At 40.8% G+C, this 60,948-nt stretch overlaps 1 protein-coding gene across 1 annotated transcript; it reads left to right on the forward strand.

Moving 5' to 3' along the window:
- Positions 1-34,273: 34,273 nt before the first annotated feature.
- On the forward strand, positions 34,274-56,727 carry LOC140481785 (uncharacterized). Its single transcript, XM_072578317.1, has 6 exons — positions 34,274-34,364; positions 34,481-34,611; positions 44,055-44,177; positions 47,482-48,558; positions 50,434-50,607; positions 56,400-56,727. The coding sequence occupies exons 1-5, from the start codon at positions 34,313-34,315 to the stop codon at positions 50,593-50,595; spliced, it is 1,545 nt and encodes a 514-aa protein (XP_072434418.1). The 5' UTR covers positions 34,274-34,312; the 3' UTR covers positions 50,596-50,607; positions 56,400-56,727.
- The last annotated feature ends 4,221 nt before the right edge of the window (positions 56,728-60,948 follow it).

Consider the following 60,948-nt stretch of genomic DNA (forward strand, 5'->3'; position numbering starts at 1 on the left):
TTATGGGCATATTTAGCAATGTAACCTAAACACAGGTTTGAAGTTAGAAACTTTCCGTTCCCCAGTAAAATGGTACTAGTGCCAACTTTTTAATACGTAACAATTTTAGCGTCTACTCATTTATGAAATTAGATGTGTAGGCTTCTATAGAAGTGAAACGGTGCTGAGCATTAATGGCAGACTTGACTGATAATGAATGAATGAAATATATTTGATTGCCATACTTCTAAAGCACTGTTCCTCAAGTTTGCTCATCAAAATCTTTTCAAAATCTGAGTCTCAATTGACCCATGCCAATAATTTCCTCAAAAGGTTTCATGACTTCGCTTAAACATGACCAGTCTGTTCCTGAGAGGTGAATGCTCTTTTACAAGGTGTGGAGATGCTGGTGTTGGACTGGGCTGGACAAAGTTAAAAGTCACACACCACCAGGTTATAGTCCAATAGATTTATTTGGAAGTACGAATTTTCAGAGCATTGCTGCTTCATCAGGTAGCTGTGAAGCAGGATCATAAGACACAGAATTTATAGCAAAAGTGATCTTAAGTGACTTATGTCGAGAGTGTGGTGCTGGAAAAGCACAGCAGGTCAGGCAGCATCTGACGAGCAGGAGAATTGATGTTTTGGGCATAAATCTTTCGGCTTGTGTCTGAAACATCGATTCTCCTGCTCTTTGGATGCTGACTGACCTTCTATGCTTTTCCAGCACCACATTCCCAACTCTGATCTCCATCATCTGCAGTCCTCACTTTCTCCTGATGTCACTTATGATCCTGCTCCACAGCTACCTGATGAAGTGACAGTGCTCCGAAAGCCAATACTTCCAAATAAACCTGTTGGATTATAACTTGGTGTTGTGTGATTTTTAGTTCTTTTACAAGATTATGTTTCTCCATTATTCAGTTGATACATCTGTTCACTTGCTTTTACACTTAAAAGAAATGCCCTGTAACCCTTTCATAGAATCCCTACAGTGTGGAATCAGGCCATTCAGCCATTGAGTCCACACTGACCCTTCAAAAAACATCCACCCAGACTCACTCCCTATCCTATTCCTCTAACCCTGCATTTCCCATGGCTAATCCACCTTTGGACTGTGGGAAGAAGCCAGTGCACCCAGAGGAGCCCCACACAGACCGGAGAGAACATACAAACTCCACACAGACAGTTGCATGAGGGTACAGTTGGACACAGGCCCCTATCACTGTGCCATCTCATTCTTGTAACAATGTTTTTAAGAATGTGTCTTAAAATTCAATCATCATGAAGACCCAAACAGGAGCAGAAGGTAGAATGTACAGCCTGTTCCTCCATTCAATAAGATCACAGGCTGATTTGTTTGCATTTTGAATTTCACAATGTTATCAATCCTCAATTGCCTTTAATCTCTTTGCTTTAAAACTATTTAATGACTCTACCATCTAATGAATTCCCCCATCTTCTGAGGCAGAATTCCAAAGCTCTACAAACTTTCTGGAAGGAGGAAGTTCTCTGAACCACGGTCCAAAAGGAATCTCTTAATAAGGTGCCACCACAGAAGGTTTGGGAGCAAAAGTAAAGTACAAGAGATAAGAGGTAACATGCTGACGTGGACTATTGATGGGCTAACAGTCAGAAAACAAGGAGTAGGAACAAATGGATCATTCTCCCGTTGGTAGGTGGTGTCCAGTTAATCACTGTAAGAATGCTTAGACCCTAACAGGTTACAATACTTATCAATGATTTGGATTTGGGGACTGCATACATTTTTTCCCAATTTGTGGTTGGTTCAAAGCTAAGTGGAAAACGCCTGCTGTGAGGAAGATGCAACACGTTTTCTCGAGGATTTGGACAAGCCTCGTGCATGGGCAAAAATATGACAGATGGAAGAGCATACAATGTGAAAAAATGTGAGGTTATCCATGTTGGCAGGGTGAACAAATGTGCACAGTGTTTCTTAAATAGTAAGTGTAGATGTAATAAATTGTCCTTGTGAAAGCATTGCTGAAGACTAATATTCAGGTGCAGCAAGTTATTAGGAATACTAATGGATTGGTAGTCTTTATTGCAATGGGACTAGAATAATGGAGAAGTGAAATCTTGCCTTAATTGCAGCTCAGTTAGATCAGACCTAAAGTATTGTTTCTCATATTGATCTTCTTATCTCAGGCTTTATTACCATATGGGCTGGGGAAGCTCAGTCTTGAAGTATATTTATAAAATAATTTATACATACATTATATCTCCTTTTTTTAAAAAAAATGGGTCACAGAGACAGTTAGACTCTGCTGCATCCCCATGCAATACCCTGAGCAATCAGAATCTAATGCCTGGTGTGGAATTGCTGCATCTCCATGCTAATTAGAAATAAGATGGATGAGCTTGAGGCTCTTTTGGAAATTGGCAGATACGATATTGTGGGGATAACTGAGATGAGGCTTCAAGTGGACAGGGCCTGGGAAATGAATATTCAAGGCTACACGTGCTATCGTAAGGACAGACTGACGGGCAGAGGGGGTGGGGTGGCCCTGTTGGTAAGGGATGATATTCAGACCCTTGCGCGGGGGGACCTAGAATCAGGGGATGTAGAGTCAGTGTGGATAGAGCTGAGAAATACTAAGGGTAAAAAGACCCTCTTGGGAGTTATCTAAAGGCCCCCAAACAGTAGTCTAGATGTCGGATGTAAGTTAAATCAGGAGCTGAAATTAGCCTGTCGCAAAGATGTTACTACAGTTGTTATGGGGGATTTCAACAGGCAGGTAGACTGGGAGAATCAGGATGGTATTGAATCTCAAGAAAGAGACTTTGTGGAGTGCCTCAGAGATGGATTCTTAGAACAGCTGGTGCTGGAGCCGACCAGGGAGAAGGTGATTCTGGATCTGGTATTGTGCAACGAACCAGAATTGGTCAGGGACCTCGAAGTAAAGGAGCCATTAGGAGGTAGTGACTATAATACAATAAGCTTCAATCTGCAATTTGAGAGGGAGAGGGTACAATCGGAAGTGACAATATTTCTGTTGAATAAAGGGAACTATGGAGCTATGAGGGAGGAGCTGGCCAAAGTTCAATGGTGCAATACCTTAGATGGGATGACAGTGGAGGAACAATGGTGGATATTTCTGTGTATAATGCAGAAGTTGCAGGATCAGTTCATTCCAAAAAGGAAGAAAGATCCTAGGAGAAGGCATGGGTGGCCGTGGCTGACGAGGGAAGTTAAGAAACATATAAAGTTAAAAGAGAAAAAGTATAACATAGCAAAGATAAGTGGGAAAACTGAGGACTGGGAAGCTTTTAAAGAGCACAGAGGATTACTAAGAAGGAAATATGCAGAGAAAAAATGAGGTATGAAGGTAAACTGGACAATAATATAAAAGAGGATAGTAAAAGTTTTTTTAGGTATGTGAAAGGCAAAAAAATGGTTAAGACTAAAATTGGGCCCTTGAAGACAGAAACAGGGGAATATACCATGGGGAACAAAGAAATGGCAGAAGAATTGAATTGGTACTTCAGATCTGTGTTCACTGGGAAAGACACAAGCAATCTCCCTGAGGTAACAGTGGCTGAAGGACCTGAACTTAAGGGAATTTCTATTTGCCGGGAATTGGTGTTGGAGAGACTGTTAGGTCTGAAGGTTGATAAGTCCCCGGGACCTGATGGTCTACATACCAGGGTACTGAAGGAGGTGGCTCGAGAAATCGTGGATGTGTTGGTGATTATTTTCCAGAGTTCGATAGATTCGGGATCAGTTCCTGTGGATTGTTGGCTAACGTTGTACCACTTTTTAAGAAAGGTGGGAGAGAGAAAGCAGGAAACTATAGACCAGTTAGTCTGACCTTAGTGGTGGGAAAGATGCTGGAGTCTATTATAAAGGATGAAATTACGACACATCTGGATAGTAGTAACAGGAGTCAGCATGGATTTATGAAAAGGAAATCATGCTTGACTAATCTTCTGGAGTTTATTGAGGATATAACTCTGAAGATGGACGAGGGAGATCCAGTAAATGTAGTGTGCCTGGACTTTCAGAAAGCTTTTGATAAAGTCCCACATAGGAGGTTAGTGAGCAAAATTAGGGCGCATGTTATTGGGGGCAAATTACTAACTTGGATTGAAACTTGGTTGGCTGATAGGTAACAAAGAGTAGTGATAAACGGCTCCATTTTGGAATGGCAGGCAGTGACCAGTGGGGTACCGCAGGGATCAGTACTGGGACTGTAGCTTTTTACAATATATGTTAATGATATAGAAGATGGTATTAGTAATAAGATTAGCAAATTTGCTGATGATACTAAGTTGGTGGCAGGGTGAAATGTGAAGAGGATGTTGGGAGATTACAGGCTGACCTGGACAAGTTAGGTGAGTGGTCAGATGCATGGCAGATGCAGTTTAATGTGGATAAATGTATGGTTATCCACTTTGGTGGCAAGAACAGAAAGGCAGGTTACTACCTAAATGGAATCAATTTAGGTAAAGGGGCAGTACAGAGAGATCTGGGTGTTCTTGTACACCCGTCAATGAAGGTAAGCATGCAGGTACAGCAGGTAGTGAAGAAGGCTAATAGCATGCTGGCCTTCATAAAAAGAGGGATTGAGTATAGAAGAAAAGAGATTCTTCTGCAGCTGTACAGGGCCCTGGTGAGACCAGACCTGGAGTATTATGTGCAGTTCTGGTCTCCAAATTTGAGGAAAGACATTCTGGCTATTGAGGGAGTGCAGCATAGGTTCATGAGGTCAATTCCTGGAATGGCGAGATTACCTTACACTGAAAGACTGGAGCGACTGGGCTTGTATACCCTTGAGCTTAGAAGACTGAGAGGGGATCTGATTGAGACATATAAGATTATTAAAAGATTGGACACTCTGGAGGCAGGAAATATGTTTCCGCTGATGGGTGAGTGCTGAACCAGAGGACACAGCTTAAAAATACAGGGTAGACCATTTAGGACAGAGATGAAGAGAAACTTCTTCACCTAGAGAGTGATGGCTGTGTGGAATGCTCTGCCCCAGAGGGCAGTGGAGGCCCAGTCTCTGGATTCACTTATGAAAGAGTTGGATAGAGCTCTCAAGGATTGTGGAATCAAGGGTTATGGAGATAAGGCAGGAACAGAATACTGATTAAGGATGATCAGCCAAGATCATATTGAATGGTGGTGCAGGCTTGAAGGGCAGGATGGCCTACTCCTGCATCTATTGTCTATTGTCTAATTATGAACCTAATGCCATTTAAAATTACATCTCTGTTTTCAAGTCTGTTTCTTGTATCCTAGTTTCAATGAGTGCAGGATGGGAAGCTCAAGTTCTTGCTTTTTTTTAGTGATATTTAAATGTTACGCAGAGAGGAGACCACATACCACAGACTCACCAAACTGATGTCTCCTTTCTTTGCTATAGAGCAAGGATGAATTCCAATTAATCCAATGATCTGGAGCAGTCTCTGACTGTCTATCTTTGGGGCTTCACCTGGCTAGCTCCTCGAGGTGATGCTGATTGCTGGCTGGTGGTTCCTCACCTCACCCACTCCTCTTGGTAATATTGAGTCACTGCCTCACTCACTCACGCCTCCTCATTATTTAGTGACATTTTGTATGAAAACTTATTCTCTTAATTGTACCTTGCAATACCAAACAAAGTTTAACAGCGTTTCACTACAATAAGTGAAAGCACAACATAAGTCAATATCAAAAATGATTGTGAAATGCAATATTTTATTAAGGCATTACCAAAAATCAATAAAGAGTAGTTAATGATACATATTGGCAACATTTGATTATATAATCTGTGATACCCCTTGGCAGAAACAAGGTAAGTGTTGTTGGTATGGTTCTGTGGTTAAGTTACATCACTGTTCAGTAATTTACTTATTACTTCCATGATTTGAAGTATATAAACATGGAGTATAACACAAAAGCAAAGAGGGGGAACCGTTCAGCCGGAATAGACAGAATGAAGATTTCTTTTTCCTCATCCTTGCTGCAATCCAGATTCTCCAATGTTTTGGTAAGCACTGGGGTGTTGTGTAATCTAATTATGATCAATTTATTTTTCCAAAGTTGACCAGCTAGTTAATATGGATTGCAAATGTATTGATCACACATTGCTTTGCTTTAAGATTTGGAACAAATGTGTGGCAACTGCGAGATTCCTGTAGTTTCCAAGGCACTCTGTGCCTCAGTTAAAACATAGAGTGGAGATGTTACAAATAACGACCTCTTTATTTGTTAATGCTATGAGTGTCACAATACCAGCTCCTCTGATTTGTCTCTGATTTGGAAACAATTATTAAGAGTATAAGTTGTACTTATTTGTTGAATTTGCAAGAATTTTATGGTAGGCAATAATAGAGCAGTAAAATTAGTTATATATAGAAAATACAGAACAGAAGAAGCAAAAATTAAAGTCATGTGCTCAAAGAGTAGAGGTAGAGAGAGGGAGAGAGATAGCAACACAAAGACAGATAAGACAAAGGCAATACTCTCAGATTTTTCCAGGGAAACATGCAGGTTATTGATCACTGCGATAATCCTTCCTTTTCCGAAATGTAATGCTTGTGAAATTCTCTTTGATATTCACACGTGGATGCCACAAATCTTACACTTTCTTTGCTAGATTGTTCCTATAGGAGAACTCCTGCTCCAGGTAAAATGAACATTTGATGTCCAGAAAACTGTATGCCATGAAAATGCCAGAAATGACTCAGCAGGATGTCAGCTGAAAAGTCCCCTAGACACTGTAAGTAATAACATTTCTCACATCCTTCTTTGCTGTAATAAAACAGTGGACAAAAGCCTTCAGTACAGTGTTTCTGATAAAAATCATTGACTAGCCACAGGCTTGACTATGATTACATCATTAAGCTAACTGTACTAATTTCAGTGAATACTTTTATTTTTCATGTGACAAGGTCAATGTGCACATTACAAACATCTATATGCATCAATATCCAAGGAAGTAAAATCCTCTCTGCCACTGAATGAAGGGACCATGGCAAAATCATCTGGAAATTCAGGTGAGTGGTCCACTGAGGATTTCCTTGACGCCAAGACCAAAGCTTGCCATTTTCCAACCAAGCATTTATCGGTGACACGGGGTTCTTTCTACTGGATCATCACTCATTGTCACCATTAATATTTCCAAATTTTGCCTCATTAATATTCAGTTTCCCAGTTTCCTGCCATCCAGGTTGGTCAGGGGAGTGGGCCCTGGTCAGTCCTAGGGGTGTCAGTGGGCTGAAAGTCAAGGCAGGGGCAGTGTTACCAGGGATATTGCTGTGCTGGTCAAATAGGGAAATTCCATGTTGAGGTTTGAGGGCATCAACCTGGAATTGTAGAGAGTTGAGGTCGGCGAAGGTGGAAAATCCGACTCATAAAGTGGGGAGAGACAGTAGAGCACGGGAGGTCATGGGATGCAGAGAGAGTACGGTTACCATTATCATGACCTTGATGGTAGAAGTAATGTCTCACAATGGTGGTCAGGATTAAGTTGTAGGGGTGGGGTTCAGGAGGTAAGGATGGGAGTGCCGGTCTCCCCACTACCTCTGCCCAGTATGCCACATCTTCCTTATTTGTCCTGCTCTGAGCAACTGGAGCAGGTGAGAGGATGTGATGGAGGCTGATGAGCTGGGAGAGCTTGAGCAATTTTCTGAAGAGGAGGATGAGGACACTAAGCAGGAGAGACATCATCTTCAGCATGAGAGGGTGCAGCAGTGTCGGGTGCTACAAACTGGACGGACTTGATTGACATCCGGTTCTGGTAGGTGAGAGTTAGGTTCAATGATCATTACTTGACAGCAGCATTGTTGGGGCTCTATAGGCCAACAGTCCATTTCTATTTGAGAGGCTTGTTTTCTATTGGTTTCTCTTGCTGAAACATTTGTAAGTTTTCTCTGTACCACATTGACCTAAGACACTGGGCTTCAGTAGGCTTTGGAAAAGAGTCCTGGAGAGAGGGACATGGTAAGGGGAGGGGGTATGGCAATATTGAGGGGAATGGGTGGAGGATGGGGAAACAAACACAAAGGCTGCTCTTGGCGTGCAGTGAGAGAATGCCTGTTTGGGCATCCATAAAGTGACGTGATGGCCTACTGGTATTGTTGCTGTATTGTTAACCCAGTGACCCAGATAATGTCCTGAGGACAGCATTTGAATCTTGCCATGGTAGATGTTGGAATTTGAATTCAATGGTAAAAAAGAATCTGGAATTAAGAGTCTAATGATGACCATGAATCTAGTGGCAGAAAATTCAATCTGGTTTACAATTGCCCTTTAGGGAAGGAAACTGCAATTCTTACATGCTCTGGCCGACATGTGAGTCCAGACCCACAGCAATGCGGATGACTCTTACCTGCATTGTAGGCAATTAGGGATGGGCAATAAATGCTGCTTAGCCTGTGACACCCTCATCCTGAGAATGAATAATTAACTATGGTGCTAGGCATGAGGTGGTGGTGGGGGTGGGGTTAGTTGACAACTTTCTGCCAGAAATCTAGCTACATGCATATTTAACTTGTTGACAATGACAATTGCCTGGGAAAAGCTGATTACTTTTGAATGGCAGTAATTTAAGGCCTGTCCTGTTTTGGAGCACTATAACTGAATTCCAGTCTCCCCCCTCAATACTTGTAGAAAGCTGCTACTTGCAGCAGCCTGGTCATATTTGAAGCTGATGAGGTCCATAGTGTTACAGTAGAATGCAGTGAAACCAACAACAGCTAGTCCCACACAAGCACCACCGACAACATCAACTCCAATATCATTATTCATTGCAACATCATTGAAAACTCCAACTTCAACACCAACATCAACACCATCATCATTGAAAAGCAGTCACTCATCAGATGAAACCTGGAGGGTAATAACTTTGTGTTTTTGATTTTCATACTCATTGCCCCTAACACAATGGGCTGTCTTCTTATTTGTGCAGCACTTTGTCAAAAGCCTTTTGGAAATCCAAATAGATCACGTCCACTGGTTTTCCTTTTGTCTAACTTGCTCGTTACCTCCTCGAAGAATTCCAACAGATTTCTTAGGCATGACTTCCCCTTGAAGAAGCTCATGCTGATGCCACCCTATTTTACCATGCACTTCCCCATACTTCGCAATCTCACCTTAATAATTGACTGTCATCAATGACCAACATCAGGCTAACAGGCCTATAGTTTCCTGTCTTCTGCATCCATAAAGGATATTTTTTAATAAGCTGGGTTTTTTCCAACATTTGACAATAGTTTCATGGTCATCATTAGACTCTTAATTCAACATTGTTATTGAATTCAAATTCCACCATCTATTGTGGCAGAATTTGAAGCTTGGTCCCTCGTGTATTACTTCGGTTTCTGGATTAACAGTCAAGGGTGTGGTGCTGGAAAAGCATAGCAGGGAAGGCAGCATCCCAGGAACAGGAAAGTCAATGTTTTGGGCAGGAGCCCTTCATCAAGAATGAGGCCTTCATCAGGAATGAAGGGCTCTTGCTTTTCCAGCACAACACTCTCAACTTTATTCTCCAGCATCTGCAGTCCTCAATTTCTCCTTTCTGGATTAACAGTCTAGAGATATTACCCTATGCCATCGCCTCCCCTGTTATTCTTGTAAGGTCCTGTGAATATCACCCTAACTGATCCAATCTCTTGCCATTCCATATGGTCACTACAGCACTCCTAGAAATGGATCTACACACATTCTTCACGCTTTGATTATATTTTCTTCAACCTCTAATAGGCACAAACGATCTTAAATTGTCAAATTTTTTCAATCTCCATGTTCAAATTGGAATTACGATTGCAGTGAAAGTTCAGATGGTGCCCAAGTACTGATCTTTGTGGAACCCCACTAGTCACTGCCAACCAGGCATAAAGATGGCCCATTTATTCCTACATTGTTTTCTGTCTATTGGCTACTTTTAAGCCTGCAATAGCCTTCCCAAAATTTTGAATGTGTCCATTATCTTTATTGCCGCTTTCGTCTGGAGTGTAGCTCGTTTAGTCCAAGAATTTATCATCTTGCAATCCAGAATGCATTTCAGTTACTACCTCTTTAATAATACTATTTTTGTTTTCATTCCTCAGTTTCACAAGTCCCTTTGATTGCATAATATTTTCTATGTCTTCTTTGGTGAAGACAGACAGAAAGTAATTAATTATTTAAGAATATAGAAACTGGAGTCAACCGCTCATCTTGTTCAGCCTGCCCTACCATTCAATATGATAATAGGTGACCAAAAACTGCCTTTGACTCACTGCATCCCTTTTAAAGCATTGGAAATTAGCAATCTGTCAAACTCTACCTTAAATATACTCAAAAGAATGAGCCTCCACAGCTCTTTGTGGTAGAGAATCCCAAAGGTCACACCCTTCTGAGTAAAGCAGTTTCTCTTCTTCCCACACATAAGTGACATTCCCCTTATTTTAAATTTATTTTTAATTGGTTTTAAACTCTCCAATCAGAAGCAACATCTTACCTGCATCTATTCCTTTATTTGTTTCAATTAGATCACTTTTCACTCTTCAAACCTTTAGAGAATACAGGCCTAGTTCTGTAATCTCTCATCGTAAGACCATCCCACCATCCCAGGAACAATTCTGATGAATTATCCTTGCGCTCCCTCCACAATAAAGATCTGTTTCTAAGATAAAGTGAACAATACTGCACACAGTACTCCAGGGGTGGTCTAACCAAGCTATGTTATCTACCTAGACTTCCAAAAGGCCTTTGATAAGGTGCCTCACGGGAGGTTGCTGAGTAAGCTGAGGGCCCATAGTGTTTGAGGTGAGCCACTGGTGTGATTTGAGGATTGGCTGTTTGACAGAAGGCAGAGAGTTGGGATAAAAAGTTTTTTTTTGAATGGCAGCTGGTAACAAGTGGTGTCCCACAGGGTTCAATTTTGGGGCCCCAGCTGTTCACTTTATATTTAAATGATCTGGATGAAGAAACTGGGGGCATTCTGGCAAAGTTCACCATTGATACCAATTTAGGTGGATATGCAGGTAGTTTTGAGAAGGTGGAGAGGCTGCAGAAAGATTTAGACAGTTTAGGAGAATGGTCCAAGAAATGGCTGATGATATTCAATGTGAGCAAATTCGAGGTCTTGCATTTTGGAAAAAAAACACAGACAAGAACTATTTTCTAAACAGTGAGAAAAATTATAAAGCCAAAGTAAAAGGGATCTGGAAATGCTAGTACAGGATTCTCTAAAGGTTGACTTGCAGGTTGAGTTGGTGGTTAAGAAAGCAAATGTAATGTTGTCACTTATTTCAAGACGATTGGAATATAAAAGCAGCGAGGTGCTACTAAGACTTTATAAAGCTCTGGTTAGACCCTATTTAGGAAACTGTGTCCAGTTTTGGGCCCCATACCTCAGGAAGGACATACTGGCATTGGAGCGCGTCCAGCAGAGATTCACACAGATGAACCCTGGAATGGTAGGCCTAACATACAATGAACGGCTGAGGATCCTGGGATTGTATTTGTTAGAGTTCGGAATATTGAAGGGAGACCTAATAGAAACTTACAAGATAATGCATTGCTTAGAAAGGCTGGATGCTGGGAAATCATTTCCATCAGATGGGGATACTAGGACTCGTGGGCACAGCCTTAGAATTAGAGGGGGGTCAATTTAGAACAGAAATGAGGAGACATTTCTTCAGCCAGAGAGTGGTGGGCCTGTGGAATTCACTGCCATGGAGCTTAGTGGAGGCTGGGACGTTAAATGTTTTCAAGGCAGAGTTTGATAAATTCTTAATCTCGTAAGGAATTAAAGGATACGGGGAGAGTGTGGGTAAGTGGTGTTGACTTGCCCATCAGCCATGATTGAATGGCAAAGTGGACTTGATGGACTAAATGGCCTTACTTCCACTCCTATTCCTAATGGACTTATGGTCTTAATAATTGAAGCAAGACTTCATTACTCCTGTACTCAAATTCTTTTGCAATAATTTCCATTAATTTTCCTAATAACTTGCTGTATGTGTATATTAACCTTCAGGGATTCATCACCATGTTCCCTTTGACCATATACGCATTCGAACTGTTTACCATTGAAAGAATATTCTGCACACTTTTTCTCCGACCAAAGTAGATACCCTCATACTTTTCCATGTTATGTTCCTTCTGCCATGGTCTTGTCCACTCACTAAACCTGTCCAAAATCTTCTGAAGCCATTCACATCATCCTCACAACACACATTTCCAGTCAGCTTTGTATCATCTGCAAATTTGGAAATAATGCCTTTGGTCTCCACCTCCAAATTTTTTCATTTTATGTTGTGAACAGATGGCGCTCAAGTACTGATCCTTGTGGTATCCTACTAGTCATTGCCTGCCAGGCATAAGAATGGCCCATTTATTCCAACATTGTTTTCTGTCTGTTGGCTAATCATTAATCTATACCCGTGAATTACCTCCTATCCTCGTCAGCCTTATGTGGGGGTCTGCATGGAAAACCTTCTGAAAATCAAAATATATCATAACTATTGACTCTCCTTTGCCAATTTTGTTAGTCATGTCCTCATAAAATTCAAGTTTAATAAACATGACGTTTTGTCACAGATCCGTGCTGACTACGCCTACTCTGATCGTTATCAACCAGCTGTCTATGTATCACATCCTTTATGATAATTTCTAGCATTTTCACGACTACTGATATAAGGCTAATAGTTCAGTAGTTGTCTGTTACTCTCTCACTCTCTTCCTAAATAGTGGACTGACACTTGCCTACCTTCCAATCCACAGGAAACATTACAGGATTATAAAATTTTGGAAGATAATCACCAATGCATTGACAATTGTCTTCCACTTCGAGGATGAAAATCATCTGATCCTGGGGATTTATCAACTTTCAACCTCTTTAATTTCTCTAGTGCAATATTCTTACCAATGCAAATTTTCTTCAGCCCTTCATCTTCCTCACTACTTGGATCTCTATTTCTGAGAGATTCCTTGCATCTTTCGCAGGGAAAACAGACACAAGGCCATAATTTAGCTTCTCTCCCATTTTTCTTTTCCCCCATTTTAAATTCTCCTGACTGTGTCTTTACCGGACCCACATTTGTTTAAGCCAAATATTTCCTTCTTATATACCTATTGTAGCTTTTACAGTCATTTTCATATTGTTTTACCAGATTTTATTCATATTCTATTCCCATTATATTTATCATTTTCTTTCTCCTCCTCGGTTATACTTTCCATCTATTGTGCTCCCAATCCTCAAGAATTGCTGTTACTTCTGGTCACTTTATAAGCCTTTTCTTTTAATATTACGCAATCCCAAACTTCCTTTGTTAGCTATGGTTGACTGACCTTCTAGAGCTTTTGCATTTTGAAGGAGTGTATGAATGCTGTGAATCATTTAATAGGTCTCGTGCAATCATACCTTTTAATGCATTTTTCACAATTCACCTCAAGCAATTTGTGCCTCATGCCTTCAAAGTTTCTCATACAAATTTAACGCCCTTGTTTCAGAATGAACTGCTTCCCTTTCAAACATAATGTAAAATTCAGATGTATTGTGGTCTTTCAATTCTAGATGTTCTTTTACAACAAGATCCTTTCCCTTTTCCTATACATGATACAATTACATATTATGTACTCTATTTGGTTTCTGAACAAATCTGTTTAGAAGACTTTCCTAAGACAGTCCAGAACTTCTGCTTCCACAGTTTTAGTGCTCAGTTGGTTCATTCAGTGTATATGCAGACTGAAGTCACCCATGATTACTGTGTTGCCCATGCTACAAGTTTTTCATAAACTCCTGATTAATGCCATGTCCCACACTACTATTTGGTGCCTTATAAATAACTCTAATCAATGTTTGATATCCCTTTCTATTTGGTAACTCCACCCAAACAGATTCAACATTTTATTCTTCAGATCCGAGATCCTCCCTTACTAATGTACTGTTCCCAAGCCCTATTATCAGTGCACCTCCTCTTTTCTCTTGTCAGTCCTTCCTAAATATTGAATATCCAGTTCCCAGTCCTGGTCACCATGCAGCTATGTTCTTGTAACCATGATTAGATCATGACTTTGAATCTCTATTTTTGCCTCTTGAGCATTTACGTTCTTGCAAATGCTGTGTGCATTCAGGTAGAGCGTTTTTACTTTGACATTACTCTGCTTTCGAAGCAGACTCGATGCTTGACTTCGTTTTACTTGCCTTCCAGTTTCCCTGGCATCTTTTTGACTTCCTGTCACCAACTTTACTCCTTTCAATTTAGGTTACCTTTCAGGTTCCCACCCCCCTAAACAAGTTAGTTTAAGCCACCCCAACAGCACTAACCAATTTCCTGAAAAAGATATCAGTCACAGTTCTATTAAGGTGTAACTCGTCCAACTTGTATAGGTCCTACCTGCCCCGGGACTGGTCCCAACTCCTCAGAAATCTGATGCTACCCCTCCTACGCCAGTTCTTCAGCCAAGTATTTAAACTATCAATTCTCTTTTTCTTATGCTCACTAGCACCTGGCTTTGGGAGTAATCCAGAGATTACTGCCCTGAGTTTCTACTTTTTAATTTCCTTCCTAACCCCCTGAAGTCTGCTTTTGGGACCTGATCTCTCTTCCTACCTATGCCATTGGTACGAATATGGACCAAGACTCCTGGCTGATATCCCTTCTTGAGATTACTTTCCTGCTACAGTTCCTTGAAGCCCTTGACCCTGGAACCTGGGAAACAGCACATCACCCTGGAATCACATTTACTGCTTATACAGAAACACCTATCTGATCCCGTAGCCATGCGATCCTCTATAATTAGTACTCCTCCATTCTTCTTCTTGTACAGCTGACTCAACCATGATGCCGTGGGATTGGCTGTGGTTGGACTGCCCTGACGAACTATCGCCTTCACCAGTTTGCAAAAAGGAATATTGATTTTCAACTGCAATAGATTCAAGGACTCCTGCACTAGTAACTTGGTTTTCCCAAACTGTTCAGTAGTTATCCATTTCCTCTCCCAGTTGCCATTATAAATTCCCCTATCCCCACTTGTAAAAGCCACGTTTGTCCTATTAATGTTTTCCTCATCACATTCCTAAATAAGATTTTACACTTCACCTTTGTTTCTTACTAGCTTGTATTCTTTTTTACTTTCCTTTCTCAGTTTCCTTGTCATTCTTTGCAGGGTTCTAAAGTGTTCTCAATGCTCATGCTTAGCATGTTGTTCTCATATCTGAATGAGTCACTTCCCTTGATATATGCAATCTGTAAATTCTTTTGTTAGCTATTATCAATTCACCTTCTCATGTTAATGTTTGTATTTTAAAGGAGTGTTTATCTGTTGTAGACCGTGTGGTATTTCTTTAAATGCTATCCTTTTCCTGTCAGTCACCAAATCATTTGATGTATTTTCCCAATCCACAATAGCAAACTTGCCCCCTCATGCACTCATAGCTTCACTTGTTTGGATTTAGTCATAGAAATGTACAGCATGGATACAGACATTTTGGTCCAACTCATCCATGCTGACCATTTGTCCTAAATTAATCTAGTCCCATTTGCCAGCACTTGACCCACACCTCTCTAAGCCCCTCCTATTCATATACCCATCCAGATGCTTCTTAAATGTTGTAATTGTACCAACTTCCACCACTTCCTCTGGCAGCTCATTCCATACATGCCCCATCCTCTATATGAAAATGTTGCCCCGTAGATGTTTGTAAATCTTTCCTCTCTCACCTTAAACCAAGCATTCTAGTTTTGGATTCCCGTACCTTTAGAAAAAAAACAAGTTATTCACCTTTTCATGCCCCTCATGATTTTATAAACCACTATAAGGGCACCTCTCAGCCTTCAATACTCCAGGGAAAATAGCCCCAGCCTATTCAGCCTTTCCCTATAGCTCAAACCCTCCAACCCCAGCAAAATCCTCGTAAATCTTTTCTGCACCCTTTCAAGTATGGCAGCATCTTTCTTATAGCAAGGTGACCAGAATTGAATGCAGTATTCCAAAAGTGGCTTAACCAATGTCCTGTACAGCTGCAACATGACATCCCAACTCCTATACTCAATGCACTGACCAATAAAGGAGGAGAAAGTGAGGACTGCAGATGCTGGAGATCAGAGCTGAAGAAGGCCTTATGCCCAAAACGTCAATTCTCCTGTTCCTTGTATGTTGCCTGACCTGCTGCGCTTTTCCAGCAACACATTTTTCAGCACTGACCAATAAAAGCAAGCATACCAAACGCCTTCTTCACTACCATGTATATCATGTCTACCTGTGACCTCACCTTCAAGGAACAGTGAAACTGCACCCCAATGCACCACAGGGCCCTATCTTTAAGTGTGTAAGTCCTGCCCTGATTTACCTTACCAAAATGCAGCATCTCACATCTCCCTAAATTACTCCTTGGCCCATTGACCCATCTTATCAAGGTTCCATTGTGCTCTGAGATAACCTTCTTCACTGTCCAATACATCAACAATTATGGTGTAATCTGCAAATTTACTGCTCTGACTCCAATCTTTCTGATGAAGGGCTTTTGCCCGAAACGTCGATTCCGCTGCTCCTTGGATGCTGCCTGAACTGCTGTGCTCTTCCAGCACCACTAATCCAGAATCTGGTTTCCAGCATCTGCAGTCATTGTTTTTACCTCTCCAATCTTTAGATTATGCCCTTGATCCCAGCCAGTAGAAATATTTTGTCTCTATCTGTTTATTTTCATGTCTTGGAATTTTTGATCCAATCACACCTTACCCTTTGAAACTCTGGAAAATGCAACCCTAGTTTACATAATCTTTCCTTGTAATTTTCCCCTTGGAGCTCAGATATCTTTCTGCAAAAATCACACTGCTCTCCTTCTGAAACCAATATATCCTTCTTACAGAGTTATGTCCAGAATCGAAAGCAGTATTAAAGGCAGTGGCTAATCGGGCATTTTTACAGTGTAGATATGACTTCCACACCCTTGTATTTTAGTCCTCAGGATATAAAGGCCAGAATTCCATCTACCTTTTTTTGATTATTTTCTGCATCTATTCATGACATTTTAATTATCTATGTTGCTGGACCAAATATTTTTATTCGGGTCTCACTGTTTCCAGTTTTCCAATATTTAGGAAATACCCTGTTCTTTCCTTTGTAGTCCCAAAATGGATGCCTGTATTGAAATCTGGTTGCTGCGGTTTACGCATAACTTAACGTGTAAACAGACATGAGTCTCAGGCACAGTTTGAAATGTTCGGTTAAATAATATGTTCAGCTCTTCAAGTGGGATTTGGACCCACCGTTCTGCAGCTCAGAAAAAGGCAGCTGTACAACTGAGCTAAGTTGTCACACTGCTATCCAGGAGTGACTTAAACCTATCCAGGACAGGCTGCAGAAAACTGAAGCTGGGCAATTCACAGATTTCACCGTAACTAAGTCCAGACTGGGGTTGAAGTTTTGGGGTGGGGGCGCGTAGAAATTAAAACAACTTTACTTCCTCTGGCCTTAAAGAAAATGCATTTTTATGTCAGGAAAATGCAAGCACAGCAGGAAACATTATGGATCAAAAGGAAAAAAAACAGTTGAAACAGAAGAAAGCATAACTCAAAATGGGGAAAGCACAAATCAGGAGGGAATAAGTCCAACTGGAGAGGAGGAAAGGACAATTCCAGGAGAGGAATATATGGCTCTCGCTCTCAAAGAATCTATAACAACAACTCACTAGACTGAAGGCATGGTAAAACGCAGACACAGTATATGTTACCAAAGATTATTTGTTATTCCTTTGAAGAGTAAATTGTCCTTTTTTCTGCTTAATTTTTGTGTTACAGAATTGCACCTTGCAAATAGGTTTGTTCGTGTTTACCATCTGCATGCGTAATAACCTAATCCATTTTCCCACTCAAAACCCCTATCTTTTTATTGAGCGTTATCTTTTGGTTTATTCACTCATGTTATGTTGCTATCATTGGTTGAGACAGCATTTATTGCCTGGCCCAAATGCCTCTGAGAAGATGCTTCTTGAACCGGGGCAGTCTATGTGCTATACATAGACCCATAATGCCATTAAGGAGGGAATTCCAGGATTTTGATCCAGCGACACAGAAGAAATGGCGTTATATTTCCAAGTCAGAATGGTGGGTGGCTTGGAAAGGAACTTACAGCTGGTGGTATTTCAATGCATCTGCTGCCCTTGCCTCTCTATAGTAGCAGTGGTGTGGGTTTGGATGATGTAGTTAGCTTGATTCAGAATGCAAATAGTAGTCGGGGAGTTAATTACAATATTCTGACCAATATTTATTTGTCAATAACATAGAACATAGAACATAGAACATAGAACAATACAGCACAGAACAGGCCCTTCGGCCCACGATGTTGTGCCGAACTTCTATCCTAGATTAAGCACCCATCCATGTACCTATCCAAATGCCGCTTAAAGGTCGCCAATGAATCTGACTCTACCACTCCCATGGGCAGCGCATTCCATGCCCCCACCACTCTCTGGGTGAAGAACCCACCCCTGACATCTCCCCTATACCTTCCACCCTTCACCTTAAATTTATGTCCCCTTGTAACACTCTGTTGTACCCGGGGAAAAAGTTTCTGACTGTCTACTCTATCTATTCCTCTGATCATCTTATAAACCTCTATCAAGTCACCCCTCATCCTTCGCCGTTCCAACGAGAAAAGGCCGAGAACTCTCAACCTATCCTCGTACGACCTACTCTCCATTCCAGGCAACATCCTGGTAAATCTTCTCTGCACCCTCTCCAAAGCTTCCACATCTTTCCTAAAGTGAGGCGACCAGAACTGCACACAGTACTCCAAATGTGGCCTAACCAAAGTCCTGTACAGCTGCAACATCACCTCACGACTCTTGAATTCAATCCCTCTGCTAATGAACGATAATACTCCATAGGCCTTCTTACAAACTCTATCCACCTGAGTGGCAACCTTCAAAGATCTATGTACATAGACCCCAAGATCCCTCTGTTCCTCCTCCTGACCAAGAACCCTACCATTAACCCTGTATTCCGCATTCTTATTTGTTCTTCCAAAATGGACAACTTCACACTTGGCAGGGTTGAACTCCATCTGCCACTCCTCAGCCCAGCTCTGCATCATATCTAAGTCCCTCTGCAGCCGACAACAGCCCTCCTCACTGTCCACAACTCCACCTATCTTTGTATCATCTGCAAATTTACTGACCCACCCTTCGACTCCCTCATCTAAGTCATTAATAAAAATTACAAACAGCAGAGGACCCAGAACTGATCCCTGCGGAACTCCACTTGTAACTGGACTCCATGCTGAATATTTACCATCTACTACCACTCTCTGACTTCGACCGGTTAGCCAGTTTTCTATCCAATTGGCCAAATTTCCCTCTATCCCATGCCTCCTGACTTTCCGCATAAGCCTACCATGGGGAACCTTATCAAATGCCTTACTAAAATCCATGTACACTACATCCACTGCTCTACCCTCATCCACATGCTTGGTCACCTCCTCGAAGAATTCAATAAGACTTGTAAGGCAAGACCTACCCTTCACAAATCCGTGCTGGCTGTCCCTAATCAAGCAGTGCCGTTCCAGATACTCGTAAATCCTATCCCTCAGTACCCTTTCCATTACTTTGCCTACCACAGAAGTAAGACTAACAAATTATTAGAAACATATTAGAAATATTGTAGTCAATTTCTTGTCAGTATGAGCTTGCTATGACCACATTGGCTGCAGCATTTCACATGTTACACAGTTCAAAGCGCTGTAAAGCACTTTGTAACATCCCAAGGGCCAGTGGATATCTGGAACTCTTTTCATATATCCATATCCAGTCTGTTATTGAAACCGTATTTAAATATTGGTTTGGTCAAATGTAATAGGTTTATATTCAGAAAAAAAATGCACTTGTTATTTTCTGTACTACTTATGATTTCCTGTATCTCTGTAAGGTCACTTTTCAGGTTGAAAAATCCAAGACTCTCTAACCTATCATTAAAATGCAATTCTCTGCCACAGAAAATGGGCTGCAACAATCTGACAGGTGACTGATCCTCATGTAGATGCAAACTCCATGGGTGTCTCCATTTTAAATGGCAGCAGGTTTGTGCCTCTGGTGAGCAGATATATCACTGTCACATTTTAATGAGATTCCATCCCTGAGAATTGAATAGCCCTTTAAATGTAACACCAGCCAATCAAGCTCCTTGCTCCTCTTGAAACAGTTGGGCCCAGCAGCTAACAGTATTGATACAGTGGAGCAGTGGGGCAGGAACGCTCCACCCAGTGGATCTATCATCTTCTCACAATTGGACCATACCCACACCTATGCACCTCCCCCCACCCTCCCACCCCCCACTACACCAGTGTCCAAACCTGTGGATCCCTCTTGGTCACCCTTTTCCCCTGAGACATCAGCTCTCCCTCTTCTTCTAACTCTTGACTATTGGGGTGTTTCCCTACTTCCTTAGTCAACTGGTCAAACTCGGAGCCTGACTGGCTGCCACGCAGGGCATTGATTTTTTTAAAAATCACAACAGTTTCCTGCAATTTAATTTGGCAGGATCACTGCTCCCATCGCAGGTATTATATACTCACAGACATTGACAACACAGGAGGCCATTCGGCCTATCATGTCCGCAATAGTTTTCACTCGGTGAGCACACTCCCCCCCATCCCTGAAAATATTGGGGCCACCGAGTGTGATGAAGTATCACCAGTTCATATTGGGGAACTTCAAAAAATCCTTAAGAATGAAATAATCTCTTTTTAGCTTCTTTCTCTCACTCAGTTATGTGGGAACAAAATTAAGGTGTTCCATATACTGTGCTTATTTACTGTAGAAAGAGCAAACGTTTCGAGAAGTAAACTCCTAATTCCATAGTATGACTATAACCACCTCGAGGGAAACATGGAACTTTTCCTTTGTCAGTTCCATATCTAATAAAGATGGTCACTTTTCCTTTATTGAGACGAGATTTTTTTTCAGCACATACACTGAAACTATTTCACCAAAAGCCTTTTCAGTAAATGGGAATCTAATATCCCCATGAAGCGTTTGGAAACTGTCATTCAATTAACATTGCTTATTAATTTTCAGACTTTTTAAGAAGAGTGGATGGAGATGTAAAGGCAATAGAAACTACTGAACAGGAAGAAAATTCCAATCAGCTTTAATGGCTTAGTTTTAAAGCATTTAATGTGAGCTAGATTACTACTTAATTATTAGTGTTTCATAATATAGCTTATTACATTGATACTCAAGATATTGTCACTGCTTGGCAATGCCTGGTATGTGAACTAAATTTAACAATGTGACTTGTATGACATATCAATGTAAACGTGAAGAATAAACAGAACATTGTCTAATTTTGTGTAACTGAAGTGCTTTCAGTTCAGTAACACAATAATAGAAGCAACATTCACTTGTCTGTTGGCTATCTGTGAGATTTCATATGAATCCAGGTGCTATCACAATGCTCAGCAAATTGAATGGAATGTCTTTCTTCATGCACAATCATCAAAATTTGCATTGAGTTGCCACAGTTTCCGGCTCCTAATCTGTTCCCTGGTTATTACAAGCTCGTGAGGCCATTTATGATCACACAAACAGTGGATGAGCTCATGAGCTCCCTGTAATTGTACCCTGCACTGGCACACGTCCCTGCCTTTGTCCTCCTCTTCTCTCTGTCTCACTCTTGGGCATAGTAGAGAAAAGACATGTATCAGAAGGGTGGGTAAGGAAGCTTCATAAATATTTTACGATGGTTGCAGACCCTGAGTTAGAAGTCTTATGTTTGCAGTAAGAAAGGTAGAGCTTGTCGGGGGTGGAAGGGGGGGTGGTGGTGTTGGATTGTCCCAGGAAACGACCCACATTGACATCTATCGTTCCTACAGAGTACAATATATAAGGTAGAATGAGAGACATGTGAATCATGGTGAGCAAACTGATTAAATGATTCTGACAGCAGTAAGGATATTGAGACCAGTCAAGAGAGAAGCCATGGAGAGTTCTGAAAAGTTGTATTTGATAACTTACTTTATACAGGTATGCAGAGTTAGGGGGGATGAGGAGTACCATGTAGGTGAAGGGTAGATCAAAATTGGTAGGTGTGACGTGGTGGGCATCATGGAGACATGGCTGCAATGGGATCAGGATTGTGAGCTGAATATTCAAGGATATATATCCTATTGAAAAGATATGCAGTTGGGCTGAGGGTGTGGCATTGCCTTATTAGTAAGAAATGAAATTAGATCAATAGTAAGAAATGAAGTAGGGTCAGATGGTATAGAATCTGTGCAGTTAGAATTGAAGAATGGCAAAGGTTAAAAAAAAACCATAACTGGAATTATGTACAGGCCTCCAAATAGTAGACAGGAGCTGGGGTGCAAGATACAGCAGGAGATAGAAAGATATGTAGGAAAGGCAAAGTTACAGTGATCATGAGGGAGTTCTCTGGGAAAATCAGGTTGGTGATGGATTACAAGAAAAGGAATTCGTGGAATGTCTTCAAAATGGCTTTTTGGAGCAGCTCGTGGTGGAGCCCACGAGGGAACAGGCAATACTGGATTTAGTGCTGTACAATGAGGCTGACTTGATAAGGGAGCTTAAGGTGAAGGAACCCTTAGGAATTTACTTTGAAATTTGAGAGGAAGAAGATAGAATTAGAGGTAACAGTATTACAGCTGAATTAAGGCAACTACAGAGGTGTGAGGGAGGAGCTGAGTAGAATCGACTGGGAGAGGAGCCTAGCAGGAGAGACAGAGGGACAGCAATGGCAGGGGTTTTAGGGAATAATTCAGGACAGCAGTAGAGATTCAGCCTGAGGAAGAAGAAGCAAGGTACAGAGAGGATGAGGCACCCCTGGCTGACTAGGGAAGTCAGGGTTAGCATAAAATCAAAAGAGAAAGCATATGGTGTGGTGAAGGCCAGTGGGAAACCAGAGGAGTGGGAAGCCTACAAAGACCAACAGAGGGCAACAAAAAAAAAACAAGGAGGGAGAAGATTAAATATGAAGGTAAGCTTGCCAGTAATATTAAGGAAGGCTTTAAGAGTTTCTTAAGATATATAAACAACAAAAGAAAAGCAAAAGTGGACACTGGAAATTTGGGCCATGGGAAAATGATGCTGGAAAGATAGTAGTGGAGAACAAGGAAATGGCTGAGGAACTGATTAATTACTTTACGTCAGTCTTCACAGTGGGAGACACGAGTAATGTCCCAAAAATGTAAGAGAGTGAGGGGGTAGAGCTGTGTATGGTGGCCATCACCAAGGATAAGGTGCTAGAAAAACTGAATGACCTGAAAATGGATAAATTACCTGGACCAGATGGACTACATCCCAGAGTTTGAAAGGAGATAGCTGAAGAGATAGTGGAGGTGCTAACGGTTTCAGGAATCACTAGAATCAGGGAGGGTCCCGGAGGACTGGAAAATCACTAATGTGACACCTCTGTTTAAAAAGGGAATAAGGCAAAAGACAGAAAATTACAGATCAATTAGTCTAACCTCGGTTGTGTGTCAGACCCTGGAATCCATTGTGAAGGATGAGATTTCTGGAAGTGTATGGTAAAATAGGACAAAGTAAGCCTGGTTTCATCAAGGGGAGGTCATGCCTGACAAATCTGCTAGGATTCTTTGAGAAAGTAACGGACAGGTTAAAAGAAGGAGAACCAATGGATGTTATCTACCTGGACTTCAAGAAGGCCTTTGACAAGGTGGGTCACAGGAGGCTATTGAGTAAGAAACGGGCCCATGATGTCAGAGGCAAGGTGGTAGCATGGATAGAAGCTTGGTTGTCTGGCAGAAAGCAGGAAGTGGGGATAAAAGAGTCCTTTCTCAGGATAGCAGCTGGTGACAAGTGATGTTCCACAAGGCTCAGTGTTGGGATCACAGCTTCTCATTTTATACATTAATGTTAAAGTTGAAGGAACTGAGAGCATTCTGGTTACATTTGCAGAAAATATAAAGATAGGTAGAAGGACAGGTAGCATTGAGGTGGTGGGGAGGCTGCAGAATGATTTGGGCAGGTTAGGAGAGTGGGCAAAGAATTGGCAGATGGAATACAATGTGGGAAAGTGTGGGGTCATGCACTTTGGTAGGAAGAATCGAAGTATGAATTGTTTTCTAAATGTGGAGAAAATTCAGAAGTCTGAAGTGCAAAGAGATTTGGGAGATCTAATGCAGGATTCTCTCAAGGTAAATTGCAAGTTGAGTCAATAGTTAAGAAGGCAAATGTAATGGTGACATTTATTTTGAGAGGACTTGAATATAAAAGCAGGGATGTACTTCTGAGGCTCTTTAAGGCTGTAGTCAGGCCACATTTGAAGTATTATGCACAGGTTTGTCCCCGTATTGTAGGAAGGATGACCTAGCCCTCAAGCGTGTTCAGAGGAGGTTCATGAGAATGGTCCCAGGAATGAAGAGCTTAACAAATGAGGAACGTTTGAAGACTCTGGGTTTATACTCAATTGAGTTTAGATGGATGAGGTGGGAGGGATCTAATTGAAATATACAGAATACGGAATGGCCTGGACAGAGTAAACTTTTCATTGGTAGGAGAGACAAGGACCCAAGGGCACAGCCTTAGAGCTTTTAGAAGAACTTTTAGAACAGAGTTAAGGAGAAATTTCTTCAGCCAGAGAGTGGTGAATCTATGGAATTCATTGCCACAAAGGGCTGTGGAAGTCACGTCATTGGGTATATTTAAGATTGAGATAGATAGGTTCTTGCGTACCAATGTTACGGGGACAAGGCAGGAGAATGGGATTGAGAAACTTATCAGTCATGATTGAATGGTGGAATAGATATGATGGGCTGAATGGCCTAATTTCTGTTTCTATGCCTTATGATCTTATGGGTCATATGTCAGGTAAGTTGATGAGTGCTCAGGATAGAGCTAGGTGTTGGGGTGGCTGTGGTCTTGTCAAATCCAGTCGGATGGGGGACTTTGGATCAGAGGGGAGTGCTGTTGTGTCCGATGGGGTCAGGATGGGATGTTGTGTTGGGGTGTATCTGGGCTAAGGCATTGTGGTAGATTGGACAGAGTGGGATCGAGAGCAGTGGCAAGTCATAGTAAGGGAGTTAGTTTTGGGAAAGCGGCCTCTCAGATTGGGGCCACTGAGTCACTGGCGATGCCATGATTCAGTTTAATAATTACACAGGATGGGGAGCAGGCTTTAATCCTCTCACATTTCCTAATATTAAACTCGAGAGAGTTGGAACCATCTGAAATCTCTGACTCTAATTTAGATTTGGTGACTTTTCATCAACTTCGTAGGTGGTCCTATTGTGGATCTCTGACCACTTCCCTGTTGATACTTGTGACCAATAAAATTTTACAAATTACATTGAAACCACAGAGTTTTATATTAAATAACAAATTATGTGTTGGTCTACAATAGATGGACTTTTAAGCGAAAGATTCCTATGCTGCCTTTTCACTATGTTGTTTTTGTTGGCTTCTGGGCTTACATGAATGCTAACATGAATCACATAAGAGTAGTGTGGGAAGAACTGAACTAAATGCCTCTCACAGAGACTTGACGGGATGTATGACTTTTTTTTGCTTTTTTGGAACCACATGATTCTGTAAGGGCTGTGTTCTCCTACAGAAGACCCAGCAGAGATGGTGGCACAGTGGTATACACCTGGGAGGAAGTTGCCCTCAGAGTCACCAACGTTGGCTCTGAATCCAACCCCACCCCCCCCTCGCCCCGCCCTCCAGTGATATTCATGGCATCAGGTCAACTTTGAGTATAGAAATGTTCTGCTGATTACCCCACACTGACATGCCTCCCTCGGCTGCGGAATCCATCATCCTCCATGTTGAATACCACTTGCAGGAAATATTAAGGTTGGGAAGGATGCACAATGTACACTCAGTCAGAGACTACATCATTCAGCAGCAGGGTTGCCTTGACAGCACCAGTATAGACCGAGCTGCTTGAGTCTGAAAGAACTTTGCTGCCAGAATGGGTCAATAGGAGTTGGCAAAGGAGCCAACCAGAAGGAACATGCTTGACATGATCCTTACCAATCTGCTTACCATGAATACATTTGTCCATGAGCAGTGTCAGTAAGAGTAGCCACCACATAGTTCTTAGGGATACAAAGTCCTATCTTCACATTGCGAATGCCCACCCTAAATTTGTGTGGCGCAATCACTGTGTTAAACGTGGTAGACTTCGAACAGATCTAGCAGCTCAAGACCTGGCATTTGTGAGGCACTGTGGGACATCAACAGCAGTAAAATTGTACTCCAACACTATCTGCAACTCTTGGCTTGACATGACCTCCACTCTACTACTACTACTATCACACTAATGGATCAAGCTTGGTTCAATGAAGAGTGGAGGAGCCAAAGCCAGGAGCAGCACTGGGAGCATCTGAAATGAGGGTCAGCCTGGTGAAATTACAACACAGGGGTGCATGTGTGCTCAGCAGCATAAGCAGCAAGTGATAGACAGAGCGAAGGAACTCCACAATCAATGGATCTGAGATTTGAGCTCTGCAGGTCTATCACACCCAGATGTGCGTTGCAGTGGATAACAAAACACTCACTGGAAGATGAGGCTCTATAAATGTCACCATTTTAAATATGGGGGAGCCAAGCTCATCAATGCAAAAGATAAAGCTGACGTCGCTGCAAAGATCTTTGGTCAAAAGTACCAACTGGATGATCCACCTCAGTCTCCTCCAGAGCTACCCAGCATCACATATTGGCCAATTCTATGCACTTCATGTAGTATCAAAAGAGAGGCACTGAATACTTCAAAGGCAATGACCCCTGACAACATTCCAGCAATAATACTGATGATGTGTAGTTTAGAATTTGCTGCAGCCCGAGCCAAACTGTTTCAGTTATCTAAACCACTGGCATCAACCCGACAATGTGGAAAATTGCTCCACTATGTCCTTGTACACAAAATACAGGGCAAATCTAACCCTGTCAATTATCACCCCATCTGTCTACTCGTGATCTTGAATAAAATGTTGGAACATATCATCAACAATGTAACCAAGCAACTCATGCTTAGCAATAATATACTCATTGATGCACAGTTTTTGATTCCACCAGGACCACTCAGCTCCTGACTTCAATACAGCATTATTTTAAACATTGACAAAAGAGCTGAATTCCACTGCTGAGGTGCGAGTGACTGACCTTAACATCAAGGTTGCATATGAATGAGTGTCATGATTTAGAGATGCCGGTGTTGGGCTGGGGTGTAAAAAGTTAAAAATCACACAACACCAGGTTATAGTCCAACTGTTATAGTCCAATCGTTGGACTATAACCTGGTGTTGTGTGATTTTTAACTATGAATGAGTGTGGTATTAAAGAACCATAGGAAAACCAGAGTCAATGGGAATCAGGGTGAGAACTGTCCCCTGTTTGGTGTTGGATTCAGCAAAAAGGAAGATGACTGTAGTTGTTGGTCAATCATTTTAGTTCCAGAATATCTCTAAAGGAGATGTTGTGTCCTCAATCCAACCATTTTCATCAATGACCTTCCAGTCATGATAAGGTCAGCAAAGGGATGTTTGTTCATTGTTCAGCACCATTCACAACTCTTCAGGCACTGCAATATTCTACATCCAAATACAGCAAAACCTGTTTAATATTCAGGATTGAGATGTCAAGTAGCAAGTAGCATTCATACCATAATCGACAATCTCCAACAAGAAAGAATCTAACCATCGCTTTCCCCACCCTCACCCCATGGCATTCTTATCACTGAACCCTCTCCTATAAACTTTCTGGGGCTTGTCATAAAATCATAGAGATGTACAACACGGAAACAGACCTTTCAGTCCAACTTATCCATGCTCACCAGATATCGCAACACAATTTAGTCCCACCTGCTACCACCTGGTCCATATCCCTCCAAACCCATCTCATTCAGATGCCTTTTAAATGTTGCAATTGTACTAGCCTCCACCACTTCCTCTGGCAGTTCATTCCATACATGTACCACCCTCTGCGTGAAAGAATTGCCCTTTAGATCTCTTTTGTATCTTTCCCCTCTCGCCCTAAACCCCTATGCACTCTAGTTCTCGATTCCCCCACCCCAGGGAAAAGACTTTGTCTATTTATCCTATCCATGCCTCTCCTGATTTTATAAACCTCTATAAGGTCACCCCTCAGCCTCTGATGCTCCAGAGAAAACAGCCCTAGCCTATTCAACCTCTCCATATAGCTCAAATCCTCCAACCCTGGCAACATCCTTGTAAATCTTTTCTGAACCCTTCCAAGTTTCACAACATCTTTCTGATAGAAAGGAGACCAGAATTGCACACAATAAACCAACAGTGGCCTAATTAATGTCCAGTATAGCCGTAACATGACATCCCAACTCCTGTACTCAATACTCTGACCAATAAAGGAAAGCATACCAAACGCATTCTTCACTATCCTATCTACCTGTGACTCCACTTTCAAGGAGCTATGAATCTACACTCCAAGGTCTCTTTGTTCAGCAATACCCCCTAGGACCTTACCATTAAATGTATAAGTCCTGCTAAGATTGGCTTTCCCAAATGCAGCACCTCACATTTATCTAAATTAAACTCCATCTGCCACTTCTCAGCCCATTGCCCCATCTGATCAAGATCCTGTTGTAATCTGAGGTAACCTTCTTCGCTGTCCACTACACCTCCAATTTTGGTGTCATCTACAAACTTCAAAGTCTGTGAGAAGATTTGTAGCTCGGGTGCTCGTTGTTGTGGTTCTGTTCGCCGAGCTGAGAATTTGTGTTGCAGACGTTTCGTCCCCTGTCTAGGTGACATCCTCAGTGCTTGGGAACCTCCTGTGAAGCGCTTCTGTGATCTTTCCTCCGGCATTTGTAATGGTTTGAATCTGCTGCTTCCGGTTGTCAGTTCCAGCTGTCTGCTTCAGTTGTCGGTATATTGGGTCCAGGTCACTGTGCTTATTGATAGAATCTGTGGATGAGTGCCATGCCTCTAGGAATTCCCTGGTTGTTCTCTGTTTGGCTTGTCCTATAATAGTAGTGTTGTCCCAGTCGAATTCATGTTAGATTAGATTACTTACAGTGTGGAAACAGGCCCTTCGGCCCAACAAGTCCACACCGCCCCGCCAAAGCGCAACCCACCCATACCCCTACATCTACCCCTTACCTAACACTACGGGAAATTTAGCATGGCCAATTCACCTGACCTGCACATCTTTGGAGTGTGGGAGGAAACCGGAGCACCCGGAGGAAACCCACGCAGACACGGGGAGAATGTGCAAACTCCACACAGTCAGTTGCCTGAGGCGGGAATTGAACCCAGGTCTCTGGCGCTGTGAGGCAGCAGTGCTAACCACTGTGCCACCGTGCCGCCCACCGGTCGTGTCGTTTCTTGGCTGGTTTCGTGACCAGCTATCCTTAGTAGCCACATACGCAGATGACAAGCAACATCAAAGTGCTCCCCCACTGTCACCTCAGTCACCTGCCCTGCCTTATTTCCCAGGAGTAGGTCAAGTTTTGCACCTTCTCTCGTAGGTGCATCCACATACTGGCTCAGAAAATGTTCTTGTACACACTTAACAAATTCCTCTCCATCTAAACCTTTAACACTATGGCAGTCCCAGTCTATGTTTGGAAAGTTAAAATCCCCGACCATAACCATCCTATTATTCTTACAGATAACTGAGATCTCCTTTCATCAGAAAATGAACTGGGCTAGCTTTATGAATAGCACGGCTACAAGAACAGGGCAGAAGCAAGGAAGCATGCAACAAGTATCTCACCTCCTGACTCCATTAAAAAAAGCTGTCCATCATTTACAAGGCCTAAATGTGACAAAATTCTCCGTTCCTTTCTGGATGAGTGCAGCTCTAACAATACCCAAGATGATGAAATCATTCAAGACAAAGCCATCTGCTTAATTTACACCACATCCACAACATTCACGCTCTCCCCCACCAATACTCAGTAGCAGTGGTGTGTACCATCTACCCGATGTATAGCAAAAATTCACCAAAGCCTCTGAGATTGCACCTCCAAAGGCCATGACCATGACCACTCAAAGGACAAGGGCAGCAGATACATGAGTGCATTTCCCCTTGCAAGTTTCCCACTCAGTTTTCAGAATAATCGCTGTTCCTTCAGTGTGGCTCGGTCAAAATTCTGGAGTTCCCTTTCAAACGGCTTGCTGGGATGATGGGTCGGCCTATATCACATGGACTGCAGCTGTTCAACCAGGCAGCTTGTCACCATCTTCGCAAGGCCATCTTGAGATGGGCAAAGGATAGAGGGCCCCTCAGCCAGTCACATCCAAATCTCATGTATGATTTAAAAAAATATAAATGACACACTTGACATCACTTCGGTAATACAGAGGATGCTCATGAGCTACAAGTTGAATTATCCAGGGATTTTCTGTTTGGTGAACATACAGTTGGAATAGCATGGAGGAGAACTCTACTCCCACTTTCAAGATATTTTAATCTTGTTGTTACTTCAGGACGTTGAGTGCCTTCAAGGCAGAGATTAATAATTACTTGATCTCGCAAGGAATTAAGGGCTACGGGGAGAGTGTGGGTAAGTGGAATTGAAACACCCATCAGCCATGATTAAATGGTGGAGTGGACTCGATGGGACGAATGGCCTTGCTTCCACATATATGTCTATGTCTTCTATCTGCTGTTACTTTTAAATGCAGTTCACCAACATGGCTCTCTAAATTATGTGACTTATTCCAAAACAAGTACTCGGTTGGGCTGAGTTGTGGGTTTTCATTGTTTGCTTGTTTTCCCCCTTAACAAAAGGTAATTGTTGTTTATAATCTGTTGAGGTTACTTGGATTAGTTTTAGAACTTGTCTGGAACTGATATTGCTAAAGTCACATGATATGTAGTCTTAAAATGTTTCACTCTTTTAAAAGCACAACTTTAAAATTTGTGTTGCCTTCATACCTGTACTGGGTGTGACTCTGGTTCAATTGTTCATCTAATATATGTATTTAGCAACTCCAGCATATGTACTTCCTGCAGTCCTTATTTTAATGATATAGTGCACATGCATGAATATGTTAGGAGAAAGTGAGGACTGCAGATGTTGGAGATCAGAGTCAAGACTGTATTGCTGGAAAAGCACAGCAGGTCAGGCATCATCGAAGGAGCAGGAGCATTGACGTTTTGGGCATAAGCACTTCAGCTGGAATGAGGCTTGTGAGTTAGGGGACTGAAAGATAAATGGGAGGCGGGACGGGGCTGAAGGGAAGGTGATAGGTAGATGAAAGTTGGGGGGTGGAAAGTGATAGGTTGGTGCGAAGGGTGGAGCAGATAGGAGGGAAGGAAAATGGACAGATGAAGAGGGTGGTGCTGAGTTGGAAGGCTGGATCTGAATAAGGTGAGGGGCAGGGAGATGATGAAACTGGTGAAATCCACATTGATCCTGTGTGGTTACAGGGTCCAAAGGTGGAAGATGAGGTGTTCTTCCTCCAGATGTTAGGTGATTAGGGTTTGGCGATGAAGGAGGCCCAGGAACTGCAGGTCCTTGGTTGAGTGGGAGAGGGATTTAAAGTGTTTGATCATGGGAGGTGTGTGTCCCAGAGATATCCTCTGAAACAATCCGCAAATTAGCGTCCTGTTTCCCCAATGTAGAGAAGACCATATCGGGTGCAACAGATACAGTAGATGATGTGTGTGAAAGTACAGGAAAACTTCTGTCAGATTGGAAGGATCATTTGGGGCCTTGGGCAGAGGTGAGGCTGGAGGTGTGGGCACAGGTTTCGCACATCTTGCGATGGAAGGGGAAAGTGCCGCGTATGGGGTGTGGGTTGGTGGGAGGCATGGATCTGACAAGAGTGTCACAGAGGGAATGGTCTCTCTGAAAGGCAGATGGGGGTGGGGAGGGAAATATATCCCTGATGGTGGGGTCAGTTTGTAGATGGCGAAGGTGGCGGAGGATGATGGAGGTTTGTGAGGTGGAAGGTGAGGACCAGGGGGATTCTGTCCCTGTTGCGATTGGAGGGGTGGGGTTCATGAGTGGAGGTCGGGAAGTGGAGGAGATGTGCTGGAGAGCATCATCGACCGCATGGGAGGGGAAATTGCCTCCTTGAAGAAGCAGGCAATCTGGGATATTCTATGGTGGAATTGGACCTCCTGGGAACAGATGCGGCTGAGGCGGAGGAATTGGGAATAAGCGATGGCATTATACCACCTATACATGTAATACTTATTGCCCAATGATGATCTTTCCATTTCCGCACTATATAGAGAAGCAGCTATTGAAAGTCCATGGTCAGGTTTAGAACTAATTCAAGAATTGATTGAGTGAGATTAAAACTGGCTTGGGACACTTGGGAGTATCAGTGCAGGGCTTGATGTATAAGAAAGATTTCAGATACTTGGTCATTGACACCAATTGTGGGGCATGCGACCCCAAAACAGAAGGATGGAATCCAGCTCAACTGTTTTGGGAAGGTTCTCTAAATTGTCATGTGCTGGCACGTGCACATAGAAGTAAAGAGAGAGAATTAAGAATTAAGGTGAGTAGCGAGTGTTGGACAATATGGGAGAAGGTATGAGTTCCTATAATACATATAGTGGAAGATCAACCATTGTGGATTTAAAGATATTATTGTAGTGTATGTTTGTAAAAACACAGAGTGTGATGAACAAGTTTGGTGAAACTACAAGCATAATAGTCATGTGCAAATATGATATAGTAAGACATAGATTCAAAATAGTTCAGAATTGGAAATTAATATTTTGACAAAAAATCAGGGCAAATCGAGAAGGAGTAAAGGGCATTGGGACTATAGTGTTGGAAAGAGGGGCTGGCTTTAATAGAGCAAAGGCAAAATCCATTCAGTTAGAGGTGTGAAGAAAGAAGTGTATGTTCAGGCTACAGGAGTACAACATAGTTAAACACTCAAATCTACAGAGAAAGCACAGTGACAGAGCTATAGAATACTGCTACTGAGGACTAATTACCCAACCAGCCATTGAAATTATGTCACAGTAAAAGGGTAAGGAGAAGAATCCAACTATAAAAATAGATTCTTGCTAAGCAATGCAATCAAATGTTATCAAGGATTAATTAAAATCTGGAAATTCAAACACAAGCAGGTTAGATCTGATTGTATTGAATGGCCGAACAGTTTTGAGGGGCAAATGACATACCTATTCCCTGTGTCCTATTAATCTGAAAAGTTAATTCTGATTTCTCTCCATAGATGCTGATAGACCAGCTGAGCTTTTCAAGCAATTTCTGTTTTTGATACCTCTGCCCTATTTCTTATGTTCATATGAACATAAGGCATTGCTGCATTTGGTGATTGGGAATGAGGTTTGGAGAGTTGACCAAATATTTGTGGCAGAGCACTCAGATAAGCATTGATTGTTGTATCATAAGGCTGGACAAGCAAAAAGGAAGAGCAAGGAGCAACGTAAAATAGAATTTCTAAACTTGGAAAGCGCCAACTGTAATGTGATAAGAGAGGATCTATCCAGTGTCCAACAGTGAAAGCAGTAATAGATCAATGGGTGATTTTCAAGGAGGAGATGCCTTATGTACAGGCTGGGTACAAAGTAAGAAGAGGAAAGGCTAGGGGAACTAACGACAAGTTGTTTTGGTGACAGGCAAGGTGGGGAATATGATCAGATGGAAACAAAGTGTACGTGATGTATATTCGGTGAATTCTTCAAGCAAGAACCAGACAAAATCAGCAAACTGAGACAGGAAATGAAGAGGAAAATAGGACCAGCAAACAGAGAATATGAAAACAGGATTGCAGTTAATAAAAGGAAATATTCTGCTCATATGTACCTAGTCACTTGGTATTTGGAGGAGAGGTGGGGCCTATTTGAGACAAAGAAATGATACATGCTGAGATAGCAGGATCAGTCCAAAATACTTACTGGGTATTTCATGCTGGCAATAATTAAGGAAGAGAAGGCTGCCAACATATCAGTTATAGTGGAAATAATTAAGATAATAGAAGGGATGCTAATTGAAAGTTTGGATGCACTAGAATGGCTGGCTACCTATCGAAATATCCAGTAACCAGGCAGTGACCAGTAAGTTTCATGTTTATGAGTTACTTATTTAATCTGATTATTTACCACTTCTTTATTCCATTGAAGTTCATGACAAATAATTAATAAAGTTACCAATTTATGTAGAGCTTGGATTGTTTTGATTAAGTAACTGGAAATTGACACACATCACTGCTTATTAAAAATTGCGACACCCAGTGACGCTTTTGGACACATAGTTAACAAGTGGGAAGAATTTGAAGGAAACGAAATGAGTGAAGTTGTGCATTACTTGTGGTCAGATTACATCACTGATGCAGAATGTGAGTTGTTCTGCCTCATGTATATAAATGTTGAATAGAAACAGGCAGCAGGCAAAGACAGAAGAACAGAACTGAAGTGTCTATCAACATATCCAAACAGACAAAATGAAAATCATTTTTATCATATTTGCTGTAGCCCAGATCCTCTACTATTCTGGCAAGTATTGAAATACATTAAGGAATGATTTTACTGTGTAAATTGTTGTTGTGAACATTGGATGTTAAACCAAAAGACTAGCACTCAAAAATATATTCATCTCCCTTTGCTTTTAGATTCTGGGACTCCATGTGATCAGTCGACCAATTCACAGACACCTGAGGCAGTAAATGCTACAATTACACAAGTGAATCAGATGTTTGCAATGAATAATCTCTTCCGTATTGTCAGCTGCCAAGTACTAAATGTAAGTGTCACCAAATCCAATTGATTTCTTTTAGTTTTTTCCTCGTAATGAACATTAGCTTTACACATTTTATGAAACGTGCTATGAATTTAGATTGAGAAATTTGGTCACAGTCAAAAGATAGACAATAAATTACAACATTTTAGGTTGGAATTATTTGGATTAGATCTACATCTTATTAGAAGCACATGCATGATTGTACTTTTTTTGTCCAACTCGATTATTATTTCCTCTTGACACCACCTCTTTTTCAATTGCTTCATTGTGAACGAGTAATCTTGAAATTCCTTTGTGAACACCATAACAGGATTTCCCTGTGCAAACATTTACTTACCTGCGATGAGATTGCAGTTTTATTCTAGAGGTGACAATAGGAGGCTCTAGCCATTAGATTCTGTTGAAAAGCTAATATTCAGTTGGTTCAAGTCCATCTCTCTCCATCAGAATAGCAAAAGCAAAAGACAGCATATGCTTGAAATCTGAATAAAATATTGTAAAAGAAGGGAGGCCCTTAATACTGCAACTGGATAGGAAACAGAGCCATGCTGAGATCTGTGTCCTGGAAAATCAAGTAACTATGACTGCAGATAGGGTTTTAAACTAATTAGAGGGGCTGGGGGGTTTCGGAGAGGGGGAATATAAGCATATGAAGCAAGATGACGTGACAGCATTACAGGGCACGGTACCCAACGATACCCAAGTGAACAGGAAGAGAAAGATGATACAAAAATAGAAAAACAGCAATACATAGGGTCAAAAGGAGAAAGAGTGGCAAAAAGACAAATTAGTGGCTGTTTTCTTGAATGTTTATGGTATTCAAAGCAAAATAAATGAATTAATGGCATAAGTGCAGGTAAATGAATATGATCCTTTAGATACTATAGAGACATGACTACAAAGAAGCTGGGAGCCAAATATTCAACAAAAGTAATACATTAATCATGGGTGACTTTAATCTTCATGAAAGCCGACTGACCAAAGTCGCCATGAGGCAGTATTCATGGACTGCATTTGGGATGTTTTCCAAGAACATTATGGTTCTGGATCCAACCAGTGATCAGGCTACTATGGTAAATATTTTGCCTCAGTCTTTGGAGTGGAAGACAATAACAGTATTCCAAACTTACTGAATATTCAACGTGCAAAAGAAAAAGAAGAAAGAAAATACAATAACTATCACTAGAGAAGGGATTAGAGGGAAAGTAATGAGATTAAAGATCAGTGAGTCTCTTTGACTGAAGAAGTTTAGCTTTATCTTTGTTAGAAAATGTCTTCCCTTTACTCTAAGGCTATGCTCTTGCATCCCAGTGTCTCCTACCAGTGGAAACATCTTCATTCTGTCCACTCTGTCCAAGTCATTCAGTATTCTTTATGTTTCAATTAGATCTCCTCTCATCCTTCTAAACTCCATCAAATCATCAAATGTTCCTCATATATTAAGCTTTTCATTCCTGGGACCATTCTCGTGAACCTTCTTTAGACATGCTCTAGGGCCAGAACATCCTTCCAGAGATGGAAGAACAAATAAGAATGCGGAATACAGGGTTAATGGTAGGGTTCTTGGTCAGGTGGAGGAACAGAGGGATCTTGGGGTCTATGTACATAGATCTTTGAAGGTTGCCACTCAGGTGGATAGAGTTTGTAAGAAGGCCTATGGAGTATTATCGTTCATTAGCAGAGGGATTGAATTCAAGAGTCGTGAGGTGATGTTGCAGCTGTACAGGACTTTGGTTAGGCCACATTTGGAGTACTGTGTGCAGTTCTGGTCGCCTCACTTTAGGAAAGATGTGGAAGCTTTGGAGAGGGTGCAGAGAAGATTTACCAGGATGTTGCCTGGAATGGAGAGTAGGTCATACGAGGATAGGTTGAGAGTTCTCGGCCTTTTCTCGTTGGAACGGCGAAGGATGAGGGGTGACTTGATAGAGGTTTATAAGATGATCAGAGGAATAGATAGAGTAGACAGTCAGAAACTTTTTCCCCGGGTACAACAGAGTGTTACAAGGGGACATAAATTTAAGGTGAAGGGTGGAAGGTATAGGGGAGATGTCAGGGGTGGGTTCTTTACCCAGAGAGTGGTGGGGGCATGGAATGCGCTGCCCGAGGGAGTGGTAGAGTCAGATTCATTGGCGACCTTTAAGCGGCATTTGGATAGGTACATGGATGGGTGCTTAATCTAGGATAGAAGTTCGGCACAACATCGTGGGCCGAAGGGCCTGTTCTGTGCTGTATTGTTCTATGTTCTATATGGGGCTCAAAACTGCACACAGTACTCCAAATGTGGTCTGACCTGAGCCTTGTACAGTCTTAGAGGTACATCACTGCTTTTATATTCAAGTCCTCTCAAAATAAAAGCCACCATTGCATTTGCCTTCCTAACTACTGACTCAACTTGCAAGTTTACCTTGAGAGAATCCTGGACGAGAACTCCAAGTTCCTCTGCACTTCAGACTTCAGAATATTCTCCCCATTTAGAAAATAGTCCATGCCTCGATTCTTCCTACCAAAGTGCATGGCCTCACATTTTCCAATGTTGTACTCCATCTGCCACTTCTTTGCCCACTCTCCTAATCTGTCCAAATCCTTCTGCAGCCTCCCCACCTCCTCAATGCTACATGTACCTCTGCATATCTTTGTATCCTCTGCAAACTTAGCCAGAATGCCCTCAGTTCTGTCATCTAGATCATTAATATATGAAGTGTAAATTTGTGGTGCCAACACTAAGGCTTGAGGAGCACCACTTGTTACCAGTTGCCATCCTGAGAAGGACCCTTTCACCCCCATTCTTTGCTTTCTACCAGACAGCCAAGCTTCTATCTATGTTAGCACCTTGCCTCTAACACCATGGGTCCTTATCTTACCCAGTAGCCTTCTGTGCGGCACCCTTTCATAAGCCTTCTTGAAGTCCAGGTAGATAACATCCATTGGCTCTCCTTGGTCTAACCTGCTCATTACGTCCTCAAAGAATTCTAGCAGATTTTTTAGGCATGACTTCCCCTTGATGAAACCATGCTGACTTTGCCCTAGTTTACCATACACTTTCAAGTATTTAGAAATCTCATCCTTCACAATGGATTCCACAATCTTACCTATGAACAAAGTTAGGTTAGGATGTAATTTTCTAACTTTTACCTTACTCCCTTTTTCAACAGGGGTGTCACATTAGCAACTTTCCATTTTTCTGGGACTTTCTCTAATTCTAGTGATACCTGAAAAATCACTAATGCCCCCACTATTTCTTCAGTGACCTCCCTTAGAACTCTGGGGTGTAGTCCATGTGGTCCAGGTCATTTATCGACCTTCAGGCCTTTAAGCTTCTGTCCTGGGAGACAGTAGTTAGGTTAAAACATGTACTAAAAGCTAGCTGCTACTCCTGATAGGAGTAAGAATGTTCATCTGGTCTGCTGGCATAATTATGAGATGTTTGCCCTTTTGTCTTTTAAGTTATTAAATGTTAGTAAAAAAAACTAGGCCAATATGCTCTAAATAAGTTAGAAATTGTACCTATACTTAATAAAAGAATAAAGGATATTAAACTGATTATGATAACTGGGTTATGAGATTTGTCTACTGTTTGCTGGTGTGAATTTTACTTAAGCACTGTTTTGGCTGTTAGTTTCTGAAAGGGGTAACAGTCCAGGTAAAAGGCATTTAACAAGTACATACTAATAAGGGGTAGTGTTTGGTGTTCTGTAATGCATTCGGGTCTGGGAGATAGTTGGCAAGGGCTGATTATAATTAGAATGTTTTCTGGAGACATGATGGTGGGGATGGTCTTGTTCTATGCACGACACTTATTCAGAGGTAGCAGGGACTGATAAGGTGTGAAAATGTAGTAATGGGTTTGAAAGGGTTGTTTTAAATTTGGTTTATCTTATGACAGTAAAAAATACTACAGAACCGCAGTTTTATAAATGAATGAATGAGTGAATGAATGAAACAGTGTTATAGTAAGGAGTTATGAGTGGGTTAGAAAAGGAGTTATGAATGAACTAACATAAAGCACTTGTGAGTGGGAAATATAAAGTGTTTGTGAATGAGTTAGTGAAGGGACTTAGAATGCAATAACTCACAAGTTGAATATTCATATTATGTTTCAGCTTACTATTTACACTTCTGAAAACAAGCTATTGAAACATGCAATGACTCTCATTTATTAAGAATAGAGGATAAAGTACATTGAAAATTGTGTTACAATTATTTAGTTTTAATATTTGGAACTTAATTTGTTAAATGTCAGACAAATGTTCATTGTCTAATAACTCTTATGTAAATTATGAGGAAAGATGTGTCATTTATAGCTATTAATATCTTTTCTTTGGATATTTGGATTTCAATAAGTAACATTTGGGTTCTAATTTTCTTTATGGAAGGGTTTAGCCATGAACTAGGTCAGTCTTTTTAAACTATGGTTTTAAGCTAATATGGTTCAGAAAGCACATGACCGAAGGCCTCTTGGTGAATTATGAATTTTATTTTGATATTGTGAGGTTTTATGACTGGAAAAGAAATAAAACATTGAGCCATTTGCTTATCATAAACTGGGATGAGCAAGTTTTTCTTTAAAAAGACAAAATAATTAAAAGCTTCTAAATTCAGTCTGAAGGAGACCTGACTGAAGTCAAATATTCAAGTAGCTGATCCCAGGAAAAGGAATTTGTTGAGAACAGTTAAGACAATAAGCTACCTCTGTGTAAGTGTTTTATTTTGTGGGAACTTCCTGACCAGAAAGGTTTGCTTGGTACTCTACAGGTTATGAAAAGTCTGAAGAAGTCTAAGATATCAGTAATGTGAGTATTCATGGGAAAGGTTTTCACAACGTATAATTTCTTTTTGGTGAGGAACTTGAATACTGCAGAAAAACACATCCTGGCAAAATTTTTCATCTTGCACACTTTGTGACAATTTACAAGAAATTCACAACAACTTTTTCATACTGCATGAGAAGAGATTGTTAATTCTGCGACAAGAGGACTTAGATTGGTAGAGATGTTGTTGTGGATAATGCATCAATTCAATGACAAGTGACAATTAACTGCCAATTTGATTAAGTTTAAACCAGGCAGTTTGACTCTGATTAATCAAGGCTTTGCACTGAAAAATGAGCCAAAGAACCAGGAGAGGGAGTCGAGAAGGAAACAAAAGGAATCCATATTAAAGGACTCATTGCCATATCCTCATTATCCTATGCCTTCCAAGGACCTTCAAGTAATGAACACTGAAGTCATCCCTACTTCTCTCTTTATGCTGAGGGAAAGGCCACTGATAAAGCAGTTAATTATATTTTTGGCTCGGGCATGACCTTGAAGAATTCCTGCAATGAAGTCCTGTGGTATGACCCCAACTGATATTATCATTGTATGATTGAGATCACAGACTAAAATCTGGCTTAATAAATAATATTTTGCTTTTCTTTTGAGGTAGTCAATTACTGACACGCAAGTACATAATGCTCCAGATCTGTTTTTAACAATAAAACAGATATTTATTATGCAAAAAAGTACAAGCTATTCATATGGAGCACAATTCAATGGCTTCAAAACACAGTAAGCATACAATTCCTTGAATACAATACAATATCCAACAATATCTCTTTACAGTATTTAATCACCAGAGAGAATTCCCTTTTCTATCACATCTGTAGATTTGACCTGCCTGTTACGTTAATTCCTTGTCAAATTTGATAGCCTCATGCTTATGTATTCTTACGAATGGAATTATAATTTCTCAGCTTTGAATATCTCCTTCAGATTCCTAACCAAATATTTCTGGTTAAGAACTTTGAAACTAAAGCCCTTCCACTAAGTTAATCGATTTTCTAACTTTTCTGTTTCCAACATGATTAATGAGGGTAGAATGGTAGACATTGTCTACGGGTTAGTAAAGCCTTAGACAAGGTTCCACATGGTATACTGATTCATAAAGTTAGTTCACATGGGATTCAGGGAGAGCTTGTAAATTGGATACAAAATTGGCTTGATGGCAGGAGACAGAGGGTGATGGGTAGAGGGTTGTTTTTAGGACCAGAGGCTTATGACCAGTAGCGTTCTGCAGGGATCTGCGATGGGTCAACTATTGTTTGTCTTTCATATAAATGATTGGGATGAGAACTTAGGGGGCATGGTTAGTTAAGTTTTTGGATGACACCAAAATTGATGGGATAGTTGGCAGTGAAGAAGATTATCTAAGATTACAATTGGAACTTGATCTATTGGGCCAATGGGTTGAGGAGTGACAGATGGAGTTTAATTTGGATAAATGTAAGATGTTGCTTTGGTGAAACAAACAAGGACAGGACTTATACAGTTTAGGTAGTGCCCTGGGTGATGTTGTCGATCAGAGAGACCCAGGGATTCAGGTACATAGCTCTTTAGAATATTGTGTCACAGGTAGACAGGGTGATTAAGAAGGTGTTTAGCATGCTTGCCTTGACTGCTCAGACCATTGAGTATAGGAGCTGGGATGGCATGTTAGGTTGTACAGGATATTGGTGAAGTCACCTTTGGAGTACTGTGTACATTTCTGGTCACCCTGCTATAAGAAGACTATTATTAAGTTAGAGAGGGTTCAGACAGGATTCACTGGGATGTTACTGGGACTGGAGCATTTGAGATATAAGGAGACACTGGATAGGTTGTAACATTTTTCACAGCAGCGTAGGAGATTGAGGGGTGACCTTATAGAGGTTTATAAAGTTATGTGAGATATAGATAAAGTGAATAGCAAAGGTCTTTTCCTGAGGGTAGAGGAGTTTTCAAATATAGGGGGCATATATTTAAGGTGAAAGGAGAAAGATCTAAAAGGAACTCAAGGGGCAAAGTTTTCATGCAGAGAGTGGTTCGTATGTTGAATGAACTGTCAGAGGGAATGGTAGACGTAGGTACAGTTGCAACATTTAAAAGACATTTGGACAGATAATGGACAGCAACAGTTCAAAGGGATATGGGCCAAATACAGGCAAGTGGGACGAGTTCAGTTTGGGAAACTTGATTGCCATGGATGTGCTGGTCCATAGGGTCCGTTTGCGTGCTGTTACACTCTATGACTCGATCCAACTTCAACTGCATCTTTCACAAATTGAAAACAAGTTCCAAACTTTGAATTTTTCCCGAAACAAACAAACAAAAAAACCCTGAGCCTTCTAATTAAAAGCAAGCTCATGCCCAAGAATAATTACTCTGTCCACTTGCAAAACTCTCCCACTGCAAACAGTTTTTTACCACTGCAGGAAGTCACTCTCTCTCATACTCATTTGAAAATAACGTGCTTTCAAAATAATGACAATTAATCATTAAATCCTTTCATATACAGAGACCAAAAGCCACATGCCATTGGTTCAAAACTCAAACACTAAAATAAGTTCTATTAAAATATAATATATAAATCACACACCTTGTATCATACCTGGGACTTAGTTGGTTGGCCTCCAAAAATCACAAACACATTCTTTTGTGCTAATTTGTGTCAATGCCTTTTCCTAGATTGGTCTATACTAAGTTCTTTTGCACCTTTTCATGTTATGAATAACTCACATTGAAATAACGCCTTCAATATAGAAGGCAGAAATTACACATGGGTCCTCTGAATCTGACTCATTAGAATTTGAGTTAACAGACAATGATCAGAATAACAAATCACATCCTAATCATTCCAGGTTGGTCAGCAAGTTGAGCCAAAGGCTCTATTTTTGTGCTGTACAACTCAATGATTTGAAGTACCTAACAGGATTTTGGGATATTGCTAAGCTTGAAATCAGGATGGGACTCATCTGTAACTATGCTATTGCTACATCCTGAAAGATCCAACAACTGAGGCCAGAACATTTCATACCTCTGAGATTATTTACTTAAATTGATAATGCACCACTTCTTTACTTCATTGATGTTATAATAAATAGTTGGCAAAGTTACCAAAAATATTTAAGGCTTGGATTGTATTGATTATGAAATTGGAAATTGACGCACATCATTCCTTACAAAATAAATTGCATCCTGTGATATATTTGGACACATAGTTAATAAGTGGTAAGAGTATGAATGAAATTAACTGAGTGGAGTGCAATGATTGTGGTCTGATTATATCATTGTTCTATAATGTGCTCTATTGTTTTGCATGGCCTGATGCATATAAATATTGAAAAGAAACAAACAACAGGCAGAGAGAAACTGTGAGTATACAAATAGGAGCATGGGTAGGATATTAAGGATCTCAACAAGCTTCATCATTTGTAAGATCATGGCTAATCTGATTATGACCTCAACTCGATTTTTCTGTTTACCAGCTTTAACCATTGATTCCCTCCTTAAACAAGACTCTACTTAATTTAGGCTTAAAAAATACTCAATGATCCTATCCTCATTACTCATTGGGAAAGAGCCCTTGATTTACTAACATCCCTCTGAATAAAATAAACAATTTCCTCATCCCCCATCTTAACAGATGATCCTTCATTTGTAAATTGAGTCCTCAAGTTCTAGTGTCTCCTGGAAGGGGAAACATCCTCATCGTACCCACACCATTGAACACCCTCAGGATTTTGTATGCTTCAATAAGATTGCCATTTGAAGAATGGAATAGAACTATATGACACAGGAAAGCAGACAAAATTAAATATTTCTCTTCAATTTCACTGTAGACCAGATCTTCCGCTGTTCTGACAAATATTGAGTGAGCTCTGGAATGATTAGGGTGTGATTTGTTATTCTGATCATTGGCTGTTAACTCAAATTTTCATGAGTCAGGTTTAGGGGACCCATTTGTAAGTTCTGCCTTCTTACAATTAAAGAAAATAGTAAGTGCTTTAAGATTTTGCAATTCACAATAGCTGTAAGTGCCTCGAAATTCCATGGATTTATTGAATTTATTGACTTACAATTAAAAGAAAATTCTTCTGTTGATTGTGCGAATGTTTTTACTGTGAGAAAAGTACCGTTGAGACGTATCATAGTTCAAGTCAGTGTCATCTGTAATCGAACAATTAGTTGTTTATATCATATTAAGAACTCATGTATGATGGCATATTCTGCCCAATAACCTATTATTAACATTTCTTTCTTATTCTTCAACAAGAACTATTAGCTTTACATTTATTTTGTAAATATTACAATAATATTTCCCTTTGCAAACACCTGCTGATCTGCAATGGGGCTGAAATTTGAATTCAGAAGATGGTAGAAACAGGCTATTTACCATAGTCACTAGATGTTGCTGAAGAGCTTATCTCAATTTGCTTATGTCCAACTCTATTCACCATCACAATTAAAGTAAAATCCTGAAGAATTGGAGGAGGTGATATTTCTAGCTATGCAACGTCATCGTCATTTTCTTTTTAATCAGCACATTTGCATTTGGAATCAATTGAGCCAGGAAAACCAAGCCCTGTGTTATTGTTTGTAAGTGTTATCTGAAATGTATTTCATTAAGTGTAACTCTGTCCCTTTGTTTAGGCCACTGATTTAGGAGAAGGTGCAACAGATTTTGAATTTGTCATCGATGTTCAGGAAACTGTATGTGCTGTAAATTCTGGATTGGATCCGTCAAATTGTACACTGCTAACTACCCCGAATGCTGTGAGTATTACAATGCTAACCATTTACTGCCTTGTTCTAATTAAACCTTAAAATGACATATTGACCTGCCATGCTATGAAATTTAGTCCTGCAATGGTTGATAATTCACATTGACCCCCACACAGCAATAGGTAATAAAGCATCCATTTGTGAGTTAGCATTACAGAGATAGCTTTGGAAGGTTCTGTTGTTAACATGGAACAAAGTAGGGTCAGTGATAGGGCAATAGTATAATGAACTACAGCTCTAATTTTGATGCAATACGAACTTCCTCCATTATCCAGCTGAATGGGACTGCCCTCAATTGATTCTTTCCTGCTTATCCTTTAATAGTTGTGCTAAGGCTATTCCTTCCCATTTCTGAATAGTTACCTTTAGAACACATCCTCAGTTCCCAACTCTTCCTCATTTATATTGCACCTTCATAACAATGCCACAAGAAACAGTCTTGAACAAAGTGGCAGTACCTTGTACACTATAAGAAAAGGGTGCTGATTTGTTGGGCCATCACTGGCATGGAGATTCAGCAAGAACCTGTTAATCTTAATTCTCAGGAAAGGCAGTTAGATTCTGATAGGTCAGTGCATTGCCATAGAAATGCAGCAGACTTTAGCTGTCTCCATGACAAATTTTGTGAAGAGTATGCAATATCCTTACAAATTCATTTTGTCTCCATAAAATAGAATCATGCGCATTGATGCAAATTGCTTTCAGTACATGTGAATGCATCACACTATGGACTCAGGTGATAATCTTAGATTAGCTTCTAGTGTAGCTCCTAGCATGTCCAGATTGTTTCATAACTGATTTTCTATGTCAGAATCACATCAATGGAGGTTTGCAAAAATGGACTGCTTGAGTTCAAATAGACTGTTGTCCACTGTAGGTTTGATCGCTGAGCTGGAAGGCTCATTTTGAGATGTTTCATCACCATATTAGGTAATATCTTCAGTGAGCCTCCAGACAAAGCACTGGTGGTGTAGCCCGCTTTCTATTTATATGTTTGGGTTTTCTTGGGTTGGTGATGTCATTTTCTGTGGTGACATCATTTCCTATGGTAGTGCCATTTCCTGTTCTTTTTCATAGGGGGTGATATATGGGATCCAAGTCAATGAGTTTGTTGATGGAATTCCTGTTGGAAGTGATGCTTCTAGGAATTCTCGTGCATGTCTCTATTTGGCTTGTCGTAGGATGGATGAAAAGGATGCAAGACCATATACAGACAAGCAAAACTAATGTTATTTATAAAATACCTTGCAAGAACTGTCACAAATACTACATTGGACAAACAGGCAGAAAACTAGCCACCAGGATACATGAACACCAATTAGCCACAAAACGACATGACCCTCTCTCATTAGATTCCTTACATATGGATGAGGAAGGACACCACTTCAACTGGGACAACACATCCATCCTAGGACAAGCCAAACAGAGACACACATGAGAATTCCTAATAGCATAGCATTCCAACAGGAACTCAATCAACAAACACATTGACTTGGATCCCATTTACCACCCACTGCGAAAAAGAACACAAAACGATACCATCATAGGAAATGACATCACCACAGGAAATAAAATCACCAACCCAAGAAATCCAAACATGTAAATAGAAAGTGGGCTACACCATCAGTGCTCCATCCAGAGGCTCACTGGCAATGTTACCTAGTATGATGACGGAACATCTGAAAACGAACTTACAGCTCAGTGAGCAAACCTACATCCAGAACCTCAACCTGAGCTACAAATCTTCTCATAACTTGCTAAGACTACTTTCTACTGCAAACAGACATCAAGCTGAGTTGTTGCCTTGGAGCAAAATGGTACATAGAGAAGATATCACCTTGACAATACAAAAAAAATCTGGATTAATATTAAAAGTGCAAAGAAGAAGTGAAAAAGGAAATATTAGAGGCAAAACAAGATTAGACTGGTGGTCTGCGTAAAGGGAATTCAAAGATCTTCTATAAGGAGATAGATAATGACAGGATTCAAACCAGGTCCCCAGAACGTTACCTGGCTCTCTGAATTTTTAGTCTAGTAATAACACCACCAGGGCCATCACCTGCCTCATCTGTGACATGGCTTATTTGATTCACTGTTGGTCTGTCTGGTTAACTCAGGACACATTGCTCCGGAGTTGGCCTGTGGGACCTCCTGTGAAAATGGTGACTGGTATAATTCTTTTTGAATGTCTTTGGAAAGCAGTACAATTGAACTGTGCATGGATTGGGAATCATGAGACTTGGGAGAAAGAAGCAGGTCAATAATATGTCTGAATACAGTGGTTTTAAGTAAAGGTGGAGGCATGCCTGGGGCGTTTGGAAAAAAGGCGAATTGAGTTGGTGTTTAGTTGCAATAGGTCTTGGCTTGTACACCAAAGATTATGACTGATGGTTACCATTATCAAAGGCTTTTAAACAGAATGGGTGTGGTTCCACAGACTCAAATATCAAAGCATTCCCCCTGATAATATATTCAAAACATAGGAAACAGTTAAAGGAAAGGATTCAAACACTGTGGTATCTCAGCAAAGAGATACATAGACTATTATCATGTCAGTCAGGGAGGAGCTAGAATGTAGCAAAAGTATCTTTATATAAATATTAAAAATACTTTTCTGAATAGTTTCAGGATTTGCCCACAACCCCGTTGTCTCAGTAGCCTCGCTGATCTGATACAGTCAGATTATCTCAATGATTAACTGCAATAAGATAGGTATCCATTTCAATCTTTACAAAGTCCTTTGTCCTGTTCTGGCAATGCTGGATATCAGAATTCTGAATATCAAATATCCAGCTGTCACTCTACTCTGAACCCACCTAGCACTCTAGTTACCTAGGTACAAAGCCCGCTCACCATCTGGCATCCTATCCGCCCAGCACTCTGACATCACACTTATCTAATGTTCCTCCTGTTTGACAGCAGCTGTCAAAGTGTTTGTGTGGACTCTTGCATTTTTAGAATACAGCAACTGACTGCTGTGAAGTGGGGATATGGTCTGCCTTCCTCTGACAGTTCAACATTGCAAAAGAACTGCTCGAGTGGCGCAACATAACTAATGGAGACCTGAGCAGATCATTTCCCAGAAATGTGGAACTCCGTTCTTCCATTAAAAAGAACAATGAGATTGGAAATCTGCATGGGACTGTCCCTCCCCAGGAATCTGGCCCAACATTCACTGTATTAATAAAAGCCCTTGATATTTACAGTACATTTCATGCAGATGTGTGAGCTTTAGTTCAATATGCCACTCGTTATTACTGTTACTGAATTATAGCCTCAGCCTTTATATTTGTAGAAAACTGCTACTTGCACCAGCCATGTTGAAGTGAGACGTAACGAAAGTCCATTTGTTATGGTACAATGCATGAACACAAGCATGACAACACAAACCCCTACGTCAACATCAACACCAACACCGACCCCAACATCAACACCAACACCAACATCAAACTCAACCCAAACATCAACCCCAACCCCAACACCGACATCAAACTCAACTCAAACACCAACACCAACCCCAACACCAACATCAACACCAGCCCCAACATCAAACTCAACCCAAACATCAACACCAACTCCTACCACAACCACAACACCAACATCAACCCCAACCCCAACCACAACATCAACCCCAACCCCAAACACAACATCAACCTCAACTCCAACCCCAACCACAACATCAACCCCAACCCCAAACACAACGTCAACCTCAACCCCAACCCCAAACACAACATCAACCTCAACTCCAACCCCAACCACAACACCAACATCAACCCCAACCCCAAACACAACATCAACCTCAACCCCAACCCCAACCACAACACTAACGTCAACCCCAACCCCAACCACAACATCAACCCCAACCCCAAACACAACATCAACCTCAACCCCAACCCCAACCACAACACCAACGTCAACCCCAACCCCAACCACAACATCAACCCCAACCCCAAACACAACATCAACCTCAACCACAACACCAACATCAACCCCAACTCCAAACACAACAGCAACCTCAACCCCAACACCAACTCCAACCACAACACTAACATCAACCCCAACCCTAACACTAACATCAACCCCAACACCAACATCAACCTCAACCCCAACACCAACATCAACATCAACCCCAACACCAACATCAACCTCAACCCCAACACCAACATCAACCTCAACCCCAACCCCAACATCAACATCAACCCCAACACCAACATCAACCTCAACCCCAACACCAACATCAACGTCGACACCAACATCAACAATGACCACAACAACAACGACAACAACAAAATCACCACCATCGTCATCATCAGAAAGCAGTGAATCATCTTCATCGGAAAGCAGTGAATCATCAGAAAAATGCAATAGAAAGGTAAATTGCAGGACTTTGAAAACTTTGTTTCATTAAATAATGGTTTGCAACATCCTGGAAATCTGGTTTGAAGTAGAGTCATAGAGATGGAAACAGACCCTTCGGTCCAACCTGTCCATGCTGACCAGATATCCCAACCCAATCTAGTCCCACCTGCCAGCACCCCGCCCATATCCCTCCAAACCCTTCCTATTCATATACCCATCCAAATGTCTTTTAAATGTTGCAATTGTACCAGTCACCACCACTTCCTCTAACAGCTCATTCCATACATGTATCTCCCTCTGCGTGAAAAAGTTGCCCATTAGGTCTCTTTTATATCTTTCCCCTGTCACCCTAAACCTATGCCCTCTCGTGCTGGACTCACTGACCACAGGGAAAAGACTTTGCCTATTTATCCTACCCATGCCCCTCATGATTTTGTAAACGTCTACAAGGCCACCCCTCAACCTCCAACGCTCCAGGGAAAACAACCCCAGCCTGTTCAGCCTCTCTCTGTAGCTCAGATCCTCCAACCCTGGCAACATCCTTGTAAATCTTTTCTGAACCCTTTCAAGTTTCACAACATCTTTCTGATACAAAGGAGACCTGAATTGCACAAATTGTCAAAATAAAACCTCAACTTGAAACCATCCAGCATAAGTAGAGAAGAAATTGAAGTGAGGTGAGTCATTTGGCTTCTTATTCATGTTCTGCCATTCACAAGATCATGGCTGACCACCTACTCAACCACTTTACTGTGCTTTTTTAAAAAATTCATTTATGGAACGTTGGTGCAACTGGCTGCCTTGTTGCCCTTGAGAAGGTGGTGGTGAACTGCTTCTTGAACTGCTGTAGTCCACCTGCTGTGGTTTGACCCACAAAGCTATTAGGGTGGGATATTGACCAGCGACAGTGAAACAATGGCAATATATTTCCAAGTGAGGACGTTGAGTGGCTTAGAGGGGAACTTGAAGGTAATGGTGTTTCCATATAACTGCTGCCCTTACTGAAAGAATATGACATTTCTTTCAGTAAGGAGATTAATTCGATATGCATTTTTCAGGATGCACTTTCACCAAAGCCCTTGATAATTTCAAAGGGCTCCCTTGCTTTTATGTTTCAACCTTCTTGTACTAGAGGCAACTTACACTACTTGCCTTCTCAATTGTTAGCCTTCTGTGATTTATATTCAAATATACTCTTTGCCCTTTGAATCGCAACACTTACTCATCTCTTACATGAAAAGAAAAACTGTTTTTCATTTTTCCAACCAAACATACCCTGTTTGCGCCTCTCCATAATGTAGCTCTGCCCCCATGTAAAAATGAAACTCATGCATATGTCCTGAATTTGCACCTATTCTGCTGTGTTTATAATTGACTCTAAACCCTATGTGATTTCATCACATCATGGAACATTTAAGATATTTTTTATACTGATGTCAATGTGTCGAATGAGACAGACTCAGAGATTTAGTATGGTTTTATTGTAAATCTATACTTTAGCACAAACCTCAGATTCCACTTTTCCACTTCTCAACTATTTTCCTTTCCAGAAGCCAACCTGACCTCAGAGGAACTTGGCTCCTTTTTTCCATTGTTAAAGCTTACCATCAAATTGCCCAACTAAAGAACTCAGATTCCTTTGTAAAACTCCACTACCAGGAGCTGTGTTATAAAGTTGTTAGCACATTGCTATCTGCGGGAGATTTAAACTTGCCTATGCAGAGATAGGTCACTGAAGTCAAAATCTGGGCAATCAATACGTTTGATCATAAAGAAGACCTGATTAATTGATTAAGAGAGATTTTTAAGATTTTCTGTTCAAGAAACATCTACACAAAGACCTCCTTATTCTTCGAATTGGAGATATAACTAATAATTTTTATGTCAGAGATATGGCAGAGGTCGAAGATACAGACATTGCAGGAAGAGACATGGTTCAAGATGGTGGTATTGGTGGAGGCGTCGCTGGGGCAGACGAAGGCGTAACAGATGGAATCGCCACAGGTACCACAGAAGATACCGAAAAGGCTGGAAGAACTGGAGAGAGTAAAATCCAAATTTAGTAAGTATAACCAGAGACTTACTTTTGTTTTTATTTCATTTTTGCTTTGTCTTGATTGCATAAAATTATAACCAGTTTGTGTTGGTCTTATTTGTTCCCATCTAATCAATATGCCTATCCAGTTTCCAAATCAATTTTCCTCTCCCTCATTTAGCTTCCTCTATAATCTATTGAACTATCAAAACATAGGAACAGGAATAGGCCATTCAGCCCATTGAGCCTACTCTGCCATTTTAGACCTTGGCTGATTATTCTCCTCAGTGCAATATTCACGTGCTATCCCTACATTTCTTGTTGTCATTAATAACTAGAAATCTGTCAATATCTGTCTTGAACTTTCTTAATGACTAGACTTCCATCACCTTCTGAGGTAAAGGATTCAACAGATCCACCATTCTCAAAGCGAAGATATTCCTCCTCTTTTCAGTTTAAATTAGCTTACCTTTCAGTTTGAGACTGTGCTCCCGCATACCAGGCCCTATTAACCAGTGTCTACACTTTAATAATTTTATGGGTCTCTGTAAAATCAACTCTCATTCTTCTGAACTTCAGAGAATAGAGTCACTTCAATCTGTCATCACAGGACAATCCCAGCAATCCAGGAATCAGTCCAGTTCTAACCCTCCACATTCTCTCTGTGGTCAGAATATCCTTTCTCAGAGCTGCACACATGCTCCAGGTATAGCCCCATCAGTGTCCTGTACAATTGAAGCAGGATCTCTTTGCTCCTGCACTCAAATCCTCTTGCAATAGAAGCTAACACAGCGTTGACCTTCCAAATTCCTTGCTGCACCTGCGTGCTAGCTTTTGGTGATTTATGAACAAGGACACCTAAATTCGTTTGGATATCAGCACTTTCCAATCTCTCACTATTTTAGAAATATCCTACACCTGAGTTCCTCCTATGGATGTGGATATTTCACACTTACCTAAATTATTATTGATCTGATATTTGTTGCCCACTCTAAAGCCTCATTCTATCCTCCTCACAATTCATATTCCCACAAAGTTTTGCATGATTTGAAAACTTTGAAATCTTGCATTTATTCCCCACATCCAAATCAGACAGTGAATCATGGGTCCCAAGCACTGCAGGACCCCACTGTTTATATCTTGCCAACCTGAGCCCAAGGGGTGATGGAAGTCCAATCGTTAAGTAAGTTCAAGAAGCTTTTGACTTCTTCCTTAACCTCATTCCCATGCAGATCATTTTCATCTTTAAATGTTTTACATTGTCTGTTGTAGTGGTTTTGTTTAAAATGATATGATGGGATTAATTTTTCACTATTATTTTGATCTTGTGAACTGTATTTGTTCATTGTCACCTCCCATATGGTGCTTTTCAAAGTTGAGAAGTCCAAAGACCTGCTTTATAACTTATTTGTCTAATATTAGGGATCAGACTCTACTTCTGAATTGCCTCCAGTATTCAAAATTTTCTCCTTTATCTCACGGGCGACCAGAACCAGACACACAGCACTTAAAGGGCAGTCTGTGCAAAGCACAATTTGATTTCGCCAACTCATAGTCTGATTAATCCCGGTACCTTTTTCTTTTATTCATGAGTTATGAACAATGCTGGTAAACCAAGATGATAAACATCCTACAACCACAACCATTTTCCTTTGTCCTGGCATTACTTTAACCAATGGAAAGTCTATTAGCAGATTCCTATTAACTCCAATTTTGCTAGTGCTCCTTGAAGCCACACTTGTTAAAATGGGGCCTTACTGTCAAGGGCAGTCATCCTTTCCTCACATCTTGAGTTTATCTCTTTTGTCCTTGTTTGATTAAGGTTGTAATAATGTCAAGAGCTCAGTGGCCCTGGTAGGACACAAACTGAGAGTTAGTGAGCTGTTTATTGCTGAGCAAGTACCACTTAATAGCACTGTAGATGGCCTTGTGTCACTCTGCAGATGATTGGGAGTAGACTAATGAGGTGGCAATTTCCAAAAGTGGACTTGTCCTGTTTTTTATGCTTAGGACATACCTGGGAAACTTTTCACATTTCCAGGGAATTGCCAGTCTTGCAGTTGTATTGGAACATGTTGGCCAACAGCATTGTCAATGTTGGAGCACAAGTCTTTTGTTTTATTGCTGTCTGGCTTCCTCACCATTGAAGGTGGGAATATTTTTGGAACCTCCTTGTCCTGATTATCATCATTCACAACTGGCTATGACAGGACTGCAGTGAATGAGATCTGATTTAATGGTTAATTGATCACTTAGCACTGTCAACATCGTGTTGCTTCCACTATCTGGCATGTAAGTAGCCCTGGGTTGGAGTTTTATTGACACTCTATTTTTAGTACAGCCAGCACTGTCCCTGCATACCTTCCCTTACTCCTTATTGAATCATGGTTTCTCCCTGGCTTGCTGGCAATGATAGATTTGGGGATATGCAACCTCATGAGGTTACAGATTGTTGTTGACTATAATTCTGCTGCATGATGGCCAACAGCTTGTCACAGATGTCCAGTTTGAGTTGCTACTTTAGTTCAAAATCTATCCAGCTTAGCACAGTGATAGTGCAACACAACACGACCAATATTTTCATTGAGAAGATAGACTTCATCTGGACTACATATATCTTGCCTTGAAGGGCTCCATATGCAGTGAGTATACAATGTTGAAACTCTGTCTAGCTGTTATTCTCCTGGGGGTTTATAAGCTGCACACACAGATATCAGTTGGTTGCTGCAATGTCATAACTTATAATGTATTCTCCTGTTCTAAGTAAAATAACCCATGAAGGTGATCAATCCTAGTTATTGATTACTATACAATTTTTGGTTACATGGCATGGAAAAAAAGTGGAAAACATTGAGACATACTGAACTCAAGCACTGAGTAAGAAAATTATTCTATAGGTGAGGCACATGATTGAAAGTCTTAAATTGTGCTAAAGTGCATGGTAAAAATCTTTGATGTTTTTGTTGGTTAAAGCATTGAAGAATGAAAACACAGCTTGCTAGTAAATAGATAAAATTCCCACCAAGAGACCAGCTCAACTCACTTGACCAGGGAATTGGTCAAATTGACAGCTAATAATGCAAGGTCAAAGGCAGATTGTAAAAAATGCCCACTATATTCCCTAGTTAAAATTGGGACACAGCCCACCTCCTAAAATAATTCAAAGTATTTGAACACCATTCAGAGTGATGGTTTGAGCTTCTGGACTGATGCAGAAGAGCAAGTTTTAAGGTTTGCTTAACAATTAGGAATGAAGGTCTACACAGACTTAAATGATCAGAAATTCAAATGATATAAAGTACATTATAACAATAATTCAGAGTTAGTTTAAACATGCATCTTCATCAACTCATGTTATTTTGATCAATTCATGTTACTTAGATAGACTTCTCCATAATCCACAGATTCCTTCATGAGCAGATGCTGAGAAAATGGTTCACAGTGTGAGTATTGAATTAGTGATTGCATCCATCCACATGGAAGCTTTCCAGATAGATTTACTACACAAATTGACATATGCAGGTATTGTCAAAATGTTTCTGAGGATGGATGTAAGTGCAGAACAATCTTCACAGGTCATTGAAATGTGAAGGCCCAAAGTACAAACATTCTGGTTTGTATGATCATGAAAACCACCAAACACAGCAAACCTTATTAGAAAGCATGGCCTTCTGCAAGCACTAAGAAAAAATCTTGGTTTCACTAACTTCTGCAAGGTATGTGAGAGAGGCAGTGTACTAGAGAAAAAGACTATTGCTACTACCAAGAGTTCTATGCTAACATAAACAAACAGACACAGAATTAATACTTTCAAGCTACAATTAAAGGTAGCTGGAATCCTGCTAGAGGTGGAGAAATGAAGTGATCAACAAACCAAAATCCAATTTTTGTTCCAGCATATAACAGGAAGGGGTGAATGTACCACAGGGGCTGAGGAGCATCATTTCCCTTTCAAAATCCATTTTGATTTAGTGCCTCTTTCTTTCCTTATTCTTCGTTTTTGGCATTGTTGGGCTGTTTCAGTGCACTGCTGGGCACTCAGATCTTTGATATCAACTGTTAAAAATCAATAGCATATCCAGCCAAAATCATCATGACAGGATCTTGGCATAACAGCAACTTACTTATATGTTACAGGGATTTAGAGGGTGACCTCTTACTGTAAATCATTCAACGATCTTTTAGGAAGAAGGGATATGTATACTTTAATTTGAAGAGAGCTCCCCTTTAATGACACTATGCACATACAATGCTGTGACTCTGCCTGGTAATTACTGTGCTGTGGATCTGCAAGTTTCCAATACATCAATCAGTTGGTTATATCATGTCAGTTTCATAACTTGTAATTTATTTTGTTTTCAATAAACTAACACAGAAAGTTAATCCATTCAAAATAAAGGATTGCATTTGGGACCATTATTACTGAAATGACAGTTATTATTCCAAATCCTGTCTCGGACAGATGCATCAGTAACAGATAGATCGGTAACAATTAAGTCAAGTAGATTTAACCCTCTTGATGGTTCCCTCATCATCTGCTGCAGACCCAGTCTAGGAGTTTTGTCCTATAGCAATTAACCCGTTTGGCCAGTAGTGGTGTTAACAAGCCAATCTGATGATAGACATTGAAGTCCCCCATCAGTGCACATTCAGAGACTTTGCTACTCTCAGTGCTTCATTCATTTTGTGTTCAACATGGAGGAGTAGTAATGCATCAACTGTGTGGAAGTGTAATCAGTAGTAATCAGCAGGACATTTCATTGAATGTTTGACATGAAGACACGATACTTCATGGTGTCCAGAAGCAATGTTCAAGATTCCAACAGTAGCCGCCTCCTGACTGTGTATCACTGTGCTGCCACCTTACATGGATCTCTCCTATATGTGGAACAGTGCATACCCAGGGATGGTGATAATGATGTCTGGGACCTTGTGTAGTATGATTAGGTCAGTATGATTATGTGAATCTGTTGCCTGACTCATTTGTGGGATAGCTCTCCTAAATTTGGCACAAGCCCCCTGATGTTACTAAGCAGGGTCAACAAGGCTGACTTCACTGGTTCCAGTGCCTAGGTTGATACTGAGTGGTGTGACTAGTTTCATTCTTTTTAGACTTTGTATTGCTGTGACATTGCTGTGGACCTTGTTACTGGGTCTTGTAGGCTGGGGAAGGCAAGGACTGCAGATTTGTCCCTAAAGGACACTAATGAATATTTAAGACAATGGTTTCATGGTCACTATTAGACTATCTTTTTATGCCAAATTTAATTGAGCTTAAATTCTATCAATTGTTGTAATAGGATTTGAACCCAGATGATGAGCCTTTGGATTACCAGTCCAGTGACCTTGCCACTACAATACCGCTTCCCCCTATATAAATTGTCAAAATTGTCAAGTGTGATAAAGTGTCACGAATATTTGATCATTTTGGAGGATCTGGTAAATATTTGCATCTGAAAATGAAATTAAACCTTTCAGTTTCTTTTAGCTCAATTTCATGCATGTAGCTTTCTGTGAACAGAATCAAAATACTCTATGTATCTGTGCTTGATCACTGTAGAAAGGACTAATGATACTTGCAGAGTTAAACTATTAATACGATACTGGTACCGTCATATCTAGAAGGAAGTAAGCATCCTTTCCAGCATTAGCCCCTTTCTAAGGAGGTATCTGCAAGGAAATCAAATTTCCCTTTAAGTGGAGAGATTTTTCATGAACTGAAAAGACTCTCCACAAGCACCTTTCAGAAATGATTAACTAATATTCAGCTGAAACGATTGGGCATTTTCACTGAATTAATTTCCCTGATTAATTTGCAGATTTTGGGAGAAAACCAAAGAATGAGAAGAAATGTCACAGTGAAGGAAGATGATCTGCAGGAAGAATATTTTATGACTGAAAATTTAATTTTAAGATATTGTGGATCTTTAATTATCAGTAGTTTACTGTGTATTTGCTATTACTGTAATGGTATAAGATAATTCAATATAATTCTTGTTCATTATCACTGCACAGCACAATCTGAATGAATTAAATATGATATATTCCATAGTAGGTGTTGATATTGAATATTGAATTTTTGTGTCTTTGGGACTCTTTCAATTTCATATATGTGTATTTGCCTATTGGTGTCATGAGAGAATCTATTACGCATGATCTGAGTTAATAGTTTCCTGACAATAAATGAGACTGAATCGGAATCACATGATACATTGCATCATTTTACTCACATAAAGGTGAACCAGACATATATGTTTTTCAAATAAATGGTTCCCTCTTTCAAATAAAATTAACTATTTATAGTGCATGGAAATGCCTATTTACCCATTGCTAATTTATTCAGCCCTGAAGTATGTGTGGTGAACTTATATGAACAGATTCAGTGAGTGTAATCCTCTCCAACCTTTATTGTGCCATTATCACTGCATGAAATGGGATAGGTTTTTAAGCAATCTAGAAACACAAGATTGCACGTTCATGAGGTGATGTGCAAAGTCAGCAGCAGCAGAGTTGTAGTCAATCTGTCACCTCCCGACCTAGCATAACCACTACCCCTTTTCTATAGTTATGATCAAATTGAGGGATCAACCTTGGTGCGTGTGTTGATAGAACAAAGCAATCCCATAACCAATGGATCAAAAGTCATTCTCTGCATTGTTGCCATATCCAACTGTGCATTGTGGTGGCCAATTAAGCAAATAATAGGAAAAAGATTGGCCACAAAATCTCAGTCCTCGATAATGGGGTAGCCAGCACATCAAAAGACAAATGTGAGGCAATTGCAACAGTCTTCAGCCTGAAATGTTGAGTGGATAATCCATCTGAGTCTCCTGAAGATCCCAGCATCACAGATGCCAGTTTTCAGGCAATTAGATACATTCCATGCAATATCAAGAAATGACCAAAGAAACAAAGGCTGGGTCTTGGCAAACACACTGATGACATTTGTTGCACAGTACAGCTACCGTACTGATATTTACCTGGTAATGTGTAAATTTGTTCAGTTGTGTCATGTCTAAATTTGCAGGACATATCTAACATGGCTAACCATTGCTTATCCATCTACTCCTATTTCAACATGAGCAAAATGTTAGAAAGTGTCATCAACAGTCCCACTAAGTAGCACTTTCACAGTCATAAGTTGCTTACTGATGCTCAGTTTGGGTTATGCCCAGGTCACTCAGCTCCTGACCTCTTTCCAAGCTTTGTTGAACATGGATGAAAGAACTGAACTCCAGAGGCGAGGTAAGAGTGACTGCCTGGACATCCAAGCAGCATTTGATTGAATATGGCATGAAAGAGCCCTAGTGACACTGGCACCAAATGGCATCAGAGAGGCATAGTAGACCAGCTATCTGACCCCACCACATTGTATCTGAAATAAGACTGCTCCCAGACCTGTGAATGAGGCATCTGCTACTGTTATGCTTGGAGATCTGGATCATGATGTTGGAGACTCTCAGATGAAATGAGCAACTCTTTAATCCATTCGAGTGAATGCTGTTTATATTCATTCCATCACAACATTTGATCATACTTTAGAAGTTATCAAAGAGGTTCATTAACCTGAGTTAAGTAAGATAAAAATGTCCCCACATGGTTTACCATTGCCATTAACCATGAGAGTTTAGTAGTATTTTTGTCTAGTAGAAAGGTCCTGATGGCTTCTATTTTTGTGGATCTGCTATGAGTCCTGTTACTTTTGCAGTATGTCCCAAGTATTTGATAATGGCCTGGAAAAAATGGACTTAACATTGAGTATTAAGCCAGCATCCTGTAGCCTATGCAAGAACCTGTGTGTTCCATTCTCATGTTGAGCTTTAGTAGACCAGTGGAGGAGAATGTTGTCCATGTAGCATTCAATACATTCTTTTCTTTTCAATATATTGGACATTTGTAGGTCAAAGGGCTGACAGTTAGTGCAATAATATTCATAACAGAAATTTATGGGACACTTAGCTGTCCTTTGGGCAATTAGGAATCGGAAATAAATAGAATCATAGAATCCCATAATGTGGAAAAAGATTATTCAGCCATCATGTCTACACCAACCCTCCAAAGAGCATCCTACCCAGACCCTATTCCAATATCCCTGTATTTAGCATAGTACTGACCCATATAGCCTGCACATCCCTGGAGTCTGCGAGGCGATTTAGCATGGTCAATCCACCTAACCAGCACACCTTATCAGGTTTGTCCCAGAACTTTATGGGATGCTAGTGAAAAGATTGCTGGACCCCTTACTAATATATTTGTACAATCAACAGCCATGAGTGAGAGCCAGAAACTGAAGATTGACGAACATGGTGCCGTTATTTAAGAATGACTGTAAGGAAAAGCCAGGCAGTGACTGAACAATGAGCCTTACATCAGTGATGGGTAAGTTGTTGGAAGTGATTCTGAGGGATACGATTCTCATGCATTTGGAAAAGCTAGGGCATTTACGAATAATCAACATGGCTTTGTGCATGGGAAATCACGTCTCACTAACTTGATTGAGTTCTTTGAAGAGGTGACAGAGGAGACTAATGAAGGGATAATTGTAAACATTGTCTGCAATTGTATATGGATGTCAGCAAAGTGTTCGGCAAGATTCCGCATTGGTAGACTGGTTAGCAAGGTTAGATAAGACCATAAGACCATAAGACATAGGAGTGGAAGTAAGGCCATTCGGCCCATCGAGTCCACTCCGCCATTCAATCATGGCTGATGCGCATTTCAGCTCCACTTACTAGCGCTCTCCCCGTAGCCCTTAATTCCTCTAGACAACAAGAACCTATCAATCTCGGCCTTGAAGACATTTAGCGTCCCAGCTTCCACTGCACTCCATGGCAATGAATTCCACAGGCCCACCACTCTTTGGCTGAAGAAATGTCTCTGCATTTCTGTTATGATTTGACCCCCTTTAATTCTAAGGCTGTGTCCACGGGTCCTAGTCTCCTCGTCTAACGGAAACAATTTCCTAGCATCCACCTTTTCCAAGCCATGTATTATTTTGTACATCTCTATTAAGTCTCCCCTTAATCTTCTAAAGTCCAATGAATACAATCCCAGTATCCTCAGCCGTTCCTCATATGCTCGACCTGTCATTCCAGGGATCATCCGTGTGAATCTCCGCTGGACACGTTCCAGTGCCAGTATGTCCTTCCTGAGGTGTGGGGACCAAAACTGGACACAGTACTCCAAATGGGGCCTAACCAGAGCTTTATAAAGTCTTAGTAGTACATCTCTGCTTTTATATTCCAACCCTCTTGAGATAAGAGACAACATTGCATTCGCTTTCTTAATCACGGACTCAACCTGCATGTTTACCTTTAGAGAATCCTCGACTAGCACTCCCAGACCCCTTTGTGCTTTGGCTTTATTAATTTTCTCACCATTTAGAAAGTAGTCCATGCTTTTATTCTTTTTTCCAAAGTGCAAGACCTCGCACTTGCTCACGTTAAATTCCATCAGCCATTTCCTGGACCACTCTCCCAACCTGTCTAGATCCTTCTGTAGCCTCCCCACTTCCTCAGTACTACCTGCCTGTCCACCTAACTTCATATCATCGGCAAACTTCGCTAGAATGCCCCCGGTTCCCTCATCCAAATCATTAATATATAATGCGAACAGCTGTGGCCCCAGCACCGAACCCTGCGGGACACCGCTCGTCACCGGCTGCCATTCTGAAAAAGAACCTTTTATCCCAACTCTCTGCCTTCTGTTAGACAGCCAATCCTCAATCCATCCCAGCAGCTCACCTCGAACACCATGGGCCCTCACTTTGCTCAGCAGCCTCCCGTGTGGCACCTTATCAAAGGCCTTTTGAAAGTCTAGATAGACCACATCCACTGGGTTTCCCTGGTCTAACCTACTTGTTACCTCTTCAAAAAATTCAAACAGGTTTGTCAGGCATGACCTCCCTTTACTAAATCCATGTTGACTTGTTCTAATCAGACTCTGCTCTTCCAAGAATTTAGAAACCTCATCCTTAATGATGGATTCTAGAATTTTACCAACAACCGAGGTTAAGCTGATTGGCCTATAATTTTCCATCTTTTGCCTTGATCCTTTCTTGAACAAGGGGGTTACAACAGCCATCTTCCAATCATCCGGGACCTTTCCTGACTCCAGTGACTCTTGAAAGATCTCAACCAATGCCTCTGCTATTTCCTCAGCCAGCTCTCTCAAAACTCTCGGGTGTATCCCATCGGGGCCAGGAGATTTATCAATTTTAAGACTTTTTAACTTTTCTAGCACTATCTCTTTCGTAATGGTAACCATACTCAACTCAGCCCCGTGACACCCTTTAATTTTTGGGATATTACTCATGTCTTCCACTGTGAAAACTGACGCAAAGTACTTGTTAAGTTCTCCTGCTATTTC

The sequence above is a fragment of the Chiloscyllium punctatum genome, chromosome 10 (genome assembly GCF_047496795.1).
Source record: "Chiloscyllium punctatum isolate Juve2018m chromosome 10, sChiPun1.3, whole genome shotgun sequence".
Classification (NCBI taxonomy): Eukaryota; Metazoa; Chordata; class Chondrichthyes; order Orectolobiformes; family Hemiscylliidae; genus Chiloscyllium; species Chiloscyllium punctatum.

Bases quoted from the DNA above. Each gene is read 5' to 3' on its own strand.
- LOC140481785 (XM_072578317.1), top strand. From the start codon at position 34,313: ATGAAAATCATTTTTATCATATTTGCTGTAGCCCAGATCCTCTACTAT. The intron at 34,365-34,480 runs GCAAGTATTGAA...CTTTGCTTTTAG, and splicing joins CCAGATCCTCTACTATTCTG to ATTCTGGGACTCCATGTGAT. The intron at 48,559-50,433 runs GTAAATTGCAGG...TTTTTATGTCAG, and splicing joins CAGAAAAATGCAATAGAAAG to AGATATGGCAGAGGTCGAAG.